General features: G+C 42.4%; 4 pseudogenes; all 4 read right to left on the bottom strand.

Moving 5' to 3' along the window:
* Positions 1 to 44,856: 44,856 nt before the first annotated feature.
* On the bottom strand, positions 44,857 to 46,306 carry LOC123415264 (annotated as a pseudogene).
* A 3,119-nt stretch (positions 46,307 to 49,425) lies between these two features.
* On the bottom strand, positions 49,426 to 51,166 carry LOC123400967 (annotated as a pseudogene).
* A 5,039-nt stretch (positions 51,167 to 56,205) lies between these two features.
* Positions 56,206 to 66,675, bottom strand: LOC123400957 (annotated as a pseudogene).
* A 1,102-nt stretch (positions 66,676 to 67,777) lies between these two features.
* On the bottom strand, positions 67,778 to 69,110 carry LOC123400944 (annotated as a pseudogene).
* Between the last annotated feature and the right edge of the window lie 2,979 nt (positions 69,111 to 72,089).

The following is a 72,089-nucleotide window of genomic DNA, read 5'->3' as shown; positions in this document are numbered from 1 at the left end:
TCTGCAGCATAGCTGACACAGGGGAGAGTCTACTCACAGCAGCCTCCGCCCACTCCAAAAAGCTCATGACCCGCACCAGGCAACCTTGCAGGAACACAATCTGTTCACCCAAAGCACACTGCAACACCCCTTCAGATGAGGTTGTCGAGTCCGTGGTAGCGGATACAACAGACGCCCAGGACCCGCGGTGAAGCGCCTTGGAGGGGGGCTCGAATTTCACTGGACCCTCGCGTAAAGCTGATGTAGGACCATGCATGGTGTTAACGCAGGCCACTCGAGGCATGGCATGGCATGCCAGCGAGCTTAGAGGACGCTAGGGATTGCAACAACCGTTCACACGATGACCATTCTCCAAACAATGTGAGCACCACAATGGATCTCTGAAATGAGCCGCACAGTGCTCATGAGCGAAGCATCCGTCACATCTACCATGAAGCCAAGCATGAATGAGACGAGGAGCCACTGTCGTGGATGGCGGCGGCAATGTCGGCGGACGCGGGCTGCGCCGCGGTAGTACCTCCTGCCAACTCCCACTCGTGTCCACCTCATGACCCACACACATCTTGTTGGAGTCGACAGCCTTGGTGGCAGCCGGCGGCGTCTGAGGGGTCAGCTCCTTTTTGTCATCGTCTTCATCATCATTGTCAGCAACAGAATCCCACAAAACAGATCTTCGCACACAGGTCAGCACATCCCTCATTCCAACGACGATACCCTTTAGGTTAGCTGATGGAGCCTATGAGGGCAGCCCCTCTTCGCAGTCCATGCCATCGCCATTAGCCGGGGCAACAAGAGCCGGCAGCGGCAGGCCCGAGGCGGCACCGGCAAGTAGGGCGGTGGCGGCACGCAGCGGTGTGGAAGCAACTGTTGTGACGGTCTTGGAACGCGGGGGTGGCAGGCAGCGGCAGGTCCTTGACACCCCCATCTTCCTTCCTAAATCTGCAACTTGGGGGCATCAGCCGAGGTCGAGGGATGGCGCTAGTAGCCGGGACATTGCCTGCAGCTAGAGTGTTCGACGCTAGCACCACTTGCGCATGTTGAGGCTGCCCCGACCTGGTCTCCATGGCCGCACCCACATCACCGGCAACCGAAGTCCGACGAGACAGCAGCTGCAGCGACATGGCAGAGACTCGCGAGCATCTGGACTCGGGGAAGCAGGGGAGACCACTGCAGAGCCCAGCCCTTGTAGAATCAACGCTGACAGCTGGAGGACGGAGTCATAAGGACACACAAAGCAGTACTACAAAACAACCATAATTTCCATGTCCGCCAAAATATCATCCCGATAAAGTAAACGCCCTCGATCTGAATAACATCAAGCACTATGCAAGATCTCCCCCTATCAGAACCGAGTTCCTGAATATTTTGTAAACCATGGTCGGAGAATGCTGTGAACTACTAGATCTAAGAGCTTCCATAGATTGTGGACTACTAGCAGCTACAATCACCCAACGACCAAGCTTTCGTATGAGAGTTCTAATAATACTAATTCATGACCACTACCAGATCAATAGCACCTGAATCAAGGTCGATCTTCCAAAGATACATCACAATTGCTAACATTATTCCTACAATTTGCCGCCCAACTGCAGAGGACTTCACACAATGATACTTGAGAGGTAAAAAATATGTGCCAAGCCAGCTCATAGTACCGTTGGCCAGCACGGTAAAAAATGGCTTTCATAGATAGCCGTTTTTGCCAACTCTGGCTACTAACTCCCAGTGCAGGTACTTTTGACACCCTTGTGCTTATTTTCTTGCGAAAATTGACCCTCTATTTCTTGCAATGTTGTGTGCAACAAGTAGGTTCTGACCAGGTTTCAAATTATTTTTGCACACATTGTTATAACTTGACATTCCAGGAAAATTGATGATGAACAAACACAAAGAGTCTGCTGAGCTTCATTGGAATGGCTCCCGGATGAAAATGATCCACTTCTTGGCCATGGTTTCTCATGATTATGTTGGGGAACATTACATGGGAAGCAAAAAATTTCCTACGCACAGCAATACCTATCCATGGTGATGATCATCTATGAGAGGGGAGAGTGAATCTACATACCCTTGTAGATCGCTAAGCGGAAACATATATAACGCGGTTGATGTAGTGGAACATCTTCGCGATCCAAATTACAGCCGTCATGCGATCTCATCACGATCCGTCCCGCGATCCCATCACGATCCATCCCGATCTAGTGCCGAACGGACGACACCTCCATGCTCAGCACACGTACATCTCGATGACGATCACTGCCTTCTTGATCCAGCAAGAGGGGCGGAGAGGTACATGAGTTCTGCAGCACGACGGTGTGGTGGTGGTGGTGGTGAACTAATCGAGCAGGGCTTCGCCAAGCTATACCGGACTAGTCTAGACGAGGGAGACGATCTATGGAGGAGAGGGCAACACTGTTGGGGAACATCACATGGGAAACAAAAAATTTCCTACGCACACGCAATATCTATCCATGGTGATGATCATCCACGAGAGGGGAGAGTGAATCTACATACCCTTGTAGATCGCTAAGCGGAAGCGTATATAACACGGTTGGTGTAGTGGAACATATTTGTGATCTAAATCGCAGCCCGTCCCGCGATCTCATCACGATCCGCCCCGCGATCCCATCATGATCTAGTGCCGAACGGACGGTACCTCCGCATTTCGCAACGTACAACTCGATGACGATCACCGCCTTCTTGATCCAGCAATAGGGGCGGAGAGGTAGATGAGTTCTCCAACACGACGACATGGTGGTGGTGGTGGTGAACTAATCCAGTAGGCCTTCGCCTAAGCACTGCCGAATTAGACTAGAGGAGAAACAAAACTAGAGGGAGAGAGAGGTAGCCGTGGCAATTAGGGTTAGGGGCTGCCCTCGAAATCCCTCAATATATATAGGAGGAAGGGGAGAGGAGGTAGCCTTGGCCCCTACTCCAAGAATGCCCAGCCGAACCAAACACGGGAGGAATCCATCCCCCACAAGGTAGGTGGGATCCTTTTAGGACTCCTTCCTAATTTGAAAACTCTTTCCACCTTTTGGATTTTTGCCTTATCCCTCCACTCCAACCGCATGGGCCCTTAGGGGAGGCTTCGGCCAGCCCACCAGGGGCTGGTATGCCTCCTCTCACAGCCCATGAATCCCTTGGGTCGTCACACCCATCCCGGTGGTCCCCCGGTACCCTCCCGGCACTCCCGGTACACTAACGATGAGCCCGAAACTTTTCCGAAGACAAAAACAGGACTTTCTATATATCAATATTTACCTCCGGACCATTCTGGAGCTCCTCGTGACGTCCAAGATCTCATTCGGGACTCCGAACAACCTTCGGGCTCCAACACCTATAACTCAACTATACCGAAACATCACTGAACCTTTAGTGTGCAGACCCTACGGGTTCGAGAACTATGCAGACATGACCTGAGATACTCTCCGGTCAATATCCAATAGCGGGACCTAGATGCCCATATTGGATCCTACATATTTTACGAAGATCTTTATCGGTTGAACCTCTATGTCAAGGATTCAGTTAATCCCGTACGCTGTTTCCTTTATCCTTCGGTATGTTACTTGCCCGAGATTCGATCGTCAGTATCTATATACCTAGTTCAATATCATTACCAGCAAGTCTCTTTACTCGTTCCGTAATACAAGATTTCATGACTAACTCCTTAGTCACATTGCTTGCAAGGATTGTTGTGATGTTGTATTACCGAGTGGTCTCCGAGATACCTCTCCGTTACACGGAGTGACAAATCCCAGTCTTGATCCATGCCAACCCAACAGACACCTTCGGAGATACCTGTAGTGCACCTTTATAGTAACCCAGTTACGTTGTGACGTTTCATAAAAACAAGGTATTCCTCCGGTGTCCAGGAGTTGTATGATCTCATGGTCATAGGAACAGATACATTGACATGCAGAAAACAGTAGCAATAAACTGACACGATCATATGCTACGCTCATAGTTTGGGTCTTGTCCATCACATCATTCTCCTAATGATGTGACCCCGTTATCAAGTGACAAAACTTGTCTATGGCCAGGAAACCTTGACCATCTTTGATCAACAAGCTAGTCAACTAGAGGCTCACTAGGGACAATGTGTTGTCTATGTATCCACACATGTATTTGAGTTTTCAATCAATACAATTCTAGCATGGATAATAAAAGATTATCATGAACAAGGAAATATAATAATAACCAATTTATTATTGCCTCTAGGGCATATTTCCAACAGTCTCCCACTTGCACTAGAGTCAATAATCTAGTTCACATCACTATGTGATTGTAATGAATCTAACACCCATACAGTTATGGGGTTTGATCATATATTACTTGTGAGAGAGGTTTTTAGTAGATGGGTCTCAATCTTTCAGATCCGTGTGTGCTTTACAAATCTCTATGTCATCCTATACATGCCGCTACCACTCGCCATTTGGAACTATTCCAAATGACTGCTCCACTATACAAATCCGGTTTACTACTGAGAGTCATCCGGATTAGTGTCAAAGCTTGCATCGACGTAACCCTTTACGATGAACTCTTTTATCACCTCCATAATCGGGAAAAAATTCCTTAGACCACTAGTTACTAAGGGTAACTTTTAACCGCTATCCAGTAATCCACTCCTGGATCACTTTCGTACCCCTTGACAGATTCGTGGCAAGGCAGCCTACGGCTGATGCATAGGGGACGACCTTCATCATTTCTCTTTATTCTGTTGTGGTCGGGTTTTTGAGTCTTACTCAAAATTACACCTTACAATACAGCCAAGAACTCCTTCTTTAACTGATCCATTTTGAACTCCTTCAAAAATCTTGTCAAGGTATGTATTCATTGAAACGTTGCATGGGAAACAAAAAATTTCCTACGCACACGAAGACCTATCATGGTGATGTTCATCTACAAGAAGAGATTTGGATCTACGTACCCTTGTAGATCGCACAACAGGAAGCGTTAAGAAACGCGGTTGATGTAGTGGTACAGCTTCATGATTCAAATCACCGTCTTCACACGATCCGTTCTGATCTAGCGCCGAACGAACGACACCTCCGAGTTCAGCACACGTACAACTCGATGACGATCTCGGCCTTCTTGATCCAGCAAGCAAGACGGAGAAGTAGATGAGTTCTCCGGAAGCGTGACGACGCTCCGGTGGTGGTGATGATCTACTCTTGCAAGGCTCCGCCCGAGCTCCGCAAAAATCCGATCTAGAGGTAAAACTACGTGGTACAGGTTTGAGTTACACGTGGCAAAGTTGTGTCTCAAAAAGCCCTAAACCTCCACTATATATAGGAGGGAGGGGGAGGGGCTAGACTTGAGGGACAATGCCCTCAAGGGTGCGTCGGCGCTAGGAGGAGGAGCACTCCTCCTCCAATTCGGTTTGGGAAGGAGGAGTCCTCCTCTTCCTTCCCACCTCCCTCTTTCCCTTTTCTTTTTTCTTTTCTTTTTGGTATTTTCTTATGTGGCGCCATGGGCTCCTTGGGCTGACTCCACCAGCCCAGTAAGGACTTGTGGCACCACCCTAGGGCCTTGGGCTCACTCCCGGGTGGGTGGGCCCCTCCCGGTGAACTCCCAGAACCCATTCGTCACTCCGAGTACACTGCCGGAATTGCCCGAAACTTTCCGGTAACCAAATGAAACCATCCTATATATCAATCTTTGTTTCCGGACCATTCCGGAAACCCTCGTGATGTCCCTTATCTCATCCGGGACTCCGAACAACATTCGATAACCACACATATAACTCAACTATACTAAAACATCATCGAACCTCAAGTGTGCAGACCATGCGGGTTCGAGAACTATGTAGACATGACCCGAGGCACTCCTCGGTAAATATCCAATAGCGGGACCTGGATGCCCATATTGGATCCTACATATTCTCCGAAGATCTTATCGGTTGAACCTCAGTGTCAAGGATTCATATAATCCCGTATGTCATTCCCTTTGTCCTTCGGTATGTTACTTGCCCGAGATTCGATCGTTGGTATCCACATACCTATCTCAATATCGTTACCGGCAAGTCACTTTACTCGTTCCGTAATACAAGATCCCGTGACTTACGCTTAGTCACATTGCTTGCAAGGCTTGTGTGTGATGTTGTATTACCGAGTGGGCCCCGAGATACCTCTCCGTCACACGGAGTGACAAATCCCGGTCTTGAGCCATACTAACTCAACGGACACCTTCGGAGATACCTATAGAGCACCTTTATAGTCACCCAGTTACGTTGTGACGCTTGATGCACACAAGGTATTCCTCCGGTGCTAGTGAGTTATATGATCTCATGGTCATAGGAACAAATACTTGACACACAGAAAACAATAGTAATAAAACGACACGATCAATATGCTACGTTCATAATTTGGGTCTAGTCCATCACATGATTCTCCTAATGATGTGATCCAGTTATCAAGTGATAACACTTGCATATAGCCAAAAAACCTTGACTATCATTGATCAACTGGCTAGCCAACTAGAGGCTTGCTAGGGACATTGTTTTGTCTATGTATCCACACATGTATCTATGTTTTCATTCAATACAATTATAGCATGGATAATAAGCGATTATCTTTAAACAGGAAATATAATAATAACTATTTATTATTGCCTCTAGGGCATATTTCCAACATTTCGTACCCCTTGACAGATTCGTGGCAAGGCACACATCAGGTGCAGTACACAACATAGCATATTATAAAGCCTACGGCTGATGCATAGGGGACGACCTTCATCATTTCTCTTTATTCTGCAGTGGTCGGGTTTTTGAGTCTTACTCAAAATTACACCTTACAATACATCCAAGAACTCCTTCTTTAACTGATCCATTTTGAACTCCTTCAAAAATCTTGTCAAGGTATGTATTCATTGAAAGTTTTATCAAGCGTCTTGATCCATCTCCATAGATCTTGGTGCTCAATGTTCAAGTAGCTCAATCTAGTTTTTCCTTTGAAGAACTCATTTCAAACAACCCTTTATGCTTTCCAGAAATTCTACATTATTTTCGATCAACAATATGTCAACCACATATACTCATCAGAATTTTTGTAGTTCTCCCACTCACTTCTTTGGAAATACAAGTTTCTCATAAACTTTGTCTAAATACAAAAGCTTTGATCATCTCATCCAAGTGCGTATTCCATCTCCGAGATGCTTACTCCAGTCCTTAGAAGGATCGCTGGAGCTTGCATGCTTGTCAGCATCCTTAGGATTGACAAAACGTTCTGGTTGTATCACATACAACCTTTCCTCAAGGAAACCGTCGACGAAACAGTGTTTTGACATCCTATCTACAAGATTTGTTAAATAATACAACAACTTCTAACATAATTCGAATAGACTTTTAGCATCGCTACGAGTGAGAAAGTCTCATCATAGTCAACTCCTTGAACTTATCGGAAACATCTTTGCAACAAGTCGAGCTTTCTTAATGGTGACATTTACCATCATCGTCTGTCTTCCTTATAAATATCCATCTGTACTTAACAGCCTTACGACCATCAAGTAGTTGTTCCAAAGTCTGAACTTTGTTTTCACACATGGATCCTCTCTCGGATTTCTTGACCTTCGACCATTCGTTGGAATCCAGGACTACTATCGCTTCTCCATATCTCGTAGCTCCATTGTTGTCCAGCAACATGACCTCCAAGACAGGATTACCTTACCACTATGGAGAAGTACATTTCCTTATCGACCTAGGAGGATTGGTAGTAACTGGATCCGAAGCTTCATGATCACTATCATCAGCTTCCACTTCAATTGGTGTAGGCGCCACATGAACAACTTCATGCGCCCTGCTACACACCGGTTGAAGTGACGGTTCAACAACCTCATCAAGTTTCCACCACACTCCCACTCAATTCTTTCGAGATAAAACCTTTTCTCGAGAAAGGACCCTTTTCTGGAAACAAACACTTTGCTTTCGGATCTGAGATAGGAGGTATTTCCAACTGTTTTGGGTATCCTATGAAGATGCATTTATCCATTTTGGGTTTGATCTTATCAGGCTGAAACTTTTTCACACAAGCGTCGCAGCCCCAAACTTTTAAGAAACGACAGCTTAGGTTTCTCCAAACCATAGTTCATACGGTGTCATCTCAACGGAATTACGTGGTGCCCTATTTAAAGTGAATGCGGTTGTCTCTAATGCATAACCCAAAAACGATAGTGGTAATTCGATAAGAGACAACATAGTATGCACCATATACAATAGGGCGCGACTACGATGTTCGGACACACCATCACTCTATGGTGTTCCAGGTGGCATTAGTTGTGAAACATTTTCCACACTGTCTTAATTGTGTACCAAACTTGCAACTCAAATATTCATATCTACGATCATATCGTAGACATTTTATCCTGTTGTAACGACGATCTTCAACTTCACTCTGAAATTACTTGAACCTTTTAATTATTCAGACATGTGTTTCATCAAGCAAATATACTAGTATCTACTCATGTCATCTGTGAAGTAAGAACATAACGATATCCCTGCGTGTCTCAACACTCGTTGGACTGCATACATAAAAAATGTATTACTTCCAATAAGTTACTTCCTTGTTCCATCTCACTCGAAAACGAGGCCTTCAGTCATCTTGCCCATGATTTGCATGTCTCAAGTGATTCAAAATCAAGTGAGTCCAAACGATCCATCTGCATGGAGTTTCTTCATGCGTTTACACCAATAGGCATGGTTTGGATGTCTCAAATGATTCAAAAAATGGGTGAGTCCAAAGATCCATTAGTATGATGCTTCTTCATGCGTTTTACACCAATATGACTCAAGTGGCAGTGCCACAAGTAAGTGGTACTATCATAACTAATTTGTATCTTTTGGATCAATATCATGAACATGTGTATCACCATGATCGAGATTCAATAAATCATTGAAAGTATTTATTCAAGCAAATAGAATAACCATTATTCTCTTTAAATGAATAATCGTATTGCAATAAACATGATCTAATCTTGTTCATGCTCAACGCAAGCACCAAATAACATTTATTTAGGTTCAACACTAATCCCGATGGTAGAGGGAGCGTGTGATGTTTTGATCACATCAACCTTGAAATTTCTTTCAACACACATGATCACCTCACCCTTGCTAGTATCCGTTTATTCCATAGCTTTTATTTCAAGTTACTAATACTTAGCAACCGAACCAGTATCTAATACCCTGGTGCTACTAGGAGTACTAGTAAAGTACACATCAATATCATATATATCCAATACGTTTGTTGACTTTGCCAGCCTTCTCATCTACCAAGTATCTAGGGTAGTTCCGTTTCAGGGACCGTTCCCCTCATTACAAAAGCACTTAGTCTCGGGTTTGGGTTCAACCTTGGGTTTCTTCACTAGAGCAGCAACTGCTTTGCCGTTTCATGAAGTATCCCTTCTTGCCCTTGCCCTTTGTGAAACTAGTGGTTTTACTAACCATGAACAATTGATGCTCCTACTTGATTTCTACTTTCGCGGTGTCTAACATCACAAATAGCTCAAGGATCATCATATCTATCCCTGACATGTTATGTTCATCACGAAGCTGTGTAGCTTGGTAGAAGTGACATTGGAGAACTATGTCAATCACTATCTTATCTAGAAGATTAACTCCCACTCGATTCAAGCGATTGTAGTACTCAGACAATCTGAGCACATGCAACGATTGAGATTTTCTCCCTTACTTAGCAGGCCAAGAAACTTGTCGGAGGTCTCATACCTCTTGACGTGGGCATGAGCCTGAAATCCCAATTTCAGCTCTTGGAACATCTCATATGTTCTGTGACGTTCAAAACGACTTCGGCGCCTCAATTCTAATCCGTTAAGCATTACACATTGAACTATCACGTAGTCATCAAAAACGTGTATGTCAGATGTTCGCAACATCCACACACAACGCTCAGGGTTCAGCACACCGAGCAGTGCATTAAGGACATAAGCCTTCTTCGCAGCAATGAGGACAATCCTAAGTTTATGGACCCAGTCCGCATAATTGCTACTATCATCTTTCAACTAAATTTTCTCTAGGAACATATCAAAAAACAGTAGAGCCACATCGCAAGATACAACATAATTTGCAAAGACCTTTTGACTATGTTCATGATAATGAGCTCAGTTAATCATATTACTTAAGAACTCCCACTCAAATTGACATCCCTCCAGTCATTTGAGTGGTACATGATCCAAATTCACTAACTCAAGTCCGGTCATCATGTGAGTTGAGTTTAGCTTCAATGGTGAACATCTCCATGTTGATCATATCCACTATATGACTCATGCTCGACCTTTCGGTCTCCTGTGTTACGAGGCCATGTGTGTACATGATAGGATCGTCAAATTTAACCCGAGTGTTCCGCGTGTGCAACTGTTTTACAACCGTTGTATGTGAACGTTGAGTCTATCACAACCGATCATCACGTGGTGTCTCGAAACGACGAACTATCGTAACGGTGCACAGTCAGGGAGAAAACAATTTTATCTTGAAATTTTAGTAAGGGGTCACCTTATAATGCTACCGTCGTCCTAAGAAAAATAAGGTGCATAAAAGGATTAACATCACATGCAAATCATAAGTGACATGATATGGCCATGAACTTGTGCTTCTTAATCTCCATCACCAAAGCACCGACATGATTTCCATCTTCACCGACGCCACACCATGATCTCCATCATTATGATCTCCATCATTGTGCTGCCATCGAGGTTTTCGCGCTAGCAATGATGTTACTACTAAAGCTACTACTAGCGATAAAGCAAAGCATCACCAAGCACAAAAAATTTAAAGACAACCCTATGGCTCCTGCCGGTTGCCGTAGCATCGACGTGCAAGTTGATATTTAACTATTACAACATGATCATCTCATACATCTAATATATCATATTATGTCTTTGGCCATATCACATCACATGCATACCCTGGAAAAACAAGTTGGACGTCCTCTAATTTGTTGTTGCATGTTTTACATGGCTGCTATGGGTATCTAGTATGATCGCATCTTACTTACGCAAAACCACAATGGTGATATGCACTTTAACCTTCTCCAAGGACCGCCTCGGTCAAATCCGATTCAACTGAAGTTCAAAAAATAGACACCCGCGAGTCATCTTTATGCAACAAGTTGCATGTTAGTCGATGAAACCGGTCTCTCGTAAGCTTACGAGTAATGTTGGTACGGGGCTCTTCAATCTAACAATACTGCCGAATCAAGAAAAGACTAAGGAGGTCAGAAAATTGAGCATCAACGCCCAAAACTCTTTTGTGTTCTACTCGAGATGTCATCTACGCATAGACCTAGCTCTTGATGCCACTGTTGGGGAACGTCAAATGGGAAACAAAAATTTTCCTACGCACACGCAATACCTATCCATGGTGATGATCATCTACGAGAGGGGAGAGTTAATCTACATACCTTGTAGATCGCTAAGCGGAAGCATATATAACGCGGTTGATGTAGTGGAACATCTTCGTGATCCAAATCGTAGCCCGTCCCGCGATCTCATCACGATCCGTCCCGCGATCCCATCACGATCCATCCCGATCTAGTGCCGAACGGACGGCACCTCCGCGTTCAGCACACGTACAACTCGATGACAATCACCGCCTTCTTGATCCAGCAAGAGGGGCGGAGAGGTAGATGAGTTCTCCAGCACGAAGGCATGGTGGTGGTGGTGGTGAATGATACGTCTCCAACGTATCTACTTTTCCAAACTCTTTTGCCCTTGTTTTGGACTATAATTTGCATGATTTGAATGGAACTAACCTGGACTGACGCTGTTTTCAGCAGAATTGCCTTGGTGTTATTTTTGTGCAGAAATCAAAGTTCTCCAAACATCTTGAAAATTTACGGGGAGCAGTTTTGGAAAATATCAAAAATATCTACGCCAAGTTCCACCTGACGGGGTGGGCTAGTGGGCCACAAGCCCCTGCTCCACCACCACCCCCCTGGTGGCGGTGGGCAGGCTTGTGGGGCCCACAGGCACCTGCCACCCCCAACTCCAGCTCTATAAGTTGTCTTTCGTCCTAGAAAAAATAAAAAGAGAAGTTTTCGTCGCGTTTGTGATACGGAGGCGCCGCCACCACCTGTTCTTCATCTGGAGGGTAGATCTGGAGTCCGTCTTGGGCTCCAGAGAGGGGAAATCGTCGCAATCGTCATCATCAACCTTCTTCCCTCTCCAATTCCATGAAGCTCTTCGTCGTTTGTGAGTAATCTATTCGTAGGCTCGCTGGGCGGTGATGAGTAGGATGAGATCTATCATGTAATCGAGTTAGTTTTGACGGGGATTGATCCCTAGTATCCACTATGTTCTGAGATTGATGTTGCTACTACTTTGCCATGCTTAATGCTTGTCACTAGGGCCTGAGTGCCATGATTTCAGATCTGAAATTATTATGTTGTCACCAATATATGTGTGTTTTAGATCCGATCTTGCAAGTTGTAGTTACCTACTATGTGTTATGATCCGGCAACCCCGGAGTGGTAATAACCGGAACCACTCCCGGTGATGACCATAGTTTGAGGAGTTCATGTGTTCACCAAGTGCTAATGCGTTGGTCCGGTTCTTTATTAAAAGGAGAACCTTAATATCCCGTAGTTTCCTTTTGGACCCCGCTGCCACGGGAGGGATGGACAATAGACGTCATGCAAGTTCTTTTTCCTAAGCACGTATGACGACACACGGAATGCATGCCTACATCACATTGACGAACGAGAGCTAGCCACATATCTCTCTGTGTTATAACTGTTGCATGATGAATATCATCCAAACAAATCCCCGACCCATTGCCTACGAGTTTGTCCTACTTTTGCTAGTGCTGTTACTTGTCTTGCTCTGCTGCTGCTACTACTGTTGCTACTACTGTTACTTGTCTTGCTCTGCTGCTGCTATTATTGTCGCTTGCTACTGTTGCTACTTGCTACTGCTATCACTACTACTGTTCCTTGCCGCTACTATTGCTCATTACACTGCTACTACCTACTACACTGTTGATTCGCCATACCGTTGACGGGAATTGACAACTTCCGTCAACGTGGCAACGGAAGCGCCATTGATACAATCGTTAGGAATAGTCTGCTGTCGACAAATCGTTTCTGACACCGTTGTTATCATATTACTTTGATGTTACTACTGTGCTTGCAGATACTAATCTTTCAGGTGTGGTTGAATCCGACAAATTTAGTTGCTAATACTTGAGAGTATACTCTCACCTCCTAATTGGCAAACCAACAAATTGGGTGGAATACTCTACCCTCGAAAATTGCTGCGAACCCACACGCTGGTGGGCCATCAACAACATTCTTCCAATTTCATTACCAGGGAGTGCTATCAGCATTCTTCTGGTGCCGTTATTGGAGAAGGTTTGTTGTTATAAGCATTCGTCTAGTTAACGCCAAAGATTGCACGAATCAACATTTTTCTGGCGCCGTTGCTGGGGAGGTATTGCTATATTCTCTGAGTCACTTGGGATTTATATCTGCTGATCACTATGAAGAATTTGAAGGATCCGAAGACCAAAGTCTTCCCCTCAACTACGAGGGGAGGTAAGGAATTGCCATCTAGCTCTGCACTTGATTCACCTTCAGTTATGAGTAAGTTTGCGACATCACCTCCTACTAGAAATCTTGATATGTCATCTGTGCTTGATGATGCTTATGATACTACTGCTAGAGATGCTATGCTTGATACTATGCCTGATGATGCTATGCTTGATACTGCTAGAGATGCTATGCTTGATACTATGCCTGATACTGCTAAAGATGCTATGCTTGATACTGCTTTGCCTGATGATGCTAGAGATGCTATTTTGCCTGATGATGCTATGCTTGATACTGCTAGAGATACTCCTTTGCCTGATGTTCCACTAGGAGTGATCCTTGATGCTCATATTGCTAGAGTTACTGCAAATGCTCGTGATGCTTTTGAAACTGCCGATGCTATTGAGATAGAACCTGCTTTTGCTCCTGTTAGATCTAGCTCTCCTAGATATGAATTGCCTGATATACCTGAGGGTTACGTTGTGGAGGGAGAGATATGTTGGGGAACGTCGCATGGGAAACAAAATTTTTCCTACGCGCACGAAGACCTATCATGGTGATGTCCATCTACGAGAGGGGATGTGAGATCTACGTACCCTTGTAGACCGTACAACAGAAGCGTTATTGAACGCGGTTGATGTAGTGGAACGTCCTCACGTCCCTTGATCCGCCCCGCGAACCGTCCCACGATCAGTCCCACGATCTAGTGCCGAACGGACGGCACCTCCGCGTTCCGCACACGTACAGCTCGACGATGATCTCGTGCTTCTTGATCCATCAAGAGAGACGGAGAGGTAGAACAGTTCTCCAGCAGCGTGACGGCGCTCCGAAGGTTGGTGATGATCTTGTCTCAGCAGGGCTCTGCCCGAGCTCCGCAGAAACGCGATCTAGAGGAAAAACCGTGGAGGTATGTGGTCGGGCTGCCGTGGAAAAGTCGTCTCAAATCAGCCCTAAAACCTTCGTATATATAGGGGGAAGAGGGGGAGCCTTGCCTTGGGGTCCAAGGACCCCTAAGGGTTTCGGCCGAGCCAAGGGGGGAAGGTCTCCCCTTCCAAACAGAATCCAACTTGGTTTGGAAGGAGGAGTCCTTCTTCCCTTTCCCACCTCCTCCTTTTTTTTCTTTTCTCTTTGATTTACTTCCTATGGCGCATAGGGCCTTCTTGGGCTGTCCCACCAGCCCACTAAGGGCTGGTGTGCCACCCCCAAGGCCTATGGGCTTCCCCGGGGTGGGTTGCCCCCCCGGTGAACTCCCGGAACCCATTCATCATTCTCGGTACATTCCCGGTAACTCCGAAAACCTTCCGGTAATCAAATGAGGTCATCCTATATATCAATCTTCGTTTTCGGACCATTCCGGAAACCCTCGTGACGTCCGTGATCTCATCCGGGACTCCGAACAACATTTAGTAACCAACCATATAACTCAAATACGCATAAAACAACGTCGAACCTTAAGTGTACAGAGCTCCCACTCACTTTCTTGTATAAACCCAAATGCTTTGATCACCTCATCAAAGCATTTGTTCCAACTCCGAGATGCTTGCACCAGTCCATAAATGGATCGCTGGAGCTTGCACACCTTGTTAGCATTCTTAGGATCGACAAAACCTTTGGGTTGCATCATATACAATTCTTCCTTAAGGAAATCGTTAAGGAACGCTGTTTTCACATCCATCTGCCAGATTTCATAATCGAAAAATGCAGCTATTGCTAACATGATTCTGACGGACTTAAGCATCGCTACGGGTGAGAATGTCTCATCGTAGTTAACTCCTTGAACTTGTGAAAAACCCTTTGCCACAAGTCGAGCTTTATAAACGGTCACATTTCCGTCAGCGTCCGTCTTCCTCTTAAAGATCCATTTGTTCTGAATAGCCTTGCGGCCTTCAGGCAGTACCTCCAAAGTCCACACTTTGTTCTCATATATGGATCCTATCTCGGACTTCATGGCTTCTAGCCATTTGTTGGAATCTGGGCCCACCATTGCTTCTTCATAATTTGCAGGTTCATTGTTGTCCAACAACATGATTGATAAGACGGGATTACCATACCACTCTGGAGCAGCACGTGGTCTCGTTGACCTACGCGGTTCGACAGAAACTTGAACCGGAGTTTCATGATCATCATCATTAACTTGCCCCTTGCCCTGCGCCACCATCCAGAGGGATGAGAGGTTCGACAACCTCGTCAAGTTCTATCTTCCTCCCACTCAATTCTCTCGAGAGAAACTCCTTCTCGAGAAAAGCTCCGTTTTTAGCAACAAACACTTTGCCCTCGGATTTGAGATAGAAGGAGTAGCCAACTGTCTCTTTTGGGTACCCTATGAAGACGCACTTTTCCGCTTTGGGTTCCAGCTTTTCAGGCTGAAGCTTTTTGACATAAGCATCACATCCCCAAACTTTAAGAAACGACAACTTTGGCCTTTTGCCATACCACAGTTCGTATGGTGTCGTCTCAACGGATTTTGATGGTGCCCTATTTAAAGTGAATGCAGCTGTTTCTAATGCATAACCCCAAAACGATAACGGCAAATCGGTAAGAGACATCATAGATCGCACCATCTCTAATAAAGTACGATTACGACGTTCGGACACACCATTACACTGTGGTGTTCCAGGCGGTGTTAACTGTGAAACAATTCCACATTGTCTTAAGTGAGCACCAAACTCGAAACTCAGATATTCACCCCCACGATCAGACCGTAGGAACTTGATCTTCTTGTTACGATGATTTTCAACTTCACTCTGAAATTGTTTGAACTTTTCAAATGTTTCAGACTTGTGCTTCATTAAGTAGACATAACCATATCTACTCAAATCGTCAGTGAAGGTGAGAAAATAACGATATCCGCCGCGTGCCTCTATGCTCATCGGACCACACACATCGGTATGTATGATTTCCAACAAGTCACTTGCACGCTCCATTGTTCCGGAGAACGGAGTTTTAGTCATCTTGCCCATGAGGCATGGTTCGCACGTGTCAAGTGAATCAAAGTCAAGTGACTCCAAAAGTCCATCGGCATGGAGTTTCTTCATGCGCTTTACACCAATATGACCTAAACGGCAGTGCCACAAAAATATGGCGCTAACATTGTTAACTCTAACTCTTTTGGTCTCAATGTTATGTATGTGTGTATCGCTATCAAGATTCAATATGAACAATCCTCTCACATTGGGTGCATGACCATAAAAGATGTTACTCATAGAAATAGAACAACCATTATTCTCTGACTTAAAAGAGTAACCGTCTCGCAATAAACAAGATCCAGATATAATGTTCATGCTCAACGCAGGCACTAAATAACAATGATTTAAGTTCATAACTAATCCTGATGGTAACTGAAGTGAAACTGTGCCGACGGCGATTGCATCAACCTTGGAACCATTTCCTACGCGCATCGTCACTTCATCTTTCGCGAGCCTTCGTCTATTCCGCAGTTCCTGTTTCGAGTTGCAAATATGAGCAACAGAACCGGTATCGAATACCCAGGCACTACTACGAGAGCCGGTTAAGTACACATCAATAACATGTATATCAAATATACTTGATTTTTCTTTGGCCGCCTTCTTATCTGCCAGATACTTGGGGCAATTGCGCTTCTAGTGACCCATACCCTTGCAATAGTAACACTCTCTTTCAGGCTTAGGTGCAGCTTTCGGTTTCTTCGTCGGATTGGCAATAGGCTTGCCGCTCTTCTTTGAATTACCCTTCTTGCCTTTGCCGTTTCTCTTGAAACTAGTGGTCTTATTCACCATCAACACTTGATTCTCTTTACAGAGTTCAGACTCTGCGACCTTTAGCATCGCAAACAACTCGCCGGGTGACTTGTTCATCCCTTGCATGTTGTAGTTCAACACAAAGCCTTTATAGCTTGGCGGCAGTGATTGAAGGATTCTGTCAGTGATAGCCTCTTGCGGGAGTTCAATCCCCAGCTCAGCTAGACGGTTTGAGTACCCAGACATTTTTAGCACATGTTCACTTACAGACGAGTTCTCCTCCATCTTGCAAGCATAGAATTTATCGGAGGTCTCATACCTCTCGATCCGGGCGTTCTTCTGAAAGATAAACTTCAACTCTTGGAACATCTCAAATGCTCCATGATGCTCAAAGCGACGTTGAAGTCCCGGTTCTAAGCCATACAAGACTGCACATTGAACTATTGAGTAGTCCTCCTTACGTGCTAACCAAGCGTTCTTAACATCCTGATCAGCCGTAGCGGGTGGTTCATCTCCTAGCGCACCATTAAGGACATAATCCTTCTTCTCAGCTTGTAAGATTAGCTTAAGATTACGATCCCAGTCTACAAAGTTGCTTCCATCATCTTTCAACTTAGCTTTCTCTAGGAACGTATTAAAATTCAGGGTGACTGTTGCGTGAGCCATGATCTACAACACAAATATATTCAAAGTGGACTTGGACTATGTTCAAGATAATTAGAGTTTAACTTAATCAAATTATTTGCTAAACTCCCACTCAAAAAGTACATCTCTCTAGTCATTTGAGTGGTTCATGATCCACTTACACTAGCTCAAGTCCGACCATCACGTGAGCTGAGCATAGTTTCAGTGGTAAGCATCCCTATGCTAATCATATCATCTATATGATTCATGATCGAACTTTCGGTCTCATGTGTTCTGAGGCCATGTCTGCACATGCTAGGCTCGTCAAGCTTAACCCGAGTGTTCCGCGTGCGCAACTGTTTTGCACCCGTTGTATGTGAACGTTGAGTCTATCACACCCGATCATCACGTGGTGTCTCGAAACGACGAACTGTAGCAACGGTGAACAGTCGGGGAGAACACAATTTCGTCTTGAAATTTTGGTGAGAGATCACCTCATAATGCTACCGTCGTTCTAAGAAAAATAAGGTGCATAAAAGGATTAACATCACATGCAATTCATAAGTGACATGATATGGCCATCATCACGTGCTTCTTGATCTCCATCACCAAAGCACCGGCATGATCTTCTTGTCACCAACGCCACACCATGATCTCCATCAACGTGTCGCCATCGGGGTTGTCGTGCTACTCATGCTATTACTACTAAAGCTACATCCTAGCAAAATAGTAAACGCATCTGCAAGCACAAACATTAGTATAAAGACAACCCTATGGCTCCTGCCGGTTGCCGTACCATCGACGTGCAAGTCGATATTATCTATTACAACATGATCATCTCATACATCCAATATATCACATCACATCGTTGGCCATATCACATCACAAGCATACCCTGCAAAAAAGTTAGACGTCCTCTAATTTTGTTGTTGCATGTTTTACGTGGTGACCATGGGTATCTAGTAGGATCGCATCTTACTTACGCAAACACAACAACGGAGATATATGAGTTGCTATTTAACCTCATCCAAGGACCTCCTCGGTCAAATCCGATTCAACTAAAGTTGGAGAAACCGACACTTGCCAGTCATCTTTGAGCAACGGGGTTATTCGTAGCGATGAAACCAGTCTCTCGTAAGCGTACGAGTAATGTCGGTCCAAGCCGCTTCAATCCAACAATAGCGCGAATCAAGAAAAGACTAAGGAGGGAAGCAAAACGCACATCACCGCCCACAAAAAGTTTTGTGTTCTACTCGAGAAGACATCTACGCATGAACCTAGCTCATGATGCCACTGTTGGGGAACGTCGCATGGGAAACAAAATTTTTCCTACGCGCACGAAGACCTATCATGGTGATGTCCATCTACGAGAGGGGATGTGTGATCTACGTACCCTTGTAGACCATACAGCAGAAGCGTTAGTGAACGCGGTTGATGTAGTGGAACGTCCTCACGTCCCTCGATCCGCCCCACGAACAATCCCGCGATCAGTCCCACGATCTAGTACCGAACGGACGGCACCTCCGCGTTCAGCACACGTACAGCTCGACGATGATCTCGACCTTCTTGATCCAGCAGGAGAGACGGAGAGGTAGAAGAGTTCTCTGGCAGCGTGACGGCGCTCCGGAGGTTGGTGATGACCTTGTCTCAGCAGGGCTCCGCCCGAGCTCCGTAGAAACGCGATCTAGAGGAAAAACCGTGGAGGTATGTGGTCGGGCTGCCGTGGAAAAGTCGTCTCAAATCAGCCCTAAAACCTCCGTATATATAGGTGGGAGAGGGGGGGACCTTGCCTTGGGGCTCAAGGAGCCCCAAGGGGGTCGGCCGAGCCAAAGGGGGGAAGGACTCCCCCCTAAACCGAGTCCTACTTTGTTTGGTGGGTGGAGTCCTTCTTTCCTTTCCCACCTCCTCCTTTTTTTTCTTTTCTCTTTGATTTTTCTTCTAATGCGCATAGGGCCCTTTTGGGCTGTCCCACCAGCCCACTAAGGGCTGGTGCGCCACCCTCAAGGCCTATGGGCTTCCCCGGGGTGGGTTGCGCCCCCCGGTGAACTCCCGGAACCCATTCGTCATTCCCGGTACATTCTCGGTAACTCCGAAAACCTTCCGGTAATCAAATGAGGTCATCCAATATATCAATCTTCGTTTCCGGACCATTCCAGAAACCCTCGTGACGTCCGTGATCTCATCCGGGACTCCGAACAACATTCGGTAACCAACCATATAACTCAAATACGCATAAAACAACGTCGAACCTTAAGTGTGCAGACCCTGCGGGTTCGAGAACTATGTAGACATGACCCGAGGGACTCCTCGGTCAATATCCAATAGCGGGACCTGGATGCCCATATTGGATCCTACATATTCTATGAAGATCTTATCGTTTGAACCTCAGTGCCAAGGATTCATATAATCCCGTATGTCATTCCCTTTGTCCTTCGGTATGTTACTTGCCCGAGATTCGATCGTCAGTATCCGCATACCTATTTCAATCTCGTTTACCGGCAAGTCTCTTTACTCGTTCCGTAATACAAGATCCCGCAACTTACACTAAGTTACATTGCCTGCAAGGCTTGTGTGTGATGTTGTATTACCTAGTGGGCCCCGACATACCTCCCCGTCACACGGAGTGACAAATCCCAGTCTTGATCCATACTAACTCAACGAACACCTTCGGAGATACCTGTAGAGCATCTTTATAGTCACCCAGTTACGTTGCGACGTTTGATACACACAAAGTATTCCTCCGGTGTTAGTGAGTTATACGATCTCATGGTCATAGGAACAAATACTTGACACGCAGAAAACAGTAGCAACAAAATGACACGATCAACATGCTACGGCTATTAGTTTGGGTCTAGTCCATCACGTGATTCTCCTAATGACGTGATCGAGTTATCAAGCAACAACACCTTGTTCATAATCAAAAGACACTGACTATCTTTGATCAACTGGCTAGCCAACTAGAGGCTTGCTATGGACAGTGTTTTGTCTAGGTATCCACACATGTAAATGAGTCTTCATTCAATACAATTATAGCATGGATAATAAACGATTATCTTGATACAGGAATTATAATAATAACTATATTTATTATTGCCTATAGGGCATAATTCCAACAAGCATTACATACATGATAGAACCTATGTCTGAAGCATAGGGGACGGTGCGCATATGCTCTCTATCCTCATCAGTTGCTGGGCACTGAGTCTTACTCAATCTCGTACCTTGTAAAACTGGCAAGAACCCTTTCTTGGACTGTTCCATTTTGAACCTCTTCAAAACTTTATCAAGGTATGTGCTTCGTGAAAGTCCTATCACGCGTTTTGATCTATCCCTGTAGATCTTAATGCCTAGAATGTAAGCAGCTTCTCCTAGGTCCTTCATAGAGAAACTTTTATTCAAGTAATCCTTTATGCTCTCCAAAAACTCTACGTTGTTTCCAATCAGCAATATGTCATCCACATATAATATTAGAAACACCACAGAGCTCCCACTCACTTTCTTGTAAATACAAGATTCTCCAACCACTTGTATAAACCCAAATGCTTTCATCACTTCATCAAAGCATTTGTGCCAACTCCGAGATGCTTGCACCAGTCCATAAATGGATCGCTGGAGCTTGCACACCTTGTTAGCATTCTCAGGATCGACAAAACCTTCGGGTTGCATCATATACAATTCTTCCTTAAGGAAACCGTTAAGGAACGCCGTTTTGACATCCATCTGCGAGATTTCATAATCGAAAAATGCAGCTATTGCTAACATGATTCTGATGGACTTAAGCATCGCTACGGGTGAGAATGTCTCATCGTAGTCAACTCCTTGAACTTGTGAAAAACCCTTTGCCACAAGTCGAGCTTTATAAATGGTCACATTGCCGTCAGCGTCCGTCTTCCTCTTAAAGATCCATTTGTTCTGAATAACCTTGCGGCCCTCAGGTAGTACTTCCAAAGTCCACACTTTGTTCTCATACATGGATCCTATCTCGGACTTCATGGCTTCTAGCCATCTGTTGGAATCCGGGCCCACCATTGCTTCTTCATAACTTGCAGGTTCATTGTTGTCTAACAACATGATTGACAAGACAGGATTACTGTACCACTCTGGAGCAGCACGTGGTCTCGTCGACCTGCGTGGTTCGACAGAAACTTGAACCGGAGTTTCATGATCATCATCATTAACTTCCTCCTCAACCGGCGTCGCAACGACAGAGGTTTCACCTTGCCCTGCGCCACCATCCAGAGGGATGAGAGGTTCGACAATCTTGTCAAGTTCTATCTTCCTCCCACTCAATTCTCTCGAGAGAAACTCCTTCTCGAGAAAAGCTCCGTTTTTAGCAACAAACACTTTGCCCTCGGATTTGAGATAGAAGGTGTACCCAACTGTCTCTTTTGGGTAACCTATGAAGATGCACTTTTCCGCTTTGGGTTCCAGCTTTTCAGGCTGAAGCTTTTTGACATAAGCATCACATCCCCAAACTTTAAGAAACGACAACTTTGGCCTTTTGCCATACCACAGTTCGTATGGTGTCGTCTCAACGGATTTTGATGGTGCCCTATTTAAAGTGAATGCAGCTGTTTCTAATGCATAACCCCAAAATGATAACGGCAAATCGGTAAGAGACATCATAGATCGCACCATCTCTAATAAAGTATGATTACGACGTTCGGACACACCATTACACTGTGGTGTTCCAGGCGATGTCAACTGTGAAACAATTCCACATTGTCTTAAGTGAGCACCAAACTCGAAACTCAGATATTCACCCCCACGATCAGACCGTAGGAACTTGATCTTCTTGTTACGATGATTTTCAACTTCACTCTGAAATTGCTTGAACTTTTCAAATGTTTCAGACTTGTGCTTCATTAATTAGACATAACCATATCTACTCAAATCGTCAGTGAAGGTGAGAAAATAACGATATCCGCCGCGTGCCTCTACGCTCATCGGACCACACACATCGGTATGTATGATTTCCAACAAGTCACTTGCACGCTCCATTGTTCCGGAGAACGGAGTTTTAGTCATCTTGCCCATGAGGCATGGTTCGCACGTGTCAAGTGAATCAAAGTCAAGTGACTCCAAAAGTCCATCGGCATGGAGTTTCTTCATGCGCTTTACACCAATATGACCTAAACGGCAGTGCCACAAAAATATGGCGCTATCATTGTTAACTCTAACTCTTTTGGTCTCAATGTTATGTATGTGTGTATCGCTATCAAGATTCAATATGAACAATCCTCTCACATTGGGTGCATGACCATAAAAGATGTCACTCATAGAAATAGAACAACCATTATTCTCTGAGTTAAAAGAGTAACCGTCTCGCAATAAACAAGATCCAGATATAATGTTCATGCTCAACGCAGGCACTAAATAACAATGATTCAAGTTCATAACTAATCCTGATGGTAACTGAAGTGAAACTGTGCCGACGGTGATTGCATCAACCTTGGAACCATTTCCTACGCGCATCGTCACTTCATCTTTCGCCAGCCTTCGTCTATTCCGCAGTTCCTGTTTCGAGTTGCAAATATGAGCAATAGAACCGGTATCGAATACCCAGGCACTACTACGAGAGCCGGTTAAGTACACATCAATAACATGTATATCGAATATACCTGATTTTTCTTTGGCCGCCTTCTTATCAGCCAGATACTTGGGGCAATTGCGCTTCCAGTGACCCATACCCTTGCAATAGTAACACTCTGTTTCAGGCTTAGGTCCAGCTTTGGGTTTCTTCATTGGATTGTCAACAGGCTTGCCGCTCTTCTTTGATTTACCCTTCTTTTCTTTGCCGTTTCTCTTGAAACTAGTGGTCTTATTCACCATCAACACTTGATGTTCTTTACAGAGTTCAGACTCTGCAACTTTCAGCATCGCAAATAACTCGCCGGGTGACTTGTTCATCCCTTGCATGTTGTAGTTCAACACAAAGCCTTTATAGCTTGGCGGCAGTGATTGAAGGATTCTGTCAGTGATAGCCTCTTGCGGGAGTTCAATCCCCAGCTCAGCTAGACGGTTTGAGTACCCAGACATTTTGAGCACATGTTCACTGACAGACGAGTTCTGCTCCATCTTGCAAGCATAGAATTTATCGGAGGTCTCATACCTCTCGATCCGGGCATTCTTCTGAAAGATAAACTTCAACTCTTGGAACATCTCAAATGCTCCATGACGCTCAAAGCGATGTTGAAGTCCCGGTTCTAAGCCATACAAGACTGCACATTGAACTACTCAGCAGTCCTCCTTACGTGCTAACCAAGCGTTCTTAACATCCCGATCAGCCGTAGCGGGTGGTTCATCTCCTAGCGCAGAATTAAGGACATAATCCTTCTTCCCAGTTTGTAAGATTAGCTTAAGATTACGAGCCGAGCCTACAAAGTTGCTTCCATCATCTTTCAACTTAGCTTTCTCTAGGAACGTATTAAAATTCAGGGTGACTGTCGCGTCAGCCATGATCTACAACACAAATATATTCAAAGTGGACTTAGACTATGTTCAAGATAATTAGAGTTTAACTTAATCAAATTATTCGCTAAACTCCCACTCAAAAATTACATCTCTCTAGTCATTTGAGTGGTTCATGATCCACTTACACTAGCTCAAGTCCGATCATCACGTGAGTTGAGTATAGTTTCAGTGGTAAGCATCCCTATGCTAATCATATCATCTATATGATTCATGATCGACCTTTCGGTCTCATGTGTTCCGAGGCCATGTCTGCACATGCTAGGCTCGTCAAGCTTAACCCGAGTGTTCCGCGTGCGCAACTCTTTTGCACCCGTTGTATGTGAACGTTGAGTCTATCACACCCGATCATCATGTGGTGTCTCGAAACGACGAACTGTAGCAACGGTGCACAGTCGGGGAGAACACAATTTCGTCTTGAAATTTTAGTGAGAGATAACCTCATAATGCTACCGTCGTTCTAAGCAAAATAAGGTGCATAAAAGGATTAACATCACATGCAATTCATAAGTGACATGATATGGCCATCATCACGTGCTCCTTGATCTCCATCACCAAAGCACCGGCACGATCTTCTTGTCACCGGCGCCACACCATGATCTCCATCAACGTGTCGCCATCGGGGTTGTCGTGCTACTCATGCTATTACAACTAAAGCTACATCCTAGCAAAATAGTAAACGCATCTGCAAGCACAAACATTAGTATAAAGACAACCCTATGGCTCCTGCCGGTTGCCGTACCATCGACGTGCAAGTCGATATTATCTATTACAACATGATCATCTCATACATCTAATATATCACATCACATCGTTGGCCATATCACATCACAAGCATACCCTGCAAAAACAAGTTAGACGTCCTCTAATTTTGTTGTCGCATGTTTTACGTGGTGACCATGGGTATCTAGTAGGATCGCATCTTACTTACGCAAACACCACAACGGAGATATATGAGTTGCTATTTAACCTCATCCAAGGACCTCCTCGGTCAAATCCAATTCAACTAAAGTTGGAGAAACTGACACTTGCGAGTCATCTTTGAGCAACGGGGTAACTCATAGCGATGAAACCAGTCTCTCGTAAGCGTACGAGTAATGTCGGTCCAAGCCGCTTCAATCCAACAATACTGCGGAATCAAGAAAATACTAAGGAGGGCAGCAAAACGCACATCACCGCCCACAAAAACTTTTGTGTTCTACTTGAGAAGACATCTACGCATGAACCTAGCTTTGATACCACTGTTGGGGAACGTCGCATGGGAAACAAAAATTTTCCTACGCGCACGAAGACCTATCATGGTGATGTCCATCTACGAGAGGGGACGTGAGATCTACGTACCCTTGTAGACCGTACAGCAGAAGCGTTAGTGAACGCGGTTGATGTAGTGGAACGTCCTCACGTCCCTCGATCCGCCCCGCGAACCGTCCCGCGATCAATCCCACGATCTAGTGCCGAACGGATGGCACCTCCGCGTTCAGCACACGTACAGCTCGACGATGATCTCGGCCTTCTTGATCCAGCAAGAGAGACGGAGAGGTAGAAGAATTCTCCGGCAGCATGACATCGCTCTGGAGGTTGGTGATGATCTTGTCTCAGCAGGGCTCCGCCCGAGCTCCGCAGAAACGCGATCTAGAGGAAAAACCGTGGAGGTATGTGGTCGGGCTGCCGTGGAAAAGTCGTCTCAAATCAGCTCTAAAACCTCCGTATATATAGGGGGAAGAGGGGGAGCCTTGCCTTGGGGTCCAAGGACCCCTAAGGGTTTCGGCCGAGCCAAGGGGGGAAGGTCTCCCCTTCCAAACCGAATCCAACTTGGTTTGGAAGGTGGAGTCCTTCTTCCCTTTCCCACCTCCTCTTTTTTTCTTTTCTCTTTGATTTACTTCCTATGGCTCATAGGGCCTTCTTGGGCTGTCCCACCAGCCCACTAAGGGCTGGTGTGCCACCCCCAATGCCTATGGGCTTCCCCGGGGTGGGTTGCCCCCCGCGGTGAACTCCCGGAACCCATTCGTCATTCCCGGTACATTCCCGGTAACTCCAAAAACCTTCCGGTAATCAAATGAGGTCATCCTATATATCAATCTTCATTTACGGACCATTCCGGAAACCCTCGTGACGTTCGTGATCTCATCTGGGACTCCGAACAACATTCGGTAACCAACCATATAACTCAAATACGCATAAGACAACGTCGAACCTTAAGTGTGCAGACCCTGCGGGTTCGAGAACTATGTAGACATGACCCGAGAGACTCCTCGGTCAATATCCAATAGCGGGACCTGGATGCCCATATTGGATCCTACATATTCTATGAAGATCTTATCGTTTGAACCTCAGTACCAAGGATTCATATAATCCCGTATGTCATTCCCTTTGTCCTTCGGTATGTTACTTGCCCGAGATTCGATCGTCAGTATCCGCATACCTATTTCAATCTCATTTACCGGCAAGTCTCTTTACTCGTTCCATAATACAAGATCCCGCAACTTACACTAAGTCACATTGCTTGCAAGGCTTGTGTGTGATGTTGTATTACCGACTGGGCCCCGAGATACCTCTCCGTCACACGGAGTGACAAATCCCAGTCTTGATCCATACTAACTCAACGAACACCTTCGGAGATACCTGTAGAGCATCTTTATAGTCACCCAGTTACGTTGCGACGTTTGATACACACAAAGTATTCCTCCGGTGTTAGTGAGTTATATGATCTCATGGTCATAGGAACAATTACTTGACACGCAGAAAAACAGTAGCAACAAAATGACACGATCAACATGCTACGTCTATTAGTTTGGGTCTAGTCCATCACGTGATTCTCCTAATGACGTGATCCAGTTATCAAGCAACAACACCTTGTTCATAATCAGAAGACACTGACTATCTTTGATCAACTGGCTAGCCAATTAGAGGCTTGCTAGGGACAATGTTTTGTCTATGTATCCACGCATGTAAATGAGTCTTCGTTCAATACAATTATAGCATGGATAATAAACGATTATCTTGATACAGGAATTATAATAATAACTATATTTATTATTGCCTCTAGGGCATAATTCCAACAAGATAGCCGAGGATTTTCTTGCGTGTAAGGATGCCTATGACGCTGAGAAATTAATTCTCAAGTGGAAGGAAAAATCTCGTGAAGCTAGGATGAAAAATGACCCGAAGTTTGCCACTTTGCCTATGTTTGTTACCGATAAGGATTATGAATTCTCTGTCGACCCTGAGATAATCTCTCTAGTCGAATCTGATCCTTTTCACGGTTATGAGTCTGAGACGGTCATAGCCCATCTTGCCAAACTATCCGAAATAGCCAACCTCTTCACTAATGAGGAGAAGATCCGTCACTACTATATCCTTAAGCTGTTTCCCTTCTCTCTAAAGGATGATGCTAAAGCCTGGTTCACCTCTCTTGCTCCTGGATGTGTGCGTACTCCCCAGAAGATGGTCTATTACTTCTGTGAGAAATATTTCCCTGCCCATAAGAAGCAAGCTGCCTTGCAGGAAATATACAACTTTGCTCAACTCCAAGAAGAGAGTCTTCCACAAGCTTGGGGGAGGCTCGTCCAGCTACAGAATGCTTTGCCTGATCACCCTCTTAAGAAGAACGAGATACTTGATATCCTCTATAACGGACTTACCGATGCCTCTAGAGACTACCTAGATAGTTGTGCCGGTTGTGTTTTTAGGGAATGAACTGTAGAACAAGCTGAGACCCTACTGAATAACCTCTTGATCAACGATAATGCTTGGACTATTCCCGAATCACCTCCTAAGCCAACTCCTAAGAAAATAGGTATTCTATTCCTCAGTCCCGAAGATATGCAAGAAGCCAAGAAATCTATGCAAGAGAAAGGCATTAGATCTGAAGATGTCAAAAATCTACCACCTATCAAAGAGATCCATGGCCTCAATAACCCGATACAGGTAGTAGAAGTGAATTCTCTGCGTATGTTTGATGAGAGTGATATTCCTTTTGATAAACCTGCTAGCTTATGCTTTGATGAATTTGACAACTTTGTTGCCAAACAACAGAGTTTCAATGATTCTGTTAGCAGACATTTGGAACAAAGTACTCGTATGCTTAGCCATCTAAGTGCTTGTGTAGATAGAAATGTCAATGCTCTGAAGCTTCTGAGTAAACATGCCTCTATGATTACTACTCAGGTAGAACAAGTACTTAAAGCTCAGAATGACTTGCTCAATGAATTAAATGACAACTCTATCAGAGTCATTACTAGAGGAGGCAAAATGACTCAGGAACCTTTGTATCCTGAAGGTCATCCTAAGAGAATTGATCTAGATTCTCAAGGAATCAATGCTGATACACCTAGTCATCCTAAGGAGAAGAAGAAGGATGATAGAAACCTGCACGCCAGTTCACCAAATACTGTCACACCTGAAGAACCTAATGATATTTCTGCGTCTGATGCAGAAACACAATCTGGTGATGAACATGAACCTGGTGACAATATGGACAATGATGTTCATAATAATGCCTAACCTAGCAATGATGAGGATGTGGAGATTGAACCTACGGTTAATCCTGATAATCCACAACCTAAGAGATACGACAAGAATGACTTCACTGCTAGGAAGCATGGTAAAGAGAGGGAGCCATGGGTTCAGAGACCTACGCCCTTTCCTCCTAAGCCATCCAAGAAAAAGGATGATGAGGATTTTGAGCGCTTCGTTGAGATGATAAGACCCGTCTTTCTGCAGATGCGGTTAACTGATATGCTCAAGATGTCTCCATATGACAAGTACATGAAAGATATCGTGACTAACAAACGGAAGATACCAGATCTTGAGATCTCCACCATGCTTGCCAATTACACTTTTAAAGGTGGAACTCCTAAGAAACTTGGTGATCCCGGAGTGCCCACTATACCTTGCTCCATTAAAGGAAACTACGTAAGAACTGCCTTATGTGACCTTGGAGCCGGTGTTAGTGTTATTCCACTCTCTCTTTATCGTAGACTTGAGTTGGACAAGTTGACACCCACTGAAATTTCTGTGCAAATGGCCGACAAATCAACTGCTTTCCCTATCGGCATTTGCGAGGATGTGCCTGTTATGGTTGCCAATACCACTATCTTAACAAACTTTGTTATCTTGGATATCCCCGAGGACGATGCCATGGCTATCATCCTTCGAAGACCCTTTTTAAACATTGTAGGGGTTGTTATAGATTGCAACAAAGGAATGCCACTTTCGATGTCAACGGTAATGAGCACATACTGCACTTTCCGATGAAACGATATCCAGTACATTGCATCAATGCTATCGAAAAGACTTCATCGATTCTCATTGGGAGCTTTGAATGCCCTATTCCTCGTATCAAGATGAAGTATGATTTGCTTGTTGGGGAGATACATATCCCCATTGAGGTGACTTAGTGGCTATTCTAAAATTCTCCGTTCTCTCTTGCGATTCGAGAAGGTTTTGTCATAAGGAATTGATCAATCCCATTGACGGATTTCTTTCGATGACCATGAGACGGATGAATCAGAGAGTCACATACCTCTGTTTTGACTTTTCATTTTCTGTTGCTTAGAAGAAAAATGATAGAATTAGTTTGGGTTTCCCTGTTTTCTGTTTTAGCGTCCCGGAGAAAAATACCTCAAAAATAAAAGTTCTCTCATGATCCTGAAAATTTAGTATGATTTTTTCTGGAATTTTTGAAAATTTATGGGCCGGAGAGCTGGCCAGGGGGCCTGACCAGTGGGCCACAAGCCCCCCACCACGACCTACCCCCTGGTGGCGGGGTGCAAGCTTGTGGATCCCACAGGCACCCGCACCACTCATTCCAGCTCCCAACCTCTTCTTCCACCTCCAGAGAAAATTGTTTCGCAGCTCAAACCCGTGTTCTTGCTCATTTGGCTGTGATTTTCGATCTCCTTGCTCAAAGGACCATTCTACGAACTGTTTTGGGGAAATTACTCCTTGGTAAGTGACTCCTCCATTGGTCCAATTAGTTTTTTCTCTAGTGCTTTATCCTTCGCGAATTCTTGCTACCTTGGTGACCCTGTTCTTGAGCTAGAAAAGTTGATTTTAGCTGGTCCCGAGTAGTTTTAGCGCGTGATACGGTCTGTAGACTAGTAGGAGTAGTTGCTACAAGTTGGGTTAATCCTTATTCACTTTTCTTTCGAAGTCTCTAAAAATTTCAGAATTTTTCAGAGCTATAAAAAGGAAGAGATGAGGAGGTTCTTGAGAGGCTCTTCAAGCCGTAACCACAAGGAGGATGAGAAGAACCACCCCAAGTACGTAGTCCCTCGAGTCACAGAAGTTCGAGCGTGCGAGTGGCCAAGTGATGAATTTTTGCACGCCGCCGGACTTTATGCAGACTTTTATTACTTGGTGGAGAATGCAGGTCTTATTGCGTTCGTTGAAGATAAGTGCCCACAATATCTCCTCCTCACCAATATTTTCGTTCAAAGCTTCAACTTTTATCCGAGGAAGAATCCTCCCATGGTTGAGTTCATGATTTACGATATCCCCCAGTGCATGACGCTGCAGGACTTTTGCAATGTATGCAAATTACCTTATGTTGGGGATATCCGTGACCCTCGTCCACGGGACTTGGAGGATTTCATTGGTTCCATTGTTGTTGGAGAGGAGAGAGGAGTGTCTCGCGCTAGAATTGCTAGCATACATTTTCCTGTGCTTCGGTACTTCTCACTATTTGTGGGAAAATGTTTGATAGGCCGTGGGGAGGCTGGATCACTTAGTTCTCCAGACCTTGCGGTTTTGCACGAAGGCCTTTATAACGATAAGACTTATAGCCTGGGCGCTATAGTAGCTCAACGGTTGAACCTGAACCGTTCTAAAGGTGTTGTCTATGGAGGTATCTATGCTACCCGTCTTGCCAGACACTTCGAGATACTCATTAGACTGGGAGAGGAAGGAGAGTTGCTTCTCCCTGAGAGATATCTGGATTATGATAGCATGGTTCGCTATGATTTTCTGGATAGAGATGCTAGTAGACGGATGATTTATAACCTGTTATTTAGTCAGGGTACTCGAGAGACTATTACTTTGCCTGCTCCTTCTTTGTTTGATCTTCATGCAGGAAGGTACACTATTATGCCCGCGGACATCTACGCACATTGGGGCTTGGCCCAACCACAGGCACCCGTGCCCGAGCCGCCAGTCGAGTACCAGACGCCAGTTTATAAGTGGGAGCCAGAGGAGCTCGCACAACAGTGGCATCCGCGGTCTGCTCCGGAGTATCCTGGAGCTGGTTATTTCCCACCATGGTAGTAGACCAAGCTAGGCCAAAAGCCTAAGCTTGGGGGAGTACGTGTTCTCACCGACTTTACATTCATGCTTATGCTTTCACTTTGTTAGTCGCTGTTTACACTTTGCCACTGTATTATCCATGCTAGTTTCTTTTCGTTTTCTTGTTTTCATGTTTTGTGTCCTTTTGAGAAAACCCAAAAAGATTTTTCTTTATTCTTTTGCTTGTTGGGAGTTTTCCCGTGTAAATAGTTTTCTTTTTCTTTGTGTCAAGGTAGAAGATATTGGTTACAATGTTTATTGGTTCTTGCATGTTTACCTGTTTAGCTTTCAAAGAGCCATATTATTTTGTCTTCTTCTTTGTGTTTGCCTACAGATTCAGCTTAGTCCAATGCGCTTATATCTTTTTCATCGTTCGATCGTGCAAATGAAAGGCAACAATGATGATATATGATGAAGTGACTGAGACTGAAAAGCTGGTATGAACTCTATCTATTTTGTTTTTGCAAATATGACTAGCTTGTCGACCCAGATTTAGCTTTGTTGTGAGAGAACCATGTTTGCAATGACAACTTAGAGATCATAGTTTCTGATGCCATGCTTATTTAGCTGAGAGCTTATAATGGTTTGTCTTGAATGTCTATATAGATTTTGAGATGACTATGATGTAGTATGATAGGATGGTATTCTCCTTTGAATGTTTCAAGTGGTTTGACTTGGCGCATGTTCATGCATGTAGTTGAAACAAAATCAACATAGCCTCTATGATGTTCGTGTTCATAGTGATTTATATCCTATTCATGCTTGCATTTAATGTTAGTCAAACTCATTGCATCTTGATGACTGTTGTCGCTCTCTAGTTGGTCGCTTCCCAGTCTTTTGCTAGCCTTCACTTGTACTAAGCGGGAATACTGCTTGTGCATCCACTTCCATAAACCCAAAAGTTTTTCCATGAGAGTCCACCATACCTACCTATTTGCGGTATCTACCTGCCGTTCCAAGTAAATTTTCATGTGCCATTCTCTAAACCTTCAAGAAATAAATCTGTTTTGCATGCCCGAACCGCTCATGTGGTGACGGAGGGCTATTGGTATCTTCCATGCTAGGAGTGTTATCCTCGACATGTGTTTATTCACAGTCATTCACGAGAAAGGGGCCGGTATTTGGGATGCCCAGTTCCATGCTTAAATCGAAAACATAACTGTAAAACAAGACTCCCCCCGGATTGATGTTAGTATGGACGGTACCCGAGGATTCGGCTAGCCGTGGAGTGTGATTGATTGGTGGTGGGGGAGTTAAAACATTACTTTTTTGTTTGGGAACCGCCTATAGCATGAGTAGCATGGAAGATATTGAGAACTCTTGGTCATTGCATTGACAATGAAAGCATGCCACCCAAAATTATTATCTCTGTTTTCAAAGCTTGAGCTCTGGCACCTCTGCAAATCAATGCTTCCCTCTGCGAAGGGCGTGTCTATTTATTTTCCTGTCGAGTCATCCTCCTCTTTTATAAGCACCAATTAGGGAGCACCTCTGTCATTTTTATGCTTTGCTTTTGATTGATATTGAGAATGACTATGACTGGATCTTTGTTGCTACGAATTACAATGTTTAGTCAACCCTTGATCTTTGAAAGTGCTCTGCATTTATGTTTTGCGGTCTCAGAAAGAGCTAGCGAGATACCACCTATTCATATTGCTTCATGCTTGTTTTGATTGAAGTGTTGGTATTTGAAACTCGTTATTATTTGCTCGTTAGCTGATTATGCCATTGATATTAGTTTACCGTGAGACCTTTGTGTCATTTGCTTATGTGGTTAACTTGTGATCTTGCTGAAATTCTGGTTATGAGTTAGACATAGTTGCAACAACAAGATCAAATAGAGTTTGTCAAAGTTTTTCTTTCTCTCTCAGTTTGTCAACTGGGTTGCTTGAGGACAAGCAAGGTTTTAAGCTTGGGGGAGTTGATACGTCTCCAACGTATCTACTTTTCCAAACTCTTTTGCCCTTGTTTTGGACTATAACTTGCATGATTTGAATGGAACTAACCTGGACTGACGCTGTTTTCAGCAGAATTGCCTTGGTGTTATTTTTGTGCAGAAATCAAAGTTCTCCAAACGTCCTGAAAATTTACGGGGAGTAGTTTTGGAAAATATCAAAAATATCTGCGCCAAGTTCCACCTGAGGGGGTGGGCCAGTGGGCCACAAGCCCCTGCTCCGCCACCACCCCCTGGTGGCGGTGGGCAGGCTTGTGGGGCCCACAGGCACCTGCCGCCCCCAATTCCAGCTCTATAAGTTGCCTTTCGTCCCAGAAAAAATAAAAAAGAGAAGTTTTCGCCGCGTTTGCGATAAGGAGGCGCCGCCACCACTTGTTCTTCATCTGGAGGGCAGATTTGGAGTCCGTCTTGGGCTCCGGAGAGGGGAAATCGTCGCCATCGTCATCATCAACCTTCTTCCCTCTCCAATTCCATGAAGCTCTTCGTCGTTCGTGAGTAATCTATTCGTAGGCTCGCTGGGCGGTGATGAGTAGGATGAGATCTATCATCTAATCGAGTTAGTTTTGATGGGGATTGATCCCTAGTATCCACTATGTTATGAGATTTGATGTTGCTACTACTTTGCCATGCTTAATGCTTGTCACTAGGGCCCGAGTGCCATGATTTCAGATCTGAAATTATTATGTTGTCACCAATATATGTGTGTTTTAGATCCGATCTTGCAAGTTGTAGTTACCTACTATGTGTTATGATCTGGCAACCCCGGAGTGACAATAACCGGAACCACTCCCGGTGATGACCATAGTTTGAGGAGTTCGTGTGTTCACCAAGTGCTAATGCGTTGGTCCGGTTCTTTATTAAAAGGAGAACCTTAATATCCCGTAGTTTCCTTTTGGACCCCGCTGCCACGGGAGGGATGGACAATAAATGTCATGCAAGTTCTTTTCCCTAAGCACGTATGACAACACACGGAATGCATGCCTACATCACATTGACGAACTAGAGCTAGCCACATATCTCTCCGTGTTATAGCTGTTGCATGATGAATATCATCCAAACAAATCACCGACCCATTGCCTACGAGTTTGTCTTACTGTTGCTACTGCTGTTACTTGTCTTGCTCTGCTGCTACTACTGTTGCTACTGCTGTTACTTGTCTTGCTCTGCTGCTACTGTTGCTACTACTGTCGCTTGCTACTGTTGCTACTTGCTACTGCTGTTCCTTGCCACTGCTATTGCTTGTTACACTGCTGCTACCTGCTACACTGTTGGTTCATGCACCGTTGACGAGAATTGACAACTTCCGTCAACGCGGCAACGAAGGCGCCATTGATACAATTGTTAGGAATAGTCTGCCGTCAACAGATCATTTCTGACATCGTTGTTATCATACTACTTTGCTGTTACTACTGTGCTTGCAGATACTAATCTTTCAGGTGTGGTTGAATCCGACAAATTCAGCTGCTAATACTCGAGAGTATTCTCTCACCTCCTTTAGGCAATCTACAAATTTGGGTCGAATACTCTACCCTCGAAAACTGCTGCGAACCCACGCGCTGGTGGGCCGTCAACAACATTCTTCTAGTTTCATTACCGGGGAGTGCTATCAACATTCTTCTGGTGCGGTTGCGGGAGAAGGTTCGTTGTCATAAGCATTCGTCTAGCTAACGCCAGAGATTGCACGATCAGTGAACTAATCCAGCAGGGCTTCGCCTAAACACTACCGAATTAGACTAGAGGAGAAACAAGTTTATAGGTAGAAAGAGGCAGCCGTGGCAATTAGGGTTAGGGGCTGCCCCCAAAATCCCTCAATATATATAGGAGGAAGGGGAGAGGAGGTAGCCTTGTCCCCTACTCCAAGCAGGTTCGATCAAACCAACAAGGGAGGAATCCATCTCCCATGAGGGAGGTGGAATCCTATTAGGACTCCTTCCTAATTTGGAAACTCTTTCCACCTTTTGGCCTTTTGCCTTATCCCTCCACTCCAGCCGCATGGGACCTTAGGGGAGGCTTCGACCAGCCCACCAGGGGCTGGTCTGCCTCCTTCGACAGCCCATGAAGGCCTTGGGTCGTCACACCCATCTCGGTGGTCCCCCAATACCCCCCCGGCACTCCCGGTACACTACCGATGAGCCCGACTTTTCCAAAGACCAAAACAGGACTTCCTATATATCAATCCTTACCTTTGGACCATTCTAGAGCTCCTCGTGATGTCCATGATCTCATCCGGGACTCCTAACAACCTTCGGTCACCAACACCTATAACTCAACTATACCGAAACGTCACTGAACCTTTAGTGTGCAGACCCTACGGGTTCGAGAACTTTGCAGAGATGACCTGAGACACTCTCCGGTCAATATCAAATAGCGGGACCTAGATGCCCATATTGGATCCTACATATTCTACGAAGATCTTTATCGATTGAACGTCTATGTCAAGGATTCAGTTAATCCCATACGTTGTTCCCTTTGTCCTCCGGTATGTTACTTGCCCGAGATTCGATCGTCGGTATCACTATACCTAGTTCAATCTCGTTACCGGAAAGTCTCTTTACTCGTTCTGTAATACAAGATCCGGCGACTAACTCCTTAGTCACATTGCTTGCAAGGCTTGTTCTGATGTTGTATTACGAGTGGGCCCCGAGATACCTCTCCGTCACACGGAGTGACAAATCCCAGTCTTGATCCATGCCAACCCAACAGACACCTTCGGAGATACGTGTAGAGCACCTTTATAGTCACCCAGTTACGTTGCAACGTTTGATAAACACAAGGTATTCCTCTGGTGTCTGGGAGTTGTATGATCTCATGGCCATAGGAATAGATACATTGACATGCAGAAGATAGTAGCAATAAACTGACACGATCATATGCTACGTTCATAGTTTGGGTCTTGTCCATCACATCATTCTCCTAATGATGTGATCCCGTTATCAAGTGACAACACTTGTCTATGGCCAGGAAACCTTGACCATCTTTGATCAACTAGCTAGTAAACTAGAGGCTCACTAGGGACAGTGTGTTGTCTATGTATCCACACATGTATTTGAGTTTCCAATCAATACAATTCTAGCATGGATAATAAACGATTATCATGAACAAGGAAATACAATAATAACCAATTTATTATTGCCTCTAGGGCATATTTCCAGCAAGCACATGGTTTTTCTGGTGTTGACTGCCCTCAAAACCTCCACTATAGGTTCAGCCCAATCCAAGGGGAGGAGTCCTCCTCCAATTAGGTTTGGTGGAGGAGGACTCCTCTTCCTTGTGAGATTCCCCTTCCTTCTTTCTTCTCCTTTCCTTTTCTTTTACACTTGGACAAAATAGGCTTATTGAGCTGGATGCACCAGCCCACAAAGGGCTGGTGCACCACCTTTAGGCCTATTAGGTCCTCTCCCGGGTGGGTGGCACTCTTGGTAAAACCACGGAACCCATTCGTCACTCTCGGTACTTTACCGGTAATGCCCGAAAACTTTTTGGAAGCCAAATGCAACTTTCCTATATATCAATATTTACCTTCGAACCATTCCGGACCTCCTTGTGACGTCCGGGATCTCATCTGGGACTCCTAACAACTTTCGGTTACCAAACACACATAACTCGATTATACCGAAACATCACCGAACCTTAAGTGTGCACACCCTGCGGGTTCGAGAACTATGCAGACATGACCTGAGACACTCTCCGGTCAATAACCAATAGAGGGACATGGATGCCTATATTGGCTCCAACATATTATACGAAGATATTTATCGGTTGAACCTCTATGTCAAGGATTCAGTTAATCTCGTATGTTGTTCCCTTTATCCTTCGGTATGTTACTTGCCCGAGGTTCGATCGTCAGTATCTCTATACCTAGTTCAATCTCATTACCGACAAGTCTCTTTGCTCGTTTCGTAATACAAGATCTCGCGACTAACTCCTTAGTCACATTACTTGCAAGGATTGTTGTGATGTTGTATTACCGAGTGGGCCCCGAGATACCTCTCCGTCACACGGAGTGATAAATCCCAGTCTTGATCCATGCCAACCCAACAGACACCTTCGGAGATACCTGTAGTGCGCCTTTATAATAACCCAGTTACGTTGTGACGTTTGATAAACACAAGGTATACCTCCGGTGTCCGGGAGTTGTATGATCTCATGGTCATAGGAAAAGATACATTGACATGTAGAAAACAGTAGCAATAAACTGACACGATCATATGGTATGTTCATAGTTTGGGTCTTGTCCATCACATCATTCTCCTAATGATGTGATCCCGTTATCAAGTGACAACACTTGTCTATGGCCAGGTAACCTTTGATCATCTTTGATCAATGAGCTAGTCAACTAGAGGCTCACTAGTGACTATGTGTTATCTATGTATCCACACATGTATTTGAGTTTCCAGTCAATACAATTCTAGCATGGATAATAAAAAATTATCATGAACAAGGAAATATAATAATAACCAATTTATTATTTCCTCGAGGGCATATTTCCAACAGATATTATTTAGGGATGGATATTGTAAGGCTAACGGTGTTTCCCCTAGCCACGTGTCCTCCCAGAAACTAGTTCTTGTGCCATTTCCAACTAAAAACTTCACCCGTTGGAAGAAATTTATATTCATCTTCATTAAACCCTTCCAGAATGGTGAATCATTAGGTCTCGCAGTTACCTGGGCCAAAGTCTTGGAGCGTACGTACTTATTTCTCAAAATTTGTACCCACATCCCGTCAAATTGATCAGAAAATATAACTTTGAGGTGGTTTCGTACCCTACAATAATTTCTTCGTTTGTTGTCCTCTATTTGTGACTTTGCAGTGAACTCTTTGTTGCACGTGAGGGATTTATATATGTTTCAACTATGTTAGTATTGTTGGGAGAACTTGCAGTAGTGAAAGTATGGACCCTAGGCCTTGTTTCCAAGCATTTATACAACATTTTGCTCGTTGTTTACTATTTGTTACCTTGCTGTTTTTATATTTTTAGATTACAAAAACCTATATCTACCATCCATATTACACTTGTATCGCCATCTCTTTGCCGAACTAGTGCACCTATACAATTTACCATTGTATTAGGTGTGTTGGGGACACAAGCGACTCTTTGTTATTTGATTGCAGGGTTGCTTGAGAGAGACCATCTTCATCCTACGCCTTTCACGGATTGATAAACCTTAGGTCATCCACTTGAGGGAAACTTGCTATTGTCCTACAAAACTCTGTGTTTGGAGGCCCAACATGAGTCTACAAGAAGAAGGTTGTGTAGTAGACATCAACCCGCATAGTATTTTTCAAATTTAATACAAAATGTATTTTTTATAGTTATTATAGGATCCAATTACCGCTTTCGCCGTAAGAAAATGACTAAAGTGTTCACGGCAAATCGCTTGACCCATTGTCCCCTACCCGATTTTTTTGTTTGCCCTACTGCCCAACATGGCACCGTAGCGAACGCAAAGCGAGTCTTCACGGCCCCTGGAACCTAAGACCCGTGTTTTGAAGTTCGTCCGAAAAAAGCAAAATTCATCTGAATTTCGGCCATCCTGGCCTGGGGCGAGAAATATCTATCGGCCGAAAAGAACGACTTTGGTCAATTTGACAAAAATCTTGGTCACAGTCAAAATCCGGTCAAATTTTGGTCTAATTTTAGCTGAAATTTTCAAAAATGACCGAAATTCAACCATCCCGGCTAGGGGTGAAAAAAATACTAATCAAAAATCAAAACAGTGCCTGAGACTCAGTTGACCACCGAGCGAGCCAACAGTAGAGTTGAGAATATAAGCCATCATGGCGACGACGCGACCGACACGGAGCGAACCACACTTGCCGTCAGAGGAGGCCGTGCCGATGGAGGCTAGGGGTGCGATGCGAGTACTTCGACAGCGTCGCCCCGAGGCCGAGACGTCCGACCAAGACGCTGCACAGCGACCCGTCGGACAGTAGAGTGGCCCGCAGGATGAGACACATCAGAGCTTCACAAGCTCGGTGACCTCGAGGCCAAGCCCCAGGTTGACCCCCTTTTCTCTCTCTTTTTAGTGTTCGGATTACCAATGTTTTACTCCTAAACCCATTGATGTAAGCGTGTTGCATTGTCGTGCATAGAAGTTAGTGTTGGACAGGGATGATACGTCAGTACTACTCCCTCCATTTTTATATACAAGGCCACAAACCCATATTACAGGTACCAAGGCAAAAGTCAATGCCTTTTAAGTCAGTGTTGCAAGACAACTTGTCTCCTTATTTTGCGTGTAAATTAATGTGTATTTTTCTCTCTCATGCAGACCAAGCCATTGATCTCACTCCCGCATGCATGCAAGGGATAATTAATGTCCTCCTTTGTTAGTAGTACGGGGTAAACAACATTAATATTGCATCGATTAGTGTTAGTGGCCTTGTATTTGTGTAAATTGTAATTTTGATAGTGGTCTTGTATATAAACTTAGAGGGAGTATGATGGGATCAAGTGCATCAACAAGCAGCATCACACGATAAGGTTAGATTAGAGCCCTTGATGTTTTGTGCGATTATGTAGTTTGTAGATATACATGTTTATCTGCAAGCATTTCATGTCTACTGTTGTGTTCTCTAAGTGTGATTTTGTGCTCTTATGGAATGAATTAGTGACCTCTCACTGCGACTTGAGCTTTAGTTCATCGTAATGGCGTGTAACTGTAGATTGTAGACACGAATGCAAGATCTAGAGAAGGTCCATCATTGAGTTGTGCTAGAATTGGCTGGTTAACATAAGCACTGGAGTAATAAGCTAGGTCAAATAAGCCCAATGCCATCGCAAAGAGGTGTAACTTGGAAAAAAAATTCCACTCAATGTAAGGTTATAATTGAGTTCTATTTTAGTTGATGGCTACACATTTACATATCAGATGGTACCCTCTGGCAGCACAATGACAATGGAGTAGTGAATTGGCAGTAGTATGCCACAAATAGGCTAATCTCGAAAAGCCATCAGCGGAAGTAGAGCTTTTTCATCAGAGGTGCTCTCCAAAAAAACCCACCAAGCTATTTTGTGTTTTTGTCACTGTTTTGGCAAAACTCGTTAACAAGGTGTGCAAGAATAAGTACTCTCCAACAAAACTCACGAAGCTATTTGTGTTTGTTTATCATTGTTTTGGCAGAACTCGTTAATAAGGTGTGCAAGAATAAGAAACCTAGTCAGAATCTATTTGTTGCACATAACATTACAAAAGATTTGAAACCATGTAAAAACCAACTCGTTGCACACAATATTAAAATTCCGATAGAAAAGCTTGGCCATCACTCATCAGCCACATGTAGCTAGTAAAAACTTTCAGTAAATTCATAAGCGGCGTGAAAAGCATTCAACATGTTTTAGGCTAGCAATGGGGTATCTTCCTATTCGACACTTGTTAGGAACTCAGACGTTCATGCAGGGAGATCTTTACATTGCTTGACATTATTCAGAACCAGTCATTCTCGATGTGGTAGATGAAGCTAGTTTTCATTTCAAGACTATATCGGGATGTCTATGTAGCTTGGGAATGGGCATAAATTGGAAGTTCCATACCTCTAGCATCCTCTTCACAACCTATCAACTTAAAGAAGCATTTGTTACAGAAATAATGATGGGGTAGCAATTCTAGGAAATCATTAGAGCTAACAGGAAAACACCCAACTTGCATAATTCTTCCAATTGACAACATATGCTAGAATAATGATGCATATAATAACATGCATGACATCACAACAAATGAAGCATATGGAATATGCATACCGGATGGAAGAGAAGCAATAAACTTGGCAAGTTTATTTCATCAATCTAATAATAACTAGTTCATAAGCTCTGTGTCCCAGCAACCCCATAATTCATAAGTGGATTCCATAAAACTTGCTTACCCTTGAGTTATCTGCACCTTAATAATTATGTATATTCCAAACTAAAATATTTACTTATCGATCTATATATATATGTGTGAAGCAAGTTCTCTTTTTAATTTCTTTTACACAATGGTTTTGCATTAACTTAAGTTTGAATTTAAAAATACTGTAACATGTTAAATCCAAACTTTTCTTGTTTATATTGCTGACGCAAAACGCCTCATAAAATTTCAAGATCATGATAAGTTTGTTTTTTCCTGCTGTTCTGAAGTTTCTACATACTAAATATGAACTTACACAATACCAATAGGTTGTACAAAGTGCCATCCCATACCACCTTCAGCTCATAGTTCTTGACTGGGTTTTAATTGAAAGTCCTTCCCAGGGTCAAAACCAAAAATGCAGTTTGGAACAAGTTTCAAATAACTAAAAGCCACTATAACTTGTAACTCTATTACTATCAGCCAAGTAAGTAGTAAATTAGAGAGCTTTGCTTCTATAGTTAGAATATCAACATCATCACTTCTGTGTGTGGTATGTTCATATTAGTGAATACCAATAATGAACTATGTGCTAATTTGCATTTGTTCCCATCATTAATTGAGATGGAAGGCAATAAATAACAAAATTACTAAGGATCATATATTGTATATGTTTATTTAGTTATACACATACGACAAACCCTCGCAATAATTTATAACTTTCTTGTAGCACCACTGTGATTATCACTAAGCTAACTAAATGTGATGAACTAGGCTCAATTTGCAAAAAAAGCAAGACATAGCGGTAGCATTGTCTCATCACAAATTAAGCATACAGTAATACAAATGGAATATACTTATGGTTACTAACCTACTCTCATGGATAACTGAAAATAAACATCATATGGTTGCACTATCCATAGCCAAACCCAAGAGGATATTAAATGCACTTCTTATGCATGTTTCTGTTGATCAACATTTGGCAAAGGAAGTTCCCCTTTCTTCTCTTTTGCTAGGCGGTAGCAACTCTTAATAGATCCTTGCATGTTCCTCACCAGGTAAAGGAACATTGTGCCCAGGGGTCTACCCGAGAATTGTAAATAGGGGGCAGAGCCCAGAAATGGGCATAGGGGCCAAGTTTTTTCTTGTGAACCGCCTATTTTTCTCGACTCCATTTGAATGCCAACTTTGTTGTCACGAAATGCCCAAAGCCAAACTACCCACCATTTTATTTCTTTTACATGCCAAGGATACAATCAAGTGGTACGTACACATAAAACCCAACAATGTACTCAACCTTGTTCAATGCATTACTCATATGTGACTTAGCTATGTTTCACAACATAAGGCTTGCGGCATGCACATAGATTTGCATAATGTTCTATTTATTTGTCCAATTTTACTTGCGAGCATTTATGTGTAAAAAAATTAACAATTAGAAAACGAATATAATATGGAAATTCAGACATTCCAATATGTTGTGGGAAAATTTGACTTGTATTTCCATGAGGCCATAAGCCAATATAGATACACGAACAAGTGTGGTAAATATACATAAACCCTTATAGATCAGGGATATTATATGGATGATATATCAAAAGAATATACAAACAACCCTCCCTTGAAATCATGGTGGACCACCGAAATTGAGTTTAGAGAGGTAAAAACCGTGTTGTCCTCTAGCCTAGGCCTTAATGAAAGAATACACTTACTGTAGCTCGGAAGGCACATACTGTAGAGCAATGACCTAATCTTGCACCGTGGACTGCTTGAAGGAAGCATCGATAACAGTATGCTTGGTGTGCTCTTGCTTTGTAAGGTCTCATGCATTACTTATAGAACATGTGCTGCGTGATAAAAGAGGAGTCCGTAGTGACAAATAGGAAAATTATCAAGCAACCACCATAGCTAAGTCATCTATGCAGTCAAAAGTCCCATAGCTCGCAACTCGGCCTCCACTCTCGAACGACAAGTTGATGTTTGTTTCTTAATATTCCAGCTTGTGGGAACTTCCAAGAAAAAATAGAATAAGCAGAAAGCCCAAGTAGCATATGATTATGCCTGAAGCTGTAACAATTTGGAGCGTGGAAAAAAATGGCTTAAAGATATATGAAAATGAGTGTGAAACAAGACATGGGTAAGAATGTGAACTTTGTAGGATGTATCAGAGTGGAAACTAGATAGACAAGACTTGAAACATGATGACAACAGAGAATCGAATCATAGTGGCTCACCATCACAAACTTGGAGGGGGACAATGAGCTCCATCAGAGTCTCAATAATATGCTGATGAGGAAGAGAAGCACAAGCAAGATGATCATCGATGTATGTGCTTCTTTGAGGATTTGTGTGTGTTTTAGAGTGTGTGAAGCATATCTCAAGAAAGAGAGTGGAGTTGAGTGATTCAACTCCCAAGTCCTATTTCCCACAAATTCCATATATAATCATCAATGTCATCTCCACAATTTGTTTTAAAATCACTAGGCAGAGGAAAATTTACTAGAACACTGAAATCTCCATCAGTGGAGATGTTGTGGAATCTCCCGTTCTTGTCTCGAAAATCCCTTGCACCTACAGTGTTAACGCGTAGCATGACTTCTCACTTACGGTCGTTAGGGTCTGCGGCAATCTCTTGGAGGCCAGTCTCGTTGAAGAAAGGGCACATTGTAGTGTTCAGGATGTGAAGCGTGCATAGCTGCCTCTCTCCTACAATTCATGATATAACATCCTCTTGCTGCTCTTACACACCTCGATTCCTCCCGCCCTTCTTCAGCACAACTCCGGTGACTCCATCCCGTTCTCTCATTGACTCGGTTGTGTGAAAACACACAGCCTGACCATTGAGCCATTTTATAGTGTGGGAGCATGAAAAGAGCAGCTCGAGGAGATGTGTTAGGATTAATCCGAGATTGCAACATGAATGAGTATGATTATTGTGAGGGTGGAGGGTATACTTTGGGTGGCGCTAGGTTGTGGTCTTTGTGGTGGAGGCGTGTGGTCGTTCCATGGTGGCCTTGGCTAGAGATGAATAAGACAACATGAGTTTGGAGGGGATTCTAGTGGTTTGGGAGAAGTGTATCTAGCACCTCGAGTGTTGGCACAATGCCATCAATAGACCTTGAAAGTTATGTTAGCAATTGAGCTTTACAAGATGAACACATGGCTTTAGGGCCCATTGTCCAACAAGGCTGACACATACCTGTCGCTCATGGTACAACATGCACTGCTATCCTTGTTAATTGAGTGAAACACATCTATGTTACTCAAACTTATACTATGACCACACTTTTATCAATTTACGACCACCATTGACGGTAAAAGAGTCAACCTATGCCCGTTGTCACTCCTATCATATGTATTTTGCTAACATGCAAACAGTTCACAATTTGAATGTCCATGTAGGTATCTAACATGACATATGCCCTCGGTTGTAGTTTTTTTTGCAATATGACCACTCAAATTTCACTAGGATGGAGACAATGATTTTTTATTACAACTTTTCTAACAACAATTGTTTTTTCTCTTTTCCATTATCTTTAGAAAAATACGGCTGGCCATTACGCTTCTCTTTCATATTTTTTGTAATTCAGATCTACACTTGACCATATTTGAATTCACCTGTTTTGTTCAAACAACCAATAAGAACAAGACCTTTCAGAACATGAATCTTACATCTAGTTCTTATGCCACTCAACCTATTATCTTGATGGGCCTTAAGAATCATCAACAGGTAACACTCTAAACTTGGTTCATAACCTTGTAGTAACATTTGTGATGTTGTCTTCGTTTTGCCACTACCAATTTCCCAGAACAAAGAGAGCATATTCTCTGTTCTTAGGCACTCTAGCTAATTCACGCATGTCATCTTGTTGCGTCAACTCAAATATCTCATCTCTTATTCCTGAAGTCGAAAGGAGAGATATAATTTCATGACTCATATAGCATGACTCGGCTTTGCTCCAACTTGTAATGTTAAACATTGTGCTTTTAGATTCAAATTTGTTTGTGCCAGGCCACATAGAGGAAGATTAAGAAATGGTCCAATTTCGACAACAACAACTCCTTTGTAGCCACCATATCTTATTTGAAAAGCTGAAGGAGGGTTAGTACTGTCTAATCCAATCCGGTGAGCAATTCTTTGGCACATGTCTCAAAAATCTTCCCAATACCGTCAGAAAATTTGTATTTAGTGCCACGCCATGTGACTTCAATATCTCGAATCTCTTCCACACCCCGTGGTAGGATTTGAATTGTTTGTTTGGAGGAGCTGATTAGTCGGTCCATTCTAGCCGCACACTTACATATTGAACGAATTTCTTCAAAGTGTCCATGCATTTTCTTATATCCTCGGCCTTGAGAGAATCATTAGAGGAAAAAATCCAAATAGAATTTCCATGAAGTTGACTTGCTGAGAAGGCTAGGAATTCATATTTGTTTAGACCAATGGAAATCCTTCTTCGAGGATGGATAAAATGCGACAATACAAACCATTTTCAAGGGTTGAGGAGAAATGCTCATCCAGTTCTAACAGAGATAACATTTGGAAAAACCTTACTCCAGTCTTCGTCAATAAAAGTAACTCTAGCAAAGTCAGAACCATGCTTTTTTATGATGCTCAACCACAGAATTTAAAACTTCATCCTCATGCCCCAAGCAGTATATTTGGATAGTGTGAATGGTGTAGCACACCATTAATTTTCCCTCAACTTTAGTCCTACTAGACAACAAAGTCTTGTGGCTCCTTTTCCGGCCATGAGCCTCCTATTGGATAAAGTGTAAAGGTTCGTAGCATGTAAACTCTTAACTTGCTCATTTTCTGAAAATTCTCCTTGAAATATGAACTCATATTTCTTCAAGAGCTTTAAACAAATCAGGATTAACATGTTTGACGGCTATCTTCCCCATGTGAACAAGAGAATTGGGACAAAAAATGACTTCAAAGGGCATCGAGCAACCACTCGGGCGCTCAACAAGGGGAACCAACGATGGTCCAACATATTCCATTAATGATATGACAAATTCCCCAAACTGGTGCACCTTCATCAAGTATGAGGGTGAGAGTTGAACACTTCCCAAAAGAGTGGTCCCGTGAAAAATCTAGTGCTCCAACTCGGATAAACTTTGCATCCTTCGTGCATGCATGAAAGCGGTCATATGAGAACCTTCAATAAATCGCAGGTCCGAAATTGTAGTGCATATTCTTGGTGCATACATTAGCTGAAACAAACATTAAATTGAAATTACTAAAGATGATATATTTTGTTACCAGCTTCAGAATTATAGAATAAATTATAAGAGTGTTGCACCTGACCAACCAATAGTCTACGAAGTATGACAATCAGTAAATTTAGAAAAGTATCGATTATGTGTACTCATATGAGATATGTATATGAGTGGAAATAAAAAATGGAGAGCTATCCATCTTACTTTATGGGCTCTAGCGCATACTTGCAAACCACACCACTGATAATTCACTCTAATTTTCTGACTTGAGAATTTTAGCTCCGCAAGTATTTAGGTAGGAAGTACATCTAGATCTTCATGTTTCAAAGTTCAACCAAGATGTTTCCATATTTTGCATATTGGATACCACTAGATCCATATAACATCAAGCTGTCACATTTGCCAATATATAAATAGTTAGGGCATATCAAATGCTAGCCCCTAAACGGACACCATAATGTCCTTCTTTTGGACGGATCTGGTCTACAAACAATCCCAGAGGGAGCCATCCAATCCTTAAATCACAAAAAATCCACATTTATACGGTTGAGAGAAGAGAGCATGGGGGGCCATGCATGTGGTGGATATGTGTGTGTGGTGTGCAGTTGGGAGGAGAGAGGGAAAATAGAGGACCATGTGGGGGATTTTCCATGGTCAAGTGGATGTACGGACACTCGAAAGCTCCCCAGGTAGGATTAGATTTGTGGAAAAAGGATGTGCGGACCGCTTCGTGAACCGATAAGGGACCCCATTGGATTACCAAAGTTTACAAAAGTGGTCGAAACACAAAAATCTGGACATACGCCAGAGTTTTGAGTGTCTCCTTTGGAGATATATTTAACAAACTACTAGCACTAGCGCACATAATATATTTTTGCAATAAATGCCCCTATCACAAAAAAAAGTCCAGCACATGCATTGGAAAGAAAAAGAAGGCGCATAAATGTTGGTAACAAAAGCGACAATCTTATTCGTATGAGTCAAGATTCGGAAAACCCATTAACTAAGCTAATAATGTCTAAAAAGAAGGGACCATTTGGATAGTTAGGCTAACACTTAGTGAAACAAGCTTTATGTGTGTAGGCTCTGAATATATCCCAACAAGAAATAATCTAGTTTTACTAAAGTTTGAGAACAAATAAATGCAAATTCAGTGACCACTCTACTTACATTTCACGAATTCTAGTAGCAAACCATACCATCGAGTTAAATCAAGGTATGCACACAATGCATATCTAACATATTGTCTGCCTCACTTCACTTGCATGGATCTCATATGTGACATGTAAATGCATTTAACATTTGGGGATTTCTACCTTGCCATGTAACCATGACTTTTGATTAATATTGTGTAACAAGGCAAAAATAGAAGTATCAGAGAACATGGTGAGCAGCTCACCTGCAGCAAGATATTGGTGGTTCGATCAAAGGCGCACTTGAAGCAGTTCCTAATGTTCTCAAAGAACACTTCAAACTTGTACCTTTGGGAATCATGATTAAGGTACTGGTCTATGTGCCATTTCCCCGGGATGACATCTACACGAACGTTGTCCCAAGAATTAGTTGCCATGAATTTGCGCTCGATGACGCCGTTGCCTACAAGGAGACGTGCATCGGTTGCTTGAAGTAAAACATCAAGCACGCGAGGAAGAAGCTACGTCGAGGCAGGGGAGATGGAGAGGAGCGAGCCGATGAAGTGGGGTAGGCGATTGAAGGAGGTGAGTTTGGCGGCGTGGGTTATAGTAGTAGTGGAATCAAAGTGAACAACACCATTGCCTTGACTTAGCAAACAACGTCAGGTCGCGGGGATCTCGCAGGCATACGATCCAACAATAATGGTGATGACGGAATTGACAAAGGCTAGAAGCTCCCTAGCAACGATGGAGGGTGGGATATTAGAGACTCGCACCATGGTTGTGGAAGCCGGTGCCAACACCGTTGTCCCTGTCACTAAGGAACCGTGTGGAGTTGAGTAAAGCTTTGAATGGAAATGTACTTTACATTCACCACATTTGCGCTTCTCTTGCTGTCATCATTCTTCACTTCAACTTGGGGTTGTGGATGATCATTTTTATTTTATTTTTGGCAATGAAATTTTAACTAATTAGTGTATTATTAAGTGACACCATTTTTTGCTATCTCCGTATTAGAGTATATACCTTTGCTACTTTCTTGGTTAAAAGAGCAGGTTTAGTTGCCTTGCTCTTTCCCTTGTGCAACCTATCAAGTCAAAGTTTTCTTCCTGTTCTAGTTTTGGGATTGCACTTCCTTTTTCTTTAGTAGTGCAGCTCGAGCAAGTCATCTCTTTGTCGCACATTTGGGTCAGCATTTTCTTGGTCATGATTTGGTTCATTTATAACACTTGTAGATGCATTACCCACCATACTCTACCCAAAACGGCCAAGCCTCCTCTCGACTTTTGAATATCATGACAACTTGAGGCATTACCTTATAAGATTTGTGTGTGTGCACACCAGCCAATTTATTTGCCTTTGCCAAAACATATAATCAGTTAACCAGACTGCGCAACACCAACTAATATTCTAGATGCATATTTGAAAGAATTAGCATTAGTAAAAATGTTACTACAACTTGCACGCCATGTATTGTACTTTTGAATATCTAGTGCTTGATCTGAACTTGCACAACCATGTATTTAATCTAGTGTCTATGATGTGAACTAGTGATTACAACTTGCACTTGAAAGAATTATATATGTGTGATGTGAACTTATGAATATCTATTTGTACACTATATGATGTATGCCACAACTCTATTCACAACTCTACTATATATTATACTTAAATTACAAAGTGCATCGTCCCTAATTCTGAACATTTAGGTGTAATTGCTCGAGCAGGCGTGTTTTTTGTAATTTTGATGTACACTTGACAATACTTTAGTTTGCCTGTTTCGTCCAAACAACCAATAAAAACAAGCCCTTTGGAAACATGAATCTTACATCTAGTTCTTATATCACCCAACCTATTATATTGATAGGCCTTATCAATCATCAACATGTAAGGCTCTAAACTTGGTTCATAACCTTGGAGTAACATTTTTTATGTTGTCTTTGTTTCGGCGCTATCAATTTTCCCAGAATAGAGAGAGCAACTTCTCTGTTCATCGTAATTTTAGGTATTCATGCATTTCATCTTGTTGCATCGACTCAAATATCTCACCTCTTATTCCCAAAGTCGAAAGGAAAGAGATAATTCCATGATTCATATAGCATGTCTGGGCTTTCCTCCAATTTGTAACGTTAAACATTGTTCCCTAAGATTCAAATTTCTTAATGCTCGCCCACTCAGAAAGTTTAAGGAATGAATCAGGGTCGACAACAATGACTCCTTTGTAGCCACCATACCTTATTTGAAAAGCTGAAAGAGGGTTAGTACGGTCTAATCCAATTCGGCGAGCCATTTCTTTAGCAAATCTTCAAATACCATCAGAAAATATCTATTTAGTGCAATCAGTTATGACTCAAATATCCTGAATTTCTTGCACATCCTGCGGTAGGATTTCAATTGTTTGTTTGGAGAAGCTCAACAGGTGGCCCATTCTAGCCACGCCCTTAGATATTGAACAAACTATTCGAAGTGTCCCATCCACTTTCTTATATCCTCGGCCTATAGGGAATCATTAGAAGCAAACAGCCAAACAAAACTTCCACTAAGTTAACTTGTTGATAAGGCGATTATTCATACTTATTTGGACCAATGGAAAATCCTTCTTTCGGGTTGGATAAAATGCGATAATACAAGAAAACTTTCAAGAGTTGAGAAAGGAATCCTCATGCAGTTCTTAAGAGATGGAATCTGGAAAAAGCTTACTCTAGTCTTCGTCTACAAAAGTGACTCTAGCAAAGTTAGAAGCATACTTTTTGTGATGGTTAACCACATAATTTGAAAGTTCTTCCTTAGGTCCCATGAAGTATATTTTGGATGGAGTAATATGATTCTGTAACACATCATTAATTTTCCTCCAACTTCAATCCTACTTGAGAACAAAGTCTTGTGGCTCATTTTCCTACTATAAGCCTCCTACTCGATGAAGTGCAAAGGTCCATAGCACGTAAACTCTTACTTGCTCATTTTCCCAAAAAGCCTCCTTGAAATATGAACCCATATTTCTTCAAGAGCATTAAGAAGATCAGAAGTAACATGTTCGACAACTATTTTCCCCCTGTGAACTAGAGAATCAGGACAAAAAATAACTTCCAATGGCACTGAGCATACTTTTCGGCAATCAACAAGGGGAATCGATGATGGGCCAACAAATTCGTTTAATGATATGACAAATTCCTGCAATTTGCAATTCTCCTGAGAAAGGTAAATTATCGAAATTAAATGCCACTAATGCACCTTCATCAAGTATGATGGTCAGAGTTGAGCACTTCCTTAAAGAGTGGTTAGGTGTAAAATCTAGTGCTCATACTCAGGTAAACTTTGCATCCTCTGTGCATGCATGAAAGCGGTCATACAAGAACCTTGAATAAATTGCATGCCGAGAAATTGTAGTGCAAATTCTTGGAGCATACATGAGCAAAAACAAACACTAAATCCACACTCATATATATATATATATATATATATATATATATATATATATATATATATATATATATATATATATATATATGAGTGTGGATTTTTCAACACCCGGTGAATATGCCACCCCTATGGGTGGTATTTCCACCCCATCTTATCTCCGTTCAATTCATGCCTCGTGATCCATGCAAACACTATGCTATCATCAGTCCTCCATCAGGATTCAGTTAATGAAGCATGCTAATGATCACACTAATATGTTTCCAACAGAGTATGTGTCAAACTAGGGGTATCAAAATGTCAAGTCATGAACACTTGACCAAAAATATTCCCTAAGAGTATACAAAATAGTATCACTTGCTAACTTTTTGTAATAGTACAAAAAAATTGGTTGGTGATTAGGACTTATGTTCCTAAAATAAATTCTCCACGAACTCTAAAAAGATTCCACCAAAAAATATCCTTGCGTATACATAGTATCAACATTTAACATTGTTACTACTTAGTCCTAGGAAGTCATCTAAATCTAATTAGACAAATGCAAGCCTAAAAGATGCTACACGGATCTCAAAGCGAGATCAAACAGAAGCTAGAGGGGTGGCAATGCCCGGGTGGCAAAGGCCTAATATATATAGGTTTCCTATCACCGGGTGGTAGTTACCACCACTTGAGTTTTGTTTGTTGTATGTACTATCTAACAAATCGAAGAGTATGTACGTGTAGTATATAGTATATAAGAATGTATAGGGACTATATATATATATATACTTTTTTTCGATAGTATGTCTCATATTTTGAGTATGCTCCATTTCACATACAAATATATATGTATTTCCCAAATATAATTAAAGTCATGGGACAATTTGTAATTTTTTCATGTAACTCACGTGAAGTATCTTATATATAGTATATCAACATACTTACAATCATAAAGTAGTATATATACCACCACAAGATAGTATATGAGACATGTGGGGTAACTACCCCTAGGTAGTAGAAGGTATTTTTTCATATATATATATTATTAGAATAGTTATTCTGCACACGCTTCCCAACTCCACGTTCAACGTTAGTGCACCGCATCCCTATCAAACAAAACACTGCAATGTCACCAGAAAAAACTGCACACGCTTTTTCTAGTGCACCGCATCCCTATCAAACAAAACACTGCAATGTCACCAGAAAAAACTGCACACGCTTTTTCGACACCGTTTTGGTTCCAGTTTTTAAAAAGTTTGTCGGCATGAGGTGTATAATATACTGTTGGATTGCTACGGACAAAACCCCAAATTTTTCATGCTGAACATTTTCACGATTCCTCGCGGTTTAAGAACAATTTCGAAAATGGTGGGCGCATGATGGGCTGCAACGAGCGTATTTTCGTGATTGTTTCTAAACCGCTCGTTGAAATGAAGTAAATGATATGGCATTCGAAAGATATTTTTGATCTGCATCTTTTTCATGTGGATTACTCTCTCTAATTCCTCATACTTGGAGAGTAATTTCAAATTTACTAAAAACAGAATTCTGTTTTTTTTTACTTTCTATTTTTTGGTACGTTTTCGCTGCAATTTTCCGACTATTCGTTAGAACGAGGCGTATAATACGGTGTTGAAAACTTGTGTAATAGGCACAACTTTCATATGTTGGTCATTTGTTGAGATTCCTCATGGTTTTAAACGAATTTTGAAAACGGTGCCGTTGTCTGTGAGTTACAGCGAGTGTATTTTCATAAAAAAATTCAAACCGCTTAAGAGCATCTTTTCATGTATAACACTCTCTCTAATTACGTACGGTTCAAGAGCAGTTTTAAATTTACCAAAACACGAACACACTATTTTTTGCGACACCAAAATCAATGAGGGAACTGTATCAAACACATAACCGCACTGCTTCAATGCATCCGACACACAAGTGGACTTCATGGTTTCTTTTGTTGAACGTAATTTTTTGAAGACTGCACTGCATCCGAGAAACAAGTGGACTTCATGGCATATTTTGTTGAACGTAATTTGACGCATGAACCGCATCAGAAAGAAGAACACACTGCTTCAGACTGAAGACCACACTGGATCTGGCGGGCAGGTGCACTGCATGATTTTCTTTTTCTAACAAAATGACATCACACAGAAATGAGTGATGTTCACATCAAAGGAAGTGCACCTTGCCTCAAATCTAAACAAACTACATGAATTTATTCTTTTTTCTCAACAATTTTTATAACAAATTAAAATACCCCTCGGGCGTGGAGGGCTACCGAACTGTAGGGCCATGGAACAATGCACCACAACGGGGAAATCATCGAAGACAGAAAAATAATCGTTTTGCACTACATGTCCACATGGTCCAAACTACATGCGAAAGTGTGAATAACACCATGTTCCGCCTCAAACTGCAACCAAATGAGTCCCCGGAACTTTTATGATTTATGTAAAATCATCAAAGACAAAAAAACACCGACTCCACTACATGTGCACATACTTCAAACTACATTTTCTGAATGCAGTCTCGTCGCGAACACAAATGAGTGCATGTAATTCTAATACATAAAATTCTCAAACACAAAATGCACCATTTGCACTGCTTGTTCACATGCTTCAAACTACATGTCACTGCTTCCCACTGCTGGTTCACATGCTTCAAACAGTAGAAGGAGACGAAGCGGAAGTGGGAGGGGAGGCAACTGGACAGATCCGGTTGGGTGGTTCGGGGGAGAAGGCGCTCCCGGGGCTCCTTCTGCTGGACCCGGATGAAGGAAGGTGGATCCACGCCAGTGGTCACGCACAAGGAAGATGGGTCATGGGTGGCAAGCCCTGATCCGCACGGGAGATGCGAGCACGATGGCCGGATCCGAAGCGAGACGGCGCATGGCCCGACAGAGATCGTATGATTCCATTAGGGGGAGGGCGTGCCCCGACGTGGGCAGGTCGGGGTTTGGCGCGACGGCCGAGAGGGGTGAGTAAGATGGCGGGGCGACACTTGCTCGTGGCCGCTGCGCCCTGGTAGGTGGCTGGACAACACTGGCGTGTGGTGGCCTTGCGTGGAGGGGAAGGTGGCAGGGGAGTGGAGGTCGGCCGTTGCGATGCGGCGCGGGTGCCGTGGGTCAGGCGGGGCATGAGCGGTCAATGGTAGCTCCGCCCGGGGCGACAGGATGCGATAGGGGAAGCTCCGCTCCGCCTTGTTCCGCCGCGAGGGAGGAGCGTGGTAGGGGAAGCTTCGCTCCGCCCATATCCGCCACAAGGGAGGTGTGCGGTAGGGGAAGCTCCGCTCTGCCTAGATCCACCGCGAGGGAGGTGCGCTGCAGGGCCAGCTCTGCTCCACCCATATCAGCTGTTGGTGATGTGCGTGTCGGGGTGAGGGGCTGAGGGTGAGTACTGGGTGGTGGAGTGGGGCACCACAGCTACGCCGGTTGCAGCCAGACATGGGGTGAAAGGAAGGTAGTCGGGGATGGATGTGGCCAGGGGCGGCCGGATCTGCTCGGTAAGGTACCACCTGGGCCGGTGGAGGCGGATGGAGCAGGGAGGAGCGGGGGAGTAAGAAGGTGGGTTCTGGATGGGGAAGAGGGCGAAGTGGAGGATGGCAAGCGCCGGATCATACGGAAGGAGTGGGGGCGAGGGAAAAGTGGTGGGTCGATGGGGAAGGAGGCCGGGAGGATAAGGTCATACAGAAGTGTTTGCACAATAAGCGAAAATGTGTGCACAATAACACTCTTAAGGGGTGTTAGCAGAAAGGACCCACCCTATATAAAGCTGGTATATACATATATATACCAGCTTTAGAATTATTGAATGAATTATAAGAGTGTTGCACCTACGAACCAATAGTCTAAGAAGTATGACAATCGGTGAATTTACAGAAGTGTAAGTGATTTTATTCATGAGATAAGCTTCAAATCCTGATCACTCTAAGTAGAAACCACCAACTCAGATATGTATAGGAATGGAGATAAAAATAGGAGAGCTATCCATCTTACTTTATGGGATCTAGAGCATAATTGCAAACCAAACCAGTCATAGTCCAGTCTACTATGTTGACTTTAGGAATTGCCAATTTTTTAGCTCACGCAAGTATTGAGGTAGGAAGTACATCTAGAGCTTCCTGTTTTAGAGTTCAACCAAGATGTTCCCACATTTGTCATACTCGTTATAGCATCTAGATGTAACATTTGCCAATATATAAATAGTTAGGGCATCTCAAATGCTAGCCCCTAAACGGACACTACAGATGTCTCTTTTTGCATGTACGTGGTCAGACATGATGCCAGCGGGAGCCATCCAATACTTAATCACAGTAAATCCCTATTTGTTCGGTTGAAATGAGAGAGGTGAGAGGGGCATGCATGTGGTGGATATGTGTCTGTGGTGTGTGGTTGAGAGGAGAGAAAGAAAATAGAGGACCACGTGGAGTTTTCTCCTTGGTCAAGTGGATGTACGGACACCCCAAAGCTCCCCAAGTAGGTTCCGTTTTGCAGAAAAAAGGATGTTCGGATTGCTCCATGGACCTATAAACTAAGGACCCCATTGCATTACAAAAGTAAACAAAAGTGGTCCATACATTACAAACCTGACATATACCGGAGTTTTGAGGGTCTCCTTTGGAGACGCCCTTAAAAACTACTAGCACTTGCGCACATGATCTATTTTTGCATTAAATGCCCCTGTCCCAAAACGTTGTCCAACACATGCATTGGAAAGAAAAATAAGGCACATCCAATCCATTAACCCAACATTACATAGTTTTGTAAATTGTTGGTAAAAAGCAAGTCTTATTCGTATGAGTCAAGATTCTGAAAACCCATTAACTAAATCTAATTATGTCTAAAAATAAGCGACCGTTTATATAGTTACGATAGCACATAGTGAAAAAAGCTTTATGTGTTTAGGATCTAAAGAAGTAAATATACTGTAACAAAAAATAATCTTGTTTTACTAAAGTTTGAGAACAAACAAATGAAATATACACATTGGCCCCTTTCTTAGTTTAAACAACACGTTCAGTTGTCGTGCTCCTTCCCTTGTGCAACTTATCAAGCTAAGTTTTCTTTCTCTTTGAATTTCTAGACTGAACTTCATTTTTCTTCATTTGTGCACCTCCAGCAAGTCATCACTTTGTTGCACATTTGGTTCAACATTTTCTTGCTCATGACTTGGTCCATTCATAACACTTGTAAATGCCTTTGACCATCATATGTTATCCAAAATAGCCAAGCCTCCTCTCAACTTTTGAATATCATGCCAACTTGAGGCATCCCCTTATCAGATTGTGTGTGTGCAAACTAGCCAATTTATCTTCCATTGCCAAGATATATAGGCAGTTGACCATAGTGCACACCACCAACTAGTATTGTAAATGCAAAGTTGAGATAATTACCACTAGTGAAAAAATTACTACAACTTGCACAACCATGTATTGTGCTTCTGAATATCTGGTGTGTGATCTGAACATGCACAACCATGTATTTAATTTGCAGTGTGTGATGTGAACTAGTGAAAGAATTACTACAACTTGCACTTGAAAAAATTATATATGTGTCATCTGAACTTGTGAATAGTATATAATGTATGGCACAACTCTATTCCCAACTTTGTACTATGTTTTGTACTTAATTTACAAAGTGCCCCATCCCTAATTCTAAGCATTTAGGTGTAGTCGATCGCGCATGCGTGTTTTTTTGCAATCCTGATGTACACTTGACGATACTTCAATTCGCCTGTTTTGTGTAAACAACCAATAAGAACACGACCTTTCGAAACATGAATCTTACATCTAGTTCTTATGTCACTCAACCTATTATCTTGATAGTCCTTAAGAATCATCAACATGTAAGTCCCTAAACTTGGTTCATAACCTCGTAGTAACATTTTTGATGTTTTCTTCGTTTCGGCACTACCTATTTTCCATAGAATAGTTGGTCAGTATTTCAGCCAATTCATGCATGTCATCTTATCGCATCGACTCAAATATCTCATCTCTTATTCCCAAAGCCGAAAGGAGAGATATAATTCCACTATTCATATAGCATGGATGGGCTTTTCTCCAATTTGTACCATTAAGAATTGTGCTCTTATATTTGACTTTCTTCATTTTAGGCCATGTAGAAAATATTACGAAAGGAATCAGTTTCGACAAGAATAACTCCTTTGTAGACACCATACCTTATTTGAAAAGCCGAATGAGTTTTAGTACGATCTAATCCAACTCGGTGAGTTTGGAAAATCTCTTAGACATCTTCCAAATACCATACGACAAATATGTATTTAGTGCCATCAGTTGCGACTGCAATATCTTGAATCTCTTCCACATATAGTGGTAGGATTTCAATTGTTTTTCTGGAGGAGCTCAAGAGCTGGCCCATTCTAGCCGCACACTTAGATATTGAACAGATTTCTTCAAAGTGCCCCACCCACTTTCTTATCTCCTTGGCCTTTAGGGAATTATTATAAGCAAACATCCGAACATAACTTCCACCAAGTTAACTTGCTGAAAAGGTCAGGAATTCATATTTGTTTCGACAAATGGAAAATCCTTCATTCGGGATGGGCAAAAGGCGACAATGCAGGCCAATTTTCAAGGGTTTGGTAAAGAACCCTCGTTCAGTTCTAGCCGAGTTGGCATATGGAAAAAGCTTACTACAGTCTTCGTCAACACAAGTAACTCTAGCAAAGTTAGAAGCATACTTTATATGATGCTTAAACACATAATTTGAAACTTCTTCTTCAGGTCCCAAGCAGTATATTTTATATGAACTGGTATTTCTTGAGGAACTTTAAATAGAGGAGGATTAATAAGTTTGGCAACTATCTTCCTCATATGAAGAAGAGAATTGAGACTAAAAATAAATTTAAAAGCAGTAAGCAGCCACTCGGGAAGTCAACATGGGGAACCAACGATGGGCCAACACATTCCATTAATGACATGACCAGTTCCCCCGTTTCTTTTCACAAAGGTAAGTTGTCGACAATAAATCACACTGGTGCACCTTCATCAAGTATGAGGGCAAGAGTTAAACACTTCCCAAAATACTGGAACTCTTAATAAATCCTTGCATGTTCCTCACCAGGTCAAGGAACGTTGTGCCTAGAGGAGTACCCCGGAATTACAAATAGGGGGCAGAGCCCGGAAATGGGCATAGGGGCCGAGTTTTTTTCTTGTGGAACCCCCAATTTGTCCCCACTCCATTTGAATGCCAACTTTGTTATCAAGAAATTCCCAAATCCCAACTACCCACCGTTTTATTTCTTTCACATGCCAAGGATACAATCAAGTGGTACATACATATAAAATCCAACAATGTATTCAACCATGTTCAATGCTTTACTCATATGTGACTTAGCTACATTTCACAACATAAGACTTGCGACATGCACATAGATTTGCATGATGTTCTATTTTCGTGTATAATTTTACTTGCGAGCATTTATGGGTAACAACATTAACAATTAGAAAAAGAATATAATATCAAAATTCAGACATATCAATATGTTGTGAGAAAATTTGACTTGTATTTCTATGAGGGCATAAGTTAATATAGATACATGAAGAAGTGTGGTAAATATACATAAACCCTTTATCGATCACGGATATTATATGGATGATATATCAAAAGAATATACAAACAACCCTCCCCTTGAACTCATGATGGACCACCGACATTGAGTTTAGAGAGGTAAAAAACCATGTTGTCCTCTAGCCTAGGCCTTCATGAAGGAATACACTAACTGTAGCTGGGAAGGTACATACTATAGAGCAATGACCCGATCTTGCACATGGGACTACTTGAAGGAAGCATCGATAACAATATGCTTGGCGTGCTCTTGCTTCGCAAGGTCTCATGCATTATTGATAGCACATGTGATGCCTGATAGAAGAGGAGTCAATAGTGACAAATAGCTAGGAAAATTGTCAAGCAATCGCCATAGCGAAGTCACCTATGCTGTCAAAAGTGCCATAGCTCTCAACTCGACCTCCGCACTCGAATGACAAGTTGATGTTTGTTTCTTATTTTTCTAGGTTGTGGGAACTTCCAAGAAAAATAGAATAAGCAGAAAGCCCAAGTAGCATCTGAATATGCCTAAAGGTGTAACACGTTGGTGCGTGGAAAGAAAAATGGCTTAGAGATATATAGACATGAGTGTGAAACAAGACATGGGTAAGAATGTGAACTTTGTAGGAGGTATCGAAGCGGCAGCTAGATAGAAAAGACTTTCAACATGGTGAAGACAGAGAAGCATATCATAGTGGCTCACCATCACAAACTCGAAGGGGGACATTGAGGTCCATGAGAGTCTCAATAGTATGTTGATGAGCAAGAGAAGCACAAGCAAGATGATCATCGATGTATGTACTTCTTTGAGTATTTGTGTGTGTTTCAGAATGTGTGAAGCATATCTCAAGAAAGAGAGTGGAGTTGAGTGATTCAACTCCCAACTCCTATTTCCTACAAATTCCATAAAAAATCAACAAAGTCAGCTCCACAATTTTTTTGAAAGCCCTAGGAAGAGGAAATTTTACTAGAACACCGAAATCTCCATCGATGGAGATGTTGTGGGATCTCCTGCCCTTGTATAGGAAATCCCCTGCACCCACAGTCTTTATGCGTAGTATGACTTCCCACTCACGGTCATCGAGATCTGCAATAATCTCTAGGATGCCAGTCTCAATGAAGAAAGGGCACATTGTAGTGTTCAAGATGTGAAGCCTACATAGCTGCCTCTCTCCCACAGTTCATGATATAACATCCCCATGCTTCCCTTATGGAGGTCTATTCCTCGCACCCGATCTCTCCTCGATTCAATTGTGTGAAAGCACACAACCTGACCATTGAACCATTTTATAGTGTGGGATCATGGAAAAAGCAGCTCGAGAAGATGTGCCAGGGTTAATCCAAGATTGCAACATGAACGAGTATGATTATTGAGAGGGTGGAGGGTATTGTTTGGGTGGAAATAGGTTGTGTTCTTTGTGGTGGAGGCGTGTGGTCGTTCCATGCTAGCCTTGGATAGAGACAAATAAGAAAATGGGAGTTCGGAGGGGATTCTAGTGGTTTGGGAGAAGTACACCTCGGATGTTGACACAATGTCATCAATAGACCTTGAAAGTTATGTTAGCAATTGAGCTTTACAAGATGAACACATGGCTGCAGGGCCGATTGTTCAACAAGGCTGACACAAACCCACCTCTCATGGTACAACATGCACTGCTATCCCTGTTCATTGAGTGAAATACATCTAAGTTACTCAAACTTGTACTATGACCACACTTTTATCAATTTATGGCCACCAAGGACGTTCAAAGAGTCAACCTATGCCCGTTGTCGCTCGTATCATTTGTATTTTGCTAACATGCAAATAGTTCACCATTTGACTGCCCATGTAGGTATCTAGCATGACATATGCCATCAAGTTTAGGGTTTCTTTTGCAATATAACCTCTCAAATGTAACTAGGATAGAGACAAGGATTTTTGGATACTACAACTTTTCTAACAACAATTGATGTTTTCTCTTTTCCATTATTTGTATAAAAATATGGTTGGCCATTACCCTTCTCTTTCATGTTTTTTGTAATTCTGATGTACACTTGACCATATTTTAATTCACCTATTTCGTCCAAGCAACCAATAAGAACACGACCTTTAGGAACATGAATCTTACATCTAGTTGTCACTTGATAACGGGATCACATCATTAGGAGAATGATGTGATGGACAAGACCCAAACTATGAATGTAGCATGTGATCATGTTATTTCATTGCTATAGTTTTCTACATGTCAAGTATACATTCCTATGACCATGAGATCATGTAACTCACTGACACCGGAGGAATTCCTTGTGTGTATCAAATGTCGCAATGTAATTGGCTTACTATAAAGGTGCTCTACATGTATTTCTGAAGGTGTCCGTTGAGTTAGCATGGATCGAGACTGAGATTCGTCACTCCGTATGACGGAGAGGTATCTCGAGGACCACTCGATAATACAACATCACAAACAAGCCTTGCAAGCAATGTGGCTAAAGATTTAGTCACAAGATTTTTTTATTACGGAACGAGTAAAGAGACTTGCCGGTAACGAGATTGAAATAGGTATAGAGATACCAACGATCGAATCTCGGGCAAGTAACATACCGAAGGATAAAGGGAATGATATACAAGATTAATTGAATCCTTGACATAGAGGTTCAACTGATAAATATCTTCGTAGAATATGTAGGAGCCAATATGGACATCCAGGTCCCGCTATTGGTTATTGACTGGAGAGCGTCCCACGTCATGTTTGCATAGTTCTCGAACCCGTAGGGTCTGCACACTTAAGGTTCGGTGACGTTTCGATATTATTGAGTTATGTATGTTGGTGATCGAAAGTTGTTTGGAGTCCCAGATGAGATCCTGGATGTCATGAGGAGCTCCGGAATGGTCCGGAGGTAAAGATTGATATATAGGAAAGTTGCATTTGGCTTTCGCATAGATTTCGGGCATTACCGGTAAAGTACCGGGAGTGACGAATGGGTTCTAGGGTTTTACCGGGAGGGGCCACCCACCCGGGAGAGAACCTAATAGGCTCTTAGTAGGCTGGTGCAACCAGTCCAAGAGGGTATATTTCGGCCAAGTGCAAAATGAAAAAGGAAAAGGAAAAAAAAAGGAGGTGGCCAAGTAGGAAGGGAGTCCTCCACCAAACCGAATTGGAGGAGGACTCTCCTTCCTTGGCTCGGCCAAGCCTTCCTCCTTTGAGTAGGAGGCAAGGCAGCCCTCCCTCCTATTCCTCCTATATATAGTGGAGGTTTTGAGGGCAAAATACACCAGAAAAGCCACGTGCTACACTGTCCTCCATAGAACGTCTCCCACGTCTAGATTAGTCCAGCATAGCTTGGCGAAGCCCTACTCGATTAGTTCACCACCACCACCACGCCGTCGTGCTGTTGGAGAACTCATCTACCTCTCCGCCCCTCTTGCTGGATCAAGAAGGCGGAGATCGTCATCAAGTTATACGTGTGCTGAATGCGGAGGTGTCATCCGTTCGATGCTAGATCGAGACGGAGTTCGTGGGACGGCTTTGCGATTTGGATCGCGAAGACATTCGACTACATCAACCGTGTTTCTTAACACTTCCCTCTTAGCGATCTACAAGGTATGTGGATCCGATCTCCACTCTCGAAGATGATCATAACCATGGATAGGTCTTGCGTCTGCATAGGATTTTTTTGTTTCCCATTCAACGTTCCCCAACAAAGGCATCATGAGCCAGGTCTATGTGTAGATGATATCTCGAGTAGAACACAAAAGAGTTTGTGGGCGTTGATGTTCAATTTCTGCCCTCCTTAGTCTTTTCTTGATTCGGCGGTATTGTTGGATGAAGCGACCCGGACCAATATTACTCGTACGCTGACGAGAGACCGGTTTCATCGACTAACATGCAACTTGATGCATAAAGATGACTGGCGGGTGTCTTTTTCTCCAACTTTAGTTGAATCGGCTTTGACCAAGGCAGTCCTTGGAGAAGGTTAAATAGCAACATGCATATCACCATTGTGGCTTTGCGTAAGTAAGATGCGATCATACTAGATACCCATAGCAGCCACGTAAAATTTGCAACAACAAATTAGAGGACGTCTAACTTGTTTTTGCAGGGTATGATGTGATGTGATATGGCCAAAGACATGATACGATATATTGGATGTATGAGATGATCATGTTGTAATAGTTAAACATCGACTTGCACGTCGATGCTACGGCAACTGGCAGGAGCCATAGGGTTGTCTTAAATTATTTTGCGCTTGGTGATGCTTTGCTTTATCGCTAGTGAGTTGCTTTAGTAGTAACAGCATAGTTAGCGCGACAACCTCGATGGAAGCACAATGATGGAGATCATGGTGTGGCGCCGGTGATGATGGAGATCATGTCGGTGCTTTGGTGATGGATATCAAGAAGCACAAGTTCATGGCCATGTCATGTCACTTATGATTTGCATGTGATATTAATCCTTTTATGCACCTTATTTTTCTTAGTACGACGGTAGCATTATAAGGTGATCCCTCACTAAAAATTTCAAGATAAAATTGTGTTCTCCCCGAGTGTGCACCCTTGCGACAGTTCATCGTTTCGAGACACCACATGATGCTCAGGTGTGATAGACTCTATGTTCACATACAATGGGTACAAAACAGTTGCACACGCAGAACACTCGGGTTGTACTTGACGAGCCTAGCATGTACACACTTGGCCTCGGAACACAAGAGATCGAAAGGTCGATCATGAGTCATATAGTGGATATGGTCAACATGGAGATGTTCACCATTGAAGCTAATTGAACTCACGTGATGATCGAACTTGAGTTGGTGAATTTGGATCATGTGACACTCGAATGACTTGAGGGATGTCAATTTGAGTGGGAATTTATTAGTAATATGGTTAGCTAGACTCAATTATCTTGAACATAGTCTAAGTAATCTTTGCAAAATTTTATGTTGTAGATCAATGGCTCGCGCAGTAGCAACCCTGAATTTTAATGTGTTGCTAGAGAAAGCTAAGTTGAAAGATGATGGAAGCAACTTTGTTGACTAGGCTTGTAATCTGAGGCTTATCCTCATGACTGCCCAAAAGCAATATGTTCTTGATGCACCGCTAGGTGATGAACCGCCCCAAACGGCGTTGCCAGAAGTTATGAACGTCTGGCAGACGCGCAAGGATGACTACTCATTAGTTCAATATGTAGTTCTGTATGGCTTAAACCGAGACATCAAAGATGTTTTGAATGTCATGGGCCATACAAACCAGTTTTCAAGGGTTAAGAAAAGAACCCAAATCCAGTTCTAACAGAGATAACATCTAGAAAAAGTTTACTCCTGTCTTCGTCAATAAAAGTAACTCTAGCAAGGTGAGAACCATACTTTTTATGATGCTTAACCACATAATTTAAAACTTCTTCCTCACGCCCCAAGCAGTATATTTGGACAGAGTGATGTGAATTATGTAGCACATCATTAATTTCCCTTCAACTTAGTCCTACTGGATAACAAAGTCTTGTGGCTCCTTTTCCGGCTATGAGCCTCCTGCTGGATAAAGTGTAAAGGTTCATGGCATGTAAACTCTTAAATTGCTCATTTTCTACAAAATCCTCCTTGAAATATGAACCGGTATTTCTTCAAGAGCCTTAAACAGGTCAGGATTAACATGTTTGGCAACTATCTTCTCCATGTGAACAAGATAATTGAGACAAAAAATAACTTTAAAGGGCACCAAGCAGCCACTCGGGCGGTCAACAAGGGGAACCAACAATGGACCAACATATTCCATTAATTATATGACAAATTCCCCAAATTCTCCTCAGAAAGGTAAGTTGTTGATAATAAATGACACTGGTGCCTTCATCAATTATGAGAGTGGGACTTGAACACTTCCCGAAAGAGTGGTCACGTGTAAAATCTACTGCTCCAACTCGGGTAAACTTTGCATCCTCCGTGCATGCATGAAAGCGGTGATATGAGAACCTTGAATAAACTGCAAGTCCGAAATTGTAGTGTATATTCTTGGTGCATACATGAGATGAAACAGACATTAAATTGCCATTATCAAGATGATATATTTTTACTAGCTTCACAATTATAGAATAAATTATAGGAGTGTTGCACCTGACCAACCAATAGTCTAAGAAGTGTGACAATTAGTAAATTTAGAAAAGTATCGGTGATGTGTACTCATCAGATAAGCTTCAAAAATGTATCACTCCAATTAGAAACTACCATCTGAGATATGTATATGAGTGGAAACAAAAATAGGAGAGTTATCCATCTTACTTTATGAGCTCTAACGCATACTTGCAAAATAGACCACTGATAGTTCACTCTAATTTTGTGACTTGTGAATTTTTAGCTCACACAAGTATTTAGGTAGGAAGTAAATCTAGAGCTTCATGTTTCAAAGTTCAGCCAAGATGTTCCAACATTTGGCATACTGGATACCACTAGATCCATATAACATCTAGTTGTAATATTTGCCAATATATAAATAGTTTGGGCATATCAAATGCTAGCCCCTAAACGGACACCACAATGTCCCTCTTTTGGCCCGATGTGGTCTACGGACAATCCCAGAGGGAGCCATCCAATCCTTCAATCACAAAAAAAATCATATTCATTTGGTTGAGAGGGGAGAGGACAGGGGGCATACATGTGGTGGATATGTGTGTGTGGTGTGCGGTTGGGAGGAGAGAGGGAAAATAGAGGACCATGTGGGGGATTTCCCTTGGTAAGATGGATGTACGGACACCCCAAAGCTCCCCAAGTAGGTTCCAATTTGTCGAAAAAAAGAATGTCCGGTCCACTTTGCGAACTGATAAGGGACCCCATTGGATTACCAAAGTTTACAAAAATGGTCCGAACACTATAATCTGGACATATACCGGAGTGTTGAGGGTCTCCCCTCGAAATGCACTTAACAAACTACTAGAACTCTCACACATAATCTATTTTTGCATTAAATGCCACCGCCATAAAAAATGTCCAACACATGCATCGGAAGAAAAAGGAGTATAAATGTTGGTAACAAAAGCAACAGTCTTAATAGTATGAGTCAAGATTTTGAAAACCCATTAACTAAACTAATAATGTCTAAAACAAGGGACCATTTGGATGGTTAGGATAACACTTAGTGAAACAAGCTTTATGTGTTTAGGCTCTGAATATAGCGTAACAAAAGATAATCTAGTTTTACTAAAGTTTGAGAAAAAATAAATGCAAATTCAGTGACCACTCTCCTTACGTTTCATGAATTCCAGTAGCAAAACATACCACCGAGTTAAATCAAGTATGGACAAAATGCATATCTAACCTATTGCCCGCCTCACTTCAGTTGCATGGATCTCATATGTGCCATGTAAATGCATTTAACATTTGGGGCATTCTACCTTGCCATGTAAACACAACTTCTAATTAATATTAGGTGAAAAGGAAAAAATAGAAGTATCAGAGCAACATGGTGAGAATCTCACCAACATCAAGATGTTGTTGGCCCCATCAAAGGTGCACTTGTAGCAGTTCCTGATGTCATCAAAGAACACTTCAAACTTGTACCTTTGGGAATACCGGGATGACCTCTACACTGACGATGTCCCAATAATTAGTCACCTCGAATTTGTGCTCGATGATGCGGTTGCCTACAAGGAGACGTGCATCGGTTTCTCGGAGAAAAACATTGAGCACGCGAGGAAGAAGCTCCGCGGGGGCACGTGAAGCGGAGAGGAGCGAGCCGAGGAAGCAGGGTAGGCGATTGAAGGAGGTAAGTTTGGTGGCAAGGGTTGTAGTAGTAGTGGATTTAGACTGAACGGCACCATTGCCTTGACTTAGCCAACAACGTCAGGACGCGGCGATCTCGCGGGCATACAAAATTCACCAATAGTGGCGACGACGGAATTGACGAAGGCTAGAATCTCCCTAGCGACGGTGGATGGCAGGATATTACAGACTCGCACCATGGTTGTGGAAGCCGGTGCTAACACTGTCGTCGCCATCACTAAGGAACTGTGTGGAGCTGAGTAAAGCTCTGAATGGAAATGTACTTTACATTCACCACATTTGCGCTTCTCTTGCTTCCATCATTCTTCACTTCAACTTGGGGTTGTGGATGATCATTTTTCTTTTATCATTGGCAATGAAAGTTTAACTAATTAGTGTATTAGTCATTGTTGAGGAAATCGTTAACTGGTAACTGCTCGGTTGGCTAGTGAGTAGGGGATTAATGGGCTAATCGGCAAGTTAATCGGCCATTTAATCCATTAATCGGGCGATTTATGAGTTACTCGGCTACTCGGTGACCCTGCGAGTAGGGATTAATCGGCAAGTTAACTGGTTAACTGGACGAATTCTTGAACAGGGGTATTAGTAAGTGATACCATTTTTTGCTATGTCCATATTAGAGTATATATCTCTACTATTTTCTTGGTTAAAAGAGCAGGTTCAATTGCCTTGCTCTTCCCCTTGTGCAACTTATCAAGTCAAAGTTTTCTCCCTCTTCAGATTTTGGGATTGGACTTGCTTTTCTTTAGTTGTGTAGCTCCAGCAATTCATCTCTTCGCCACACATTTGAGTCAACATTTTCTTGGTCATTACTTGGTTCATCTATAACACTTGTAGATGCATGACCCACCATGCGCTACCCAAAACGGCCAAGCCTCCTCTCGACTTTTGAATATCATGCCAACTTGAGGCATTACCTTATAAGATTTGTGTGTGTGCACACCAGCCAATTTATCTGCCTTTGCCAAGATATATAATCGGTTGACCAGATTGCGCACCACCAACTAATATTGTATATGCAAATTTGAAAGAGCTAGCACTAGTAAAAATATTACTACAACTTGCACACTATTTTACTTATGAATATCTAGTGTTTGATCTGAACTTGCACAACCAATTATTTAATCTAGTGTCTATGATGTGAACTAGTGACTACAACTTGCACTTGAAAGAATTATATATGTGTAACGTGGCCTTATGAATATCTAGCTGTATACTATATGATGTATGGCACAACTGTGTTCATAACTCTACTATATAATGTACTTATATTACAAAGTGCCTCATCCCTAATTCTGAACATTTAGGTGCAATTTCTCATGCACGCGTGTTTTTTGTAATTTTGATGTACACTTGACAATACTTTAATTCGCCTGTTTTGTCCAAACAACCAATAAAACACGCCCTTTCAAAACATGAATCTTACATCTAGTTCTTATGTCGACCAACCTATTGTCTTGACGGGCCTTAAGAATTATCAACATGTTAGGCTGTAAACTTGGTTCATAACCTTGGAGTAACATTTTTATGTTGTCTTTGTGTCAGCGCTATCAATTTTCCAAGAATAGAGAGAGGAACTTCTGTGTTCGTCGGCATTTCAGGTATTCATGCATGTCATCTTGATAGATCAACTCAAATATCTCACCTCTTATACCCAAAGACAAAAGACAGAGATAATTCCACGATTCATATAGCATGGTTGGGCTTTGCTCCAATTTGTAATGTTAAACATTGTCGCCTTATATTCAAATTTCTTAATGCTAGGCCAATGAGAAAGATTAAGGAAGGAATCAGGGTCAACAAAAATGACTCCTTTGTAGCCACCATACCTTATTTGAAAAGCTGAAAGAGGGTTAGTACGGTCTAATCCAATTCGGCGAGCCATTTCTTTGGCAAATCTCCAAATACCATCAGAAAATATCTATTTAGTGCAATCAGTTCTGACTCAAATATACTGAATGTCTTACACGTCCTGTGGTAGGATTTCAATTGTTTGTCTGGATAAGCTCAATAGGTGGCCCATTCTAGCCACACACTTAGATATTGAACAAATTATTCAAAGTGTCCCATCCACTTTCTTATATCCTCGGCCTATAGGGAATCATTAGAAGCAAACATCCAAACAGAACTTCCTCCAAGTTGACTTGTTGAGAAGGCCATTATTCATACTTCTTTGGACCAATGGAAAATACTTATTTTGCATTGGATAAAATGCGATAATGCATGCCAATTGTCAAGGGTTGAGAAAATAATCCTCATCCAGTTCTTGCAGAGATGGCATCTAGAAAAAGCTTACTCCAGTCTTCGTCAACAAAAGTGACTCTAGCAAAGTCAAAAGCATACTTTTTGTGATGGTTAACCACATAATTTCAAAGTTCTTCCTGAGGTCCCAAGAAGTATATTTTGGATGGGGTAATGTGATTCTGTAACACATCATTAATTTTCCTCCATCTTCAGTCCTAATTGAGAACAAAGTCTTGTGGCTCATTTTCGTGCTATAAACCTCCTGCTGGATGAAGTGCAAAGGTACATAGCACGTACACTCTTAGTTGCTCATTTTCGTAAAAAGCCTTCTTGAAATATGAACTCGTATTTCTTCAAGAGATTTAAGGAGATGAGGATTAACATGTTTGACAACTATCTTCCCCATGTGAACAAGAGAATTGGGACAAAAAATAACTTCAAATGGCACTTAGCAGGGAGCCCATTTGAACAGAACTCCCAGGTTAAGCGTGCTTGGCTTGGAGTAGTTCTAGGATGGGTGACCGACCGGAAAGTTGATCTCGGGTGCGCATGAGTGAGGACAAAGTGCACAGAAAAGACTAGTATTGATATGTGGGGCCAGTCTAGATCCCGCTAGGAGTAACGACCGCCGGCGGGTGTGTCCGGGGCGTTACAAGTTTGGTATCAGAGCCGACCCTCGCGGTTACACGGATGTTTGTGGACAGGTGTGCGGTCATGTTGTTCATGTCATTTGTGACCCGTCGTGGCACACGGCATGGTACATGTACTGGACTGGATGCACATACGTTTGTACCAAGAGGGAACGGTCCTGTGGCCCGACGAGGATGTCGGTTCCTCTGAGTGGTGGTGTATGTGATAGCCTGGCTTATTAGGGATGATAGACTACTCATATCAATAAGGAATTCCTTCTTTTCCTGGAGCCCATTTGAACAGAACTCCCAGGTTAAGCGTGCTTGGCTTGGAGTAGTTCTGCATGGATGAAAGTGGTCATACGAGAACCTTGAATAAACTTCATGCCGAGAAATTGTAGTGCAAATTCTTGGAGCATACATGAGCAAAAACAAACATTAAATTGACATTACTCCATATATATATATGTGTGTGTGTGTGTGTGTGTGTGTGTGTGTGATAAAGGTGTCCTGTCACCCGATGGTAGTTACCACCACTTGAATTTTGTTTATTGTATGTAATATCTATCAAATCGAAGAGTATATATGTACGTGTAATATGTAGTATATTAGAATGTTTAGGAAGTATATATACTACTTTTTTGGTAGTATGTCTCGTATTTTGAGTATGCTCCATTTTACATACAAAATATACGTATTTCACAAATATAATAGAAATTACGGGCCAATTTGCAATTTTCCATGTAACTCACGTGGAAGTATCTTATATATAGTATATCAACATATTTATAATGATAAAGTAGTATATATACCACCACATCATAGTATATGAGACATGTGGGGTAACTACCCCTAGGTGGTAGCATGTGGGGTAACTACTATTTGTCACCATGGGTGAAGAATAAGAATATTCTGCACCCCCTTTATTTTTGTATCAATGCACCATTATTTTATGTTTCATAAATTTTCCTTTATTTCGTACGTAAAAAGAGATTGTAAGAAAATATAGTCACCATAAAAAATAATTTATGCCACGTAAAATTACAAACATAAAAACATAGTGTAAAATATACAAGAAATGCGATTTTTCTGGTCGTATGACTTATATTTTAATTTTTTTACACCAAATTTTACGTAATGAATCAATATAAATGTAACTATTGGTATTCCAAATGTATTTTATTTATGAAACGGTCGTAAAATTACATGGGTGAAGAATAACTTATTTTGCACCCTACGTATTGAATAGACTTTTTCTCTCTCTATATATATAACACTATTCTGATCTTGGGATGAGAATAACTATTCTGATCCAGGTTGACTCATTCCAATAGTAGCACTTGAACTTCCCCGGTTGTTAGATTGAACTTCCGCTAAAAGTGTCCAAATGGGGCTTGCGATATACCGTTTGAAAGATATGGACACCCTGGCAACAACCTAGGTTGAATTTTTGTCAAACTGTTCACTATTAAAGAGCAGTTTTGAAAACCATTTTTGTTCATACAAAAAATGTGAATCGTATTTTTGATCTTGTTTCTAAACCATTGGTCGTAATGTGGCAAATGAGATGGCGTTGAATAGCAGCTGCAAATCTCCTCATTTCATATGTAGATTTTTTTTCAAATTCCCTACGGTTGAAAAGGAATTTGAAAAATGGTAGAATTTCTGAAATCGAACAACCGAGTTCATATTTGGTACTTAATTTAGAAACGGCTAGTCCGATCGATGCAAATGAGATGGTATTGGAAAGTTATGAAAATGCACAGTTTTTCATACAAAAACTTTCTTCCAACTATGAATGGTTTAAAAGTAATCTAGAAAACGGCAGAAGTTGTACTGAGTTCGTATTTTTGCGTTAATTTCTCAATGGTTTCTCAGAATGGAGCAAATTATATGGCGTTGAAAATCTTGAACAAATGGAAACTTTTATATGTAGATTGTCTTTTCTAATTACTTACAATTTTAAGTCAGTTTTAAAAATGGCTAAAACATTTCTGGCCGTAGTTTTTACAAATTTTATAGGAATCGGGAAAATAATATATACCATTGAAAAGCTATGAAAATACGAAACTTTTTCATGTAGGAAGTTTTCTCTAATTCCTAGCCGTTTTCAAGCAATCTCGAAAACAACAAGATCATGTCTTCTGCCTTTATAGCAAAACAGAGCCTTCAAAAAGGCACCGCGCGAAGAACTTGACCTTCTCGCCATGTCCACTTGAACTTCACTACGTTTTCATGTGCTTCTTTTTGCTCGTAACTCTCCATCCACTCACCGGAATTGAGCAAATGATATACAGATGGAAAGCAGATATAAACCCGTAACTTTTCCGTGTTGATGCTTTTTTTAATACTCACAACGGTTTAAAAGATTTTCATATGACATTCATGCAGTGTAGTAGTTGACCTTCCCAAGTTGCTAGTTTGAACATTCACTAAAAGTGTACAAATGGGGCTTGTGATATACCGTTTGAAAGCTATGGACACCGTGTTAACAGCCTAGGTTGAATTTTTGTCAAAATGTTCACGGTTTAAGAGCAGTTTTGAAAAACATTTTTGTTCATACAAGAAAATGTGAATTGTATTTTCAATCCTATTTCTAAATTGTTTGTCGGTATTAGGAAAATGACATGGCGTTGAATAGCTGCTGCAAATCCGCTCATTTCATACGTTGAAAGTTTTTCCAAATTCCCTACGGTTGAAGAGGAAATTCAAAAATGTTTGAATTTCTGAAACCGAACAGCTGGGTTCATATTTTA

The sequence above is a fragment of the Hordeum vulgare genome, chromosome 1H (genome assembly GCF_904849725.1).
Source record: "Hordeum vulgare subsp. vulgare chromosome 1H, MorexV3_pseudomolecules_assembly, whole genome shotgun sequence".
NCBI classification, from domain to species: domain Eukaryota; kingdom Viridiplantae; phylum Streptophyta; class Magnoliopsida; order Poales; family Poaceae; genus Hordeum; species Hordeum vulgare.
Note: the sequence above shows the minus strand (reverse complement) of the source record. Positions and strands in the feature narration are given on the sequence as shown.